At 33.3% G+C, this 72,089-nt stretch overlaps 2 protein-coding genes and 1 long non-coding RNA gene across 4 annotated transcripts; 1 reads left to right on the forward strand and 2 right to left on the reverse strand.

Moving 5' to 3' along the window:
- Positions 1 to 17,240: 17,240 nt before the first annotated feature.
- Positions 17,241 to 18,846, reverse strand: LOC133194045 (lysophosphatidic acid receptor 6-like). The gene has a single exon (XM_061329971.1). It carries the CDS (start codon positions 18,462 to 18,464, stop codon positions 17,364 to 17,366), a length of 1,101 nt encoding a protein of 366 aa, XP_061185955.1. The 5' UTR covers positions 18,465 to 18,846; the 3' UTR covers positions 17,241 to 17,363.
- Positions 18,847 to 32,339: 13,493 nt separating this feature from the next.
- Positions 32,340 to 53,321, reverse strand: LOC133193641 (uncharacterized). 2 transcript variants are annotated; one of them, XR_009721962.1, is made up of 5 exons: positions 53,307 to 53,321; positions 45,832 to 45,987; positions 34,053 to 34,180; positions 33,843 to 33,946; positions 32,340 to 33,168 (listed from the first exon to the last, which is right to left on the reverse strand). It is a non-coding gene; the product is annotated as an uncharacterized LOC133193641 (long non-coding RNA). The 2 variants fall into 2 exon arrangements; XR_009721963.1 differs by lacking the exon at positions 53,307 to 53,321 and adding an exon at positions 50,957 to 50,996.
- Positions 53,322 to 62,144: 8,823 nt separating this feature from the next.
- On the forward strand, positions 62,145 to 63,928 carry LOC133193926 (slit homolog 1 protein-like). The gene is made up of 2 exons (XM_061329840.1): positions 62,145 to 63,806; positions 63,893 to 63,928. Exons 1-2 carry the CDS (start codon positions 62,352 to 62,354, stop codon positions 63,926 to 63,928), a joined length of 1,491 nt encoding a protein of 496 aa, XP_061185824.1. The 5' UTR covers positions 62,145 to 62,351.
- The last annotated feature ends 8,161 nt before the right edge of the window (positions 63,929 to 72,089 follow it).

The following is a 72,089-nucleotide window of genomic DNA, read 5'->3' on the forward strand; positions in this document are numbered from 1 at the left end:
AAAATTAAATGACTAAAGTTGTTATTTTCTTTGATGACTTTTGAAAAAAGTTTGTATCACCTGTCCTTAACTGAATAGTATGCTTATTAGTTTGGCATATGCTGCATATACCATTGTGGCCCGAATAGGGCATTGACCTTTGATGGCTGAAAATGTTAGTTTTTGATGTATAAGAAACTCAAGTACAATGTAATAATAACAAGTCTGTTATCTAAACCTTGTGGGTTTGGAAATGGAATATATGTACTGTTAAAAAACGGAAATAAAGTGCATCCACCATATATTGTTCACTCGCCATACCGAGATTTACTTTGTTAAAGATTGAGCCCCTATATAAGGGGACTTCTGTCTGGGAAATCCTATTCCTTCCTTCTCAGCTATCTTGATGAAGATCAGTGCGTGCAGCCAATGATAAATAACAATGTCTTATTGTTAATAATTGTGTTATCTTCCTTAAACATGCATGCAGCCTAATCAAAAAAGATAAAAGTGGACGATACAAGTTGCACTGAAGGTCATATTTGTTATCTTTTAACACACAAGAGGGTGTCACCGTTACAAAACACTTGAAAGCAACACTCGGAACTAGAGAGGGATAAGTGCCCTCCTGGCTTCCGACCTTTAGAGTAAGATTCACGCGCCAAAATTCCACAACAGTTAGTAACTAATTGTTCTATATCCTTTCGACGGCAGTATCGTTATAAATCGGATATTTAAAAAAAAAACTGCTTCATACATAACCTTCAAAGGAGGACATTTCCTGGAGGACAGCTCCAACGTTATGAATTCCAGGTTCATAATTATATGTTCTTTTGTATGGTCTTTTACTGTAGAAGGGCCAGAGATTTTGCACAAAATCTATGTATTCAATAGCGTGTTGTGAATATTAAAAAAAAAAACATATTAGAAAAATCAAATGATCTTTCTGGCGAATTTACATAGACGTCATGCTTACAAAAAAAAAAAAAAAAAAAAAAAAAAAACTCAGCTTAAATTTTCTTTTAAAAGAAGATTAAAAATAGCACAATCGATGTTTTGCAATTGTTAAAAAAAACCCTGTGTATTTTATACTGAAACGCAAAAGAAAGGCAACAAGCAATATAATCTACAAAGATTTGAATTTTTTATCTAATGATTTTCAATGAATACAGTAAAGTAAAACTCGGTTTAAAAACATCAGAGATTTGATAAAAATGTTAAATGATTATCTTTTAGAAAGTAACACATGACTGTTAAAACACTCCCCACCCCGGTCATTCAATTACAGCGTGCAAGACTGCCATGCACAACAATTGCAGCTTGATTTCTACGATGCAATAGGTTCATCAATCTCGAGATCTGAGCGAAAGAAATAATCTTTGCCATTTTTCAATGCCCGTTTTTCAGATGATAAGGTCGAATTTTCTCTAGACTAGCGCAGTGTAGTAACCTCGGACTTCCGGTCCAAGGACTGACATTCATGCTAATGATACACGTAAGAGCCTCTTGAGGTGTGATGTAGTGCATATTTGCGTCTGCAACTCTCCATCACCTTTATTTTGAGATTTTCCAGCTTGAGCAATGGAAATGCATGCGTACTTAAAGTTACATAATGAGTCAAAACCGTGTGTTTCTTTTAGGATAATTGTATCATATAACAAAAGATTTATGTGAAATATGACTAAAGCGAAGTTTTGACAACTCAACTGCACTGTAAAGCAAGAAAAGAATTGCAAAATATAAGTGCCGGAAAAACAAAGGTTGTATCTACCGCTTTGTTGTTATCGTCAATGTTAACAATGTCAAGGTCGAGCGACTTTTATTTTTAGCGTGAAACTTGTAAACAACATTGAATTGGAGCAAACAGAAGTGAGAAATAAGTTCTGATCATCTTTATTGAAGATTGTATCAAAATCTTCGGTCATCCGATATTTATATCTATGGAATTGACACCATGGTAAATTCTTCAACTTTTCTGTGCATGCGTACAATAAAGAGGAAGAAATGAAGCAATATTTTTGTGTTGGGGCAGACAAAAATTATTTTTACTTTTATTTTTCTCCAAAACAGAAGATTTTTTAGGTTCTGAAACCTGTAATTTTCTGAAACCTAATATCTTCAAGAATTGAATAAAATTTGCGTGTGCCATCCAAAATTTCTACTTTTGTCAGTTTTCCCCTTTTTCCGTCACAGTGTCACTTTAAGTCATTTTCAGGAAACCTTGGCATCGCTCACGGGAAAAAAATGAGAATTTTTTTTTTTTTTTGGAATATTGCTGCATTACTAAATATGATGAATAGATATATACAAACCCTTAAAACCCCATATTATTGCCTAATGTTTTGTTAAACATGCTTTTTTGATTTCTTTTAAGCGGACTCAAATTTAACTTCCGATAATGGTATGAAAATCATTCAACCGTTAAATTACCGATATTTACAAAGTTGAAGGTGTCCTTACTTTTTAGATACAAAATTATGTCCTATATATAATATTTCCCCCTAAAATAGGATGTTACGTTTCTTTTGCGTTTCAGTATATAATTCACACAAACCTTATGATAACTAATATGTATCTTTTTTTTTTTTTAATTTGGATTTTGAATTTTCTGCAGCATACTTAAGCCACGCTAAACAAAGACGGTTTGTTAAAACATTACGCCACATATACGCATTACGTAATAACATATATAAGAGAGAAATTTACGCAAGAATACAGAGGCTTTGTTGTTGTTGTTGTTGTTTTTGTTTGTTTGTTTGTTTGTTTTGATGTTTTTTTTTGTTTGTTTTTGTTTTTGTTTTTGTTTTTCTTTTGTTTAATTTATTACAACATCCATAAAATTGCTCTTTAATACGGTACAGCCGGTTTTACAACTTTTCATAAATACTGAAACGCGTACTGAAGCATAAAATTTAACGTAATACATGTACTCGGTATATTCACTTATGGATCAAGGCTATTAGACAGTTTTGAAATGTATGTGGTCGCTTCTTGCATCCATTAAGATATTGTATCGTGGCCTGAATTGAAAGTTAGATTAGTTTTATACGAATATCAATTAGCAGTTTTGGGGAATTCACATTTACTGTAAAAAAAAAAACTAAAGCTTTACAGTTGTTTTTTTGTTGTTGTTTTTTTTTATAAATACACTCTCTTTAATATAATTTTAATAACAAAACTTTTTAACCGTAGAAATTTGACCACAAAATGGTCTTCGAAAGTTGCTTTCCAGTTATAAAAAAATTGCTCTGTAAGAACATAGTAACAGAAAACACACAGAAATGTAATTAAAAACTCTTCCTGGGATTTATTCCAAAGTATTTACTTTTGCAAATGTTTTCTCTTGTATATTCCGTATCTATCACTGTATAAATACAGGTATGTCACATGACTTTAGTAAGAATTTCAAATTGTAATGTCGTAGAGGATTGACGTAATTTCACAGTAACATCTTAAGTGGTCGAGTATTCAACTACATGTAATTCAGTTTATACTGTTGAGGTTTAGAAAAAAAATTAATCTACTGATTTTAAAATACATGTTTGTAATTATATCATTTTAAACATTTATCGGGATTATATACATGTACATGTAATACGGGTTTGTACCATAAAGCCCTTAAATGATAGCTTAATTAAGCAATCAATAAATGATATAATAGTTTTCTTTATAATGTGTAACAATATGTAACAAAGGTTTTTTTAAAAATTAATTTGATACATTTCAATTTACACATGTATAATTGCCTCTATTTTATGAATGGATTTGTGATTAAAACAAACGAATAAAATTAATATATACATCTAGCTTTTTAATACATGTACTTTATTTCCACAGTCACTGTCACTATTTTACATTGTTGCTTAAGTTATAATGAATCTTTGAACATATTCAGAATGCATTTTTTTTTTATTTTAGGGCATGTTGTCATGGTAACCACATGTGGCTTAAAAATTGCCTAAGAAAGATATCGACAAAGTCATGTCTAGGTTAAACGAAAACAACGGTCACCAGAATAAGTGTATTGACGGGAATATCACTTCATATACGCACACGCGTATTAAGTCTACTTTTAACATTTGTAAATTTTCATAAAAGTGAGAAAGATAAGAATTGAAAGAAGGCATTCGAATGTTATAAAAATAATTCGTTGAATAGGCTCTAAATACAATTTACGTTTAGAGAAAATAGAAATAAAGCCCAATCTTAGTAATGTTACTTTAATGGTCGACTGAAACGTTTTTTTTTCTGCTCGCCGACTTTATTTTTTTCTTCAAAAGATCTCAAATAACACGAAAAAAAATATTGGCCCCAGTCTTCTCAATAACTTAAGTGCTCATCAAAACGGCTTGATGTTAAACGTACGTTGATTGATCCAATAATTTATCAATTTACACTTCTCATTCATAAGACCCGGTAACGGTATCTGCGTATGCCCTCGGGCATTTACGTGGAGACTTCAACAAAGCAACAAATGATATGGTATCACTACCTGGGTGACCAGGTGCAAAATCTCAAACGACAGTCTCAATTTTTTCATTTAAGGTCAGACGATACGTTCCTCAAATGTCTGTTTTGTATACCTTTGAATAATTTGGAAAATATTCAGAATTTTAATTACCTTCTGATTTCTAAACTGGTTTCTAATTGTCTTAAAAAAATGAAACACTAAAAAAACGTGTTATTGGCTAATTAAGTTTTGTCCAAAGGGATTTTATGGGAAAAACATCCTCTGGTATCTTGCACAAATGCCTGGTAAGGTACCTCAATTTTTTTGCGAGAAAACATATTAAAGTAGCAATACTGCAATGACAAAATCTTAGAAAAAATTATATATTATTGAGAAACGTATCGTCTGTCCTTAATAAAAATTCATGTACTTGTTTTAGTATAATTAGAGAACAGTAAAGTTAATTAAATATTCTACCTATGTGTGAAGCAAACATGTATGAATAGATAATTAATGCCCCAAGTCTGTCTTTACTTTTTAAATTAAATACCAATTACAAGAAAAACTTTTGTCCGAGTTAATTTTTATTTACGGTCACAGGCGGGCACACCTTTGTGAGTAGAAGTTGTAACAGAGAATGCCGCCAGTGGTTCAGTGAATTAATATATGTATACGTTGTAGATACGTTGCTTAATTATGTTTATATGGTTTACTCCGTGGATAAATAGACGGATACATTTATTTGGCAAATTAATTGTTCAAGAATGTTTAATATAATACTTAAGAATCATTGATTGTGAATTTATTCTTATATTCTCAACAGTAAGTGTAATATTTGGCGATAATGATATATCATAAACCTAAAACACTATAACTTTTAGGATATGTTTTTCTTTACATCGTTTCTTTACGCACGAGTTGAAATTGAGTTGAAATTTAGTATTGCATGTGACACAAATACCCACTCCAATACACACACCCAGAGAGAGAGAGAGAAAGGGAGGGAGAGAGCGTAAGATAAAGTGCAGTCAGAGAGAGAGAGAGGGGGTGGAGAGAGAGATAGAGGAGGGCTGAGATAGAGGGTGGAGAGAGAGAGAGGAGTGGAGAGAGATGGTGGTGGAGAGAGAGGGTGGAGAGAGAGTGCGGTGGAGAGATAGAGAGAGAGCGTGGAGAGATAGGGTGGTGAGTGTGTTGCAGAGAGAGAGGGTGAAAGAGAATAAGATAGAGGGAGGGGAGACATTGAAAGGGGAGAGTGTAAGAAAGGAGGGAGAGACAGGAAGAGATGAGGAGAAGAGTAAGGAGAAAGGGATACAGGGACGGGAAACAGGGAGGGCAGAGGGGATAATGAGAGAGGGAGGAGTGAGAAATAGTGGTAAAAAGAGAGAGGGGGTGTAATAGAAATTGGTATGTTATCTGTCTTTAAGATTCTTATGACTTATATATAAAGAAAAGGTATGTTTGAAAAGGAATCCGCTTATGGCCATGTACTTCATTACTGCACCATTGAACGGACGCGACACAGTGCAATAGTGCGATGACGACGATGCGATAGCTCAATGGCGTTTTTATGAACTTCGATAGCATGAGGGAGCAAAAACAGCATCACTTCATCGTCATTGTACCATTGCGTTATCACACCATCGTCATCGCATTATCGCACAATTGATACAAACTCGATGATGCGTTGGTAAACTATGTAACCCTATCCGGATTCCATAGATTTATCAATACTAAGCCTTTACAAATACTGTTTTTTGTAACATTTTTGAGTATCTGACCCATGCATATGATGTCGCATTCTCGGTTTTTCTTCTTCTAAGCATTGCTTATTGAGATATTTTCCATCATGCATTATCCGTCACTTTCGGAAAATCAAACAACCACTATTCTGCTTGTCTATGACACTGTTCTCTTAAACATCATGTAGATCTCTTCCAATTGCAGAAACACGGAAAAAATCTTCTTTTTTTTTCTTATTCTGCATAAAATAGTATGGACTTCGGATTGAATAACTATCCATCCTTGTATACTGTGACACATAAACATACATACACACAAATACCAAACCTGACGCCCCCCCCCCCCCCCCCCCACACACACATTCACCTCAAGTAATTACCACAAAACGTTGAAATTTATAGGCTTGAGGACTGTTTCCTACAGATGTGCGCCAAGGATTCATCAGACTACATGCCTTAAATTTTCTCACTAGTCTCTTTCCTTGCCCGTGTTACACTTGTTGGATCATGATGCATTAATGTTTATAATCATCTCTCCTTTTTTGGAATAAATTAATTGTATTTTTTTTTGTATTTTTAAAGCCAACATTTCACAAAAACATAAAAGATCATGGCAAATTGATAAACTATTCAGCAATGAATCAGAAAAAAGATCAATGTCTCGTGTCAAAATACACTTTAATGACCGATGATTTCACTCAATATAAAAATGAAAGAGTGTGATGTATGTATCCTTACGCGTCCTGTTTAGTAAATAGGCAGGACTACAGTTCCCACGCCAAAAACAAATAAATATTTGTACTCTATCAATTATATGTATTGATTCAGTACATCTTTGTAATTTCGTCATTATATGACCTTAGTTTCCACTTATTTCATACTTTCCTCCCCTTTCTTGGTACCTTGTACATACATGCATCATACATCCGTTCAGCGGATTAAAATATAATATTGCGTGGTAAGTTGTTTTATTACTCACACCATCGGTGTATCATCACTTTATTTGATCTAAAAAAAATATTGCCCACCTTCTCAAGTACCTTTTCATAGAAAAGTGATCAATCTATGCTACTTATATGTGATCTTTGTGAGTCAGTATCCACTTTCAATAAGGGGCTTTATATTGGGAAAATAGTCCTCCATTTTGTACTTCAATTTTAGGACGATGACCTTTTTGTCTACGTGTTAAGTCCACGCGTTTATGTTCATATTATAATATTATCATTGATAAATATTATTTATAATGTCATATAATGGGACTTCTCCGGAAAATTTTGTTTGTTGGTTTGTTTAACGCCCCTTCGAGAATTTTTCACTCAGATTGAGACGACAGCTGGTGGAGGGCTGCACATTTGAACTTGTACTCGGCACCTACGGCCTTTGAGCAGTGAGGGATCCATCGTAGCATCACCTACTGCGACACGGGAAAATTATGTAGAATTTACGTTAAATTGTAGGGAACTTTACTATCTCTCTCTCTTTCTCTCTCTCTCTCTCTGCACTCGATCTATATTTCATGAGATATAATAGATAAATTGAAGAAATGACCATGATAGAGTTAATTAGACAATTTATCCTTTTTATTAACGTATATACTTTTTTATAACTCTGACACCGAGTAGTGAATATGTACATGTATTTCATTTACGCAAATCGAGTTTACTATCAATTTAAAACACTTACTGTATAAATTTTCAGAATTACTTTAGCAATTCTGATTTTCAAACTATTGTCAACTGTTACAGAAAAATCAATGATGACATCCATAATGAAGATTAAAAAATATATTTTTAATTTCGTGCTTTAATAAAGACAGATTGAGCTGAAAGATAATTTGAAGTATAAACAGTCTTTAAAATATCTTACGCTAAAATTAATATTTTTTTCATATAGATTTATTAATGTGAAACAATCTTTTTCTAGTACAGTATTGATTTGTTGCAGTAATATAAATACGTGTATTTCCTAACAATTACCGACGTCATCCACTTTGTTCTTTGAGGATCCCCCTACATGCTCATTCAAAACATGGCTGAACTCTAATCTAGACATAACTTAAGAGAATCATTCTGATTTTCAAGTTGGAGTGTTTGCGGCTGGTAACTCTGCCGAATTTTAGTAAATATGGTGATTTTTTTAAGACAAATGCTAAATCATATGTGTAAAAATTGTTTTGAAAAGATATATCTGGAGCATTCTTTTCAACTCAGGTGTGTTGATTGTGAACATTCTATTCTAAGCCCTTTAAGGTTTGTTGATTAACAACAAATATATTTATTATAAGCAATGGTTTGTCAATGGTGTACATCTTAAATTAGACTAGAAATTGGATGGGTCAGTAAGAAGGTGGGAAAATCTTTTTTTCTCAGAAAATTTCAAAATATATGTAGAGCGAATAGGAAAATTCAGGAATAAAAAGAAAAAAAATCTTAATTCCCGAGGCTGAAAAAAGTTTTGAATCGGGCCATTATTAGCCAGTCGGTCGGGAGAAGGCAAACAAACAATTTTTTAAAGATGGCCTTATTTAAGATTTTCAAACAAAATTAAGAAAAATAAGCAAATGTCAAAAGATTTTAATAAAAAAATTTTATCAGAAACGGAACAAAGCAAAATGTGATTTAAAATGTTCAAAGGAACTACTCCTTGACGTAAATGCTTTATGTGGAAAAGCAGAATACATGTATTATAAGCAATGGTTTGTCAATGGTGTACATCTTAAATTAGACTAGAAATTGGATGGGTCAGTAGGAAGGTGGGAAAATCTTTTTTTCTCAGAAAATTTCAAAATATATGTAGAGCGAATAGGAAAATTCAGGAATAAAAAGAAAAAAAAATCTTAATTCCCGAGGCTGAAAAAAGTTTTGAATCGGGCCATTATTAGCCAGTCGGTCGGGAGAAGGCAAACAAATAATTTTTTAAAGATGGCCTTATTTAAGATTTTCAAACAAAATTAAGAAAAATAAGCAAATGTCAAGAGATTTTAATAAAAAAAAATTATCAGAAACGGAACAAAGCAAAATGTGATTTAAAATGTTCAAAGGAACTACTCCTTGACGTAAATGCTTTATGTGGAAAAGCAAAATACATGTAGTTATTGTTCCTAAAATAACCAACGAATTGAATTGAAAGTGAGATGAATTCACTTTGGAATTGTGCAACTTATACATTTTTACATAAAATTGCAATTGCAGACCCAAAGCAGGCTGAATATATATTGTGAAATGATTTAAATTTCCTACTTTCATCTTTCACACTCTATTCACTCTGTTGTGATCATGAGTTCTAACATTAAAGTACTTTTTTTTCCCACGGAGACACATATTTCTATTCAATTCGCGGGTAGAACATTCCGCAGATTATTTGGACTGCCTGTCTTTGTATGTTTGAAATCCATGCTGTGAATATTTGTGACCGTGTACATATAGCGTAAAATAATCCCATGAGGACATATTTCAATGTTAAATTAACTTAGAAATCCCAAGGCTCCCCAACCATGGCTACAAGAACACATAAATATGTGCGGGTAATAAAAAATATCTTTAAAACGTATATCTACTGTAGTATAGCTTGTTAAGGGGTAATTTAATGTAAGTTTTTTAGGCATCTGACAAATGCTTCTTTTATTTTACACAATGTTAGTGTACAAGCATTTTTGTTTGAAATTAAAAAGTTATTATGGTACCCATGTATTTCATTGTTTAAAATATTTAATAGTATCAAATATAAATTTTTTGTAGGATGTTGATACAATATTTATAACACGTAAATTTCGTACTTGCTTGTTCTATCCCCTCCCCAGTAATAACATCAACTATACAATAATACTATAAAGTGTACTTTGTTCTTGTTAAGCTACTAGAACACCATGTCCTACATCATATATACAATCTAACGTACAATTTCCCCATGGGGTAATATTTCCGTGGAATCATTATGAAACGAGCAGTGATCGATCATAAAAAAAATCTATAAACAATACAAATCTGTGAAGAGGGCACAAAACACGGACCCCATGGAAACCCCCGAGATGGAATCAGGTGCCTAGGAGAAGTAAGCATCCCCTATTGATCGGTCACACCCGCAGTGAGCCCTATGTATTGATCAGGTAGACGGAACATTCCGTAGTCAAATTCAATAATAATAATAATAAAAAAAGGCCTAACAGGCCTATCTGTTGGGTAGAAAATTACGCGAATTTCTTGGATTGCCACTTTATTCCTTAACAGTAAGCAGTGACAAATTTCCGCGGAAAACTGTAATCGCGCACATAGCGTTAACTAATCCCACGCGGAAAAAATAGGTCTATGGTTAGTGACAAATCATTTTCCTCAAATAATGTATGATTAAATTTCTATCAACTTTTTTTCATTAGCATTAATGGGATGTCAATGCGTCATGGAAAAATTCATAGAAGTCTGAAATGCACGCCTCTGATATTCTTCGTTTGAAAAAGATCGCCTTGCATGAATTGTGCATGTATATACCTGAATTTTTGAAAAATAGGACAATCAGTTTCATGAAGCAGCGGGGTTATGAAACCATCTTGCAGTGCGATGAAACAGATTTAAGGCAAATTAAGGCCTGTACTCAGCAGTTAGTGGCGGATATTTTCCGTGTCATCTTCTTCAGATACACATTGTACGTCGGTAGTTTGTCTCCTCCCAAGGACTGTTCTCCTCATCCCTCAGTGGGATTCAATGACTGTTCTCCTCATCCCTCAGTGGGATTTAAGGACTGTTCTCCACATCCCTCAGTGGGATTCAAGGATTGTTCTCCTCACCCCTCAGTGGGATTTAAGGACTGTTCTCCACATCCCTCAGTGGGATTTAAGGACTGTCTCCACATCCCTCAGTGGGAATCAAAGACTGTTCTCCTCATCCATCATTGGGATTCAATGACTGTTCTCCTCATCCCTTAGTGGGATTTAAGGACTGTTCTCCACATTCCTCAGTGGGATTCATGGACTGTTCTCCACATCTCTCAGTGGGATTCAAGGACTGTTCTCCACATCCCTCAGTGGGATTCAAACCCACGACTTAAGGCTCTACATCTTATTCTGCGACGACATAAAACGGCATAGCAGGGGTATTTAAATACATGTTTTAGAAGATTATGATCTTCATAGATTACAAAGCAAAATTCCTGAGGGGGTAGGTGTTGGGGGTTGGGGTGGACTTCGTCTTACTCTTATTTTTGACCTTTTTTCGTAATGCACAACTAGGGAGAGTTCGATCATAATGCAACAAAAAGGTGTGTATGTAGAGATGGTTGAGGTGGGGGGGGCAAACGGCTTTGAGTGAGCTTTGTGTGAAAATGCCCATAATAAATTTATTGCAAAAGCAATTTGTTGAAAAAAATGGGACGTGACCTGTGATAACTATCACATACCTTACCATGGAAATAAATTATTGAGAAGAAACAATTTTATTCATTCATTTTTATTACACATCATTCAAGAAATAAAAGCAATTATAAGCTGAAAGGTTTCCAAGTAATAAAAACGTTAGCCACGTATTATTAGGAAGAAATAATAGATACTTATTTAGTGCTTGCTATGGCAATAGAACCAAAAAAGGTATTTCTGTATGTCTTCTGTTTCTCTCTTTTCTATATACATGTTACTGGATAGCAACTTTTTAAAGCAATGTTTTTCTCTTAATATCTTCATTTAAAAATAGGGAACTTCTTCTAGAAATGCAGCGTTGCTATGGAAAAATCTATTTAAAAAGCTGAAAAATACTAGTATTTAGTTTCCTTGAATTTAAGAAAATTTAACATTTTCCCTTTTTGGTAACCATAGCAACAATATTATTTTTCTTCATTAAACCTGATTGTTATATAATTTTAAGCTTTTGTTCTATGAGATACATGTAGGTTCAAGTGTTAAGTGTTAACAATTTTACTCAGCATAACGCAGCAAGGAATAATTGCTTTTAACCATTGCTAGGTTGTCTCCATGGTTACACAATAATGTAGCAACAATTTCCGAATTTACTTTGTGCTGTTAGTGTTACAAAGGTCATAAAGATATATACTTGGCAGTATTGGTTCGCTGAATCTTTTTTTAAGCTGGCAATTTTCATCAAAACTACGTCACAAATTGCGTATTACCATGGCAACCTTGACATTTATTTGAGATTGATATTGCTATAGCCTATTTACATAAGATCGGAAGTTTTTTTTTCCTTCCGTTTGCGATTGAGTTTGGTCAAGTATCATCTGTCATATTTGAATATCGATCCTTTTCAGCACAATTTGTATCCAAGGTTACCACTTATTTAAGGAATAACTGTCTTATTTTTTGGATTCATGATGTGATCAATCGAGTGGCTTGCGTGATAATTTGCATAAACGCCGAAGGCGTTTATGCATAAAATTATCACGCAAGCCAATCGATTGATCATCGTCATGAATCCAAAAAATAAGACAGTTATTCCTTATATTTACATGCTCCTGATTCTGCAAATTCCCGTGCTAATAGCCCCGCTTCTGTCTCTATTTGTCCCGCCCCGCACGTGATTTTTTTTTAACCGCGCCTATCGATGAACCAGTAGATTTATGTAGAAATAAAGTATTTTTACAATTTGTAATTTTATCTCGGACAAAGACATTGGAAATGTAAATATTTAGCGATATATTCTAAATAATTTCTTTACAGTACAGGTGACAACAAGGTAAATTGCTTTGCGCAAGTGGTCAGTTCGTTTTTGGTCTTTGTTAAGGCTCAATAAAGATTCAAAATAGCTGAAATTCTCTATTTTTTCAAATAACTACCAAAATACTTAGCAACCAAATTTTGTTTGATATACATATATATGTTTCTGGTGTCAGGCCATAATGTTGAGCAAAGTTTCCTCAAATGAAGCGAAAATTCGTGCCAAAAAAAGTTTGTAACAGATAATAGCATTTAAACAATATCAAACAGATTTTGACTTATTTTCAAAGAAAATATCATTATAATTAATATATAATTAATTTAAGTCTGAGTTCATAATTTTCCAAACCAGTCAGGTCTTTTAAAGTCTACGAACATTTTGGTCATTGCTGTTACGTGCACGACGGAGTTGTCGTTACATCCACAGAACATCATCATTACAGTATACGTTGTTGATGAAAAGCAACAGAAAATCTTGAAAAATAATGACAGATTCCTTCTGTACCGACTGCTATTTTTCAGAATGTTAATTAACAGTAGAATTTGAATTCACCGCCGTATTAATATAAAACTTGTGGGACTCGGTGAACCCTTTCAAAGCAGAATATCTCGGGAAAATATCTACATGTACTGGTCTAACCTTGTAATTATATATTTTGGAATATTAAGCAAAAAAGTGATGACCTTGGTGCTGTCCGTATGCGTGGGATAGAACTGCAATTTATAACGATATTTATGACGATGAATATCACTCAGATTAAGGCAAAAATGATATAAACACATAAAAAATTTCTTTATTCTGGTTTCATTTCAATTCACTTTCCCTTTTCTTCTTTCTCTCCTCTGGCTTGTATTGTCTTTCGTGTCCCCTTTTCTTCTTTCTCTCCTCTGGCTTGTATCGTCTTTCGTATCCCATTTTCTTCTTTCTCTCCTCTGGCTTGTATTGTCTTTAGTGTCCCCTTTTCTAGTTTGTATTGTCTTTCGTGTCCCCTTTTCTTCTTTCTCTCCCCTGCCTTGTATTGTCTTTCGTATCCCCTTTCCTTCTTCCTCTCTTCTGAAGACATAACGTATTTCAGGTTTTAACATTTTTAAAACCTGGGTGGGTCTTAATACAAAAAATGGAACATGACACATATTTTGTCATGAAGCACGTGCATGCATTGCGAAATTTATCAATTTGTCATAAGACATCATTACTAATTTTAGCAACACGTTATGGTTTTTTGTTAAGCTCATCATGCTGTACATGTAATTTTTACGGAAGTGATGATGCAATCGTGATTTAGTCTTATTCTAAATAAATAACAATTAATTGTTTACATTGCGTGCATGCTTTATCTGTCAATTAGAACAATTTTGTTTATCTTTACATTTTCCTGTTTTGTTTAATACTTAAAACACATGTAAGTACTTCTTCCAGTTCGCCATTGTACTCTTTAACTCATCTTGATATGGTGCTTTACCAGAAAAGGGCGGGATTTTCCTCTTGAGAATATCATGATTTAAAAGTAAATTACATGTAGTGAATAGAAGGGAGAAAAGCAGGTCAATTTTGGTTTGGGTTGTCCCTTATTAATTTTTTTTCCTTGTCAGGGATAGTATGCAAGAATATCAAATGCAATGAAAAGAGGAAATTTATTACTTTATACTTTTTTATCGCCACCTAATTGTTCTTTCACAATGTACAATTAAAAATCCTGTGAATGAATCTGAGAAAAAAAAGAATATAACACGTAAACGCTTTAATTTTCAAATTTGCAGACTATGTTGACCTAATAAGTTGACCCTCCAAGGCAGAACATTTCCCTAAAAACCTTTAGTACTAGATATCCTATGACTTAAAGAACAAGGTTATTAATCTGTGTTCATGTCCATAAATATAAGAAAAGAATGAATGAAAAAAAAAAATCAAGGATTTTTAGCTGTTGTGCACTACGAATTTGCTTGTAAATTTCATACTCACGGCATTTATTTTACTCGTCTTTCTGAGGATCTATGTTAAAAATTTATACCAGCTTGTTAAAAATTAACCTTTCCATAGTCCATGTCTTTTTATTTTGGCATTTTCATTTCCCACGTACATGTAGTATATGATTTTAATTACTTTTTAAGAACGGAATTGAAGACAATATGGGGATATGCCTAATATATTCATTTGTATCTGCAAAATCGAGGATTTCGTATGGTAGTGCATGGAGTTCATATGTATCTTTACAATGATATATGAATTAACATGGGGATGAAAGAAATTCATATGTACTTGTGCATTGTAGAATATTTGGATTCAAATTCAAGTCCAAATGAAAGTGATTCATATGCGAATCCAAATAAAATGGATTCAAATCCTAATGAAATGGATTCATTTGCAAATCCAAATGAAATGGATTCATTTGCAAATCCAAAATCCAAATGAAATGGAATTCATTTGCAAATCCAAAGCAAAAAGATCATAATTCATATCAAGATAAAGATTCTCATAAGTTCTATGACTTCTTTTGTTGACATCAAGTGCGACGTAAAATCCGTACGTATGTGAGTATCGTTCACAATACGGTTGATGACAATAAGCAAACTGAAAACCCGCAGTCACTGCAGATGCAGGAGAAGACATAGCCCCCCCCCCCCCCCCCGTTTTTTAAAAAATTTTTTTATTTCATTTCATTTTACTTGAAAAATGCCAATTTCATTGATTGATATATCTGTGAACATGTTAGCAACTCTATTTTTGAAACTTGCTGTAGACATACTTTACTTCGCGTGCTTTGTATCTAATTCTATTAAGGATAAAAGAATTTTTATAAAGCTTTATTCAAATATTAAAACTTAATGCGCCACTTTTACATTATATATATTTAAAAAAATACCATAAACAATAACTGACAGCAAGTTTTGTTTTAATTGAAACCTGTTGCATGTATGTACACTGCGTTCTTTGCTATGATGCTTTCAGTGGCGAATATATGCACATTCTAATAGTCTTTCGATACATAAATATATTCACTACTTATAGTGTTATCAATTGCTATACCATGATTTCCATGCCCATTCACATCAAAGCTTTTTTACATATTCAAAAAGCATGCAGTAATTAATCGCCTGGTTTTCTTTTAAAAATCGGGTTCGATGCCATATGACGTTCCAGAAATTTTCTCCAAGACTAAGATCGGGGACTGACAAAAACGATTTTGTTTTTTTTTTTAATCCACTTATTTCTTCTATAATATTTAAACAAATTTTGATTGAATAATTCACTAATGACGTTGTATCAAATAATTAAATGATTGCTTGTTGTCAGTTTCATTCAAAATTACAAGTAAATTTAGATCCGCCAACCGTAACCACCATTATACTCTCTTTTTTGCTCTTTCACTGCAGGCTATCGAAAGCGAAAGTAGAATTTTACTTAAATTTACGATCATAACTATTCGAGTGAAATCGAAATATAGTTAACGGACATCATCTTGTACTTTAAGTAATATTAGAGGAGTAATATGTTCTTTGGTACAGGCGTTTCGAAATTTATTAATTCATAAGTTTAGATTGATTATACCTCTTTAAAACTTAAGTGGCCCTTAAAAAATTTAAGTGTTTAATGACAAAAACCTTCATAGATCTGACAAATAGACCTAGTTATATCTAAAATAATTTGAATTCTTTGAGTACATCCTATGAAGTGAACATATTCTTAAAGAAAACAAAATTAGGAAGTTTCGTGTCTCAAAACTAAATGTTGATCAGATGTACTGATTATTATGCGCCATGATTTTTATGATCACATAGGATTGAAAAATAACTGTACGATATTTTTTTTAATTTTGGTTATTTTACATAACAGAATTCCATTACAAATCGCTTTACTTTATAGAATCCAGCCTGCAACAGACCGTGAGTCATATTTGATGCCAAGCAGGCCCGTGGTGACGGATTCAAAAGTGGGAGGGGGCAACTTAAAAAAAAAATGTGACAAGTAAAAAACAAAACAAAACAAAAAATAAATTAAAAAAAAAAACAAAAAACAAAAACAAAAGAAAAAAAAAACAAAACAAAAACAAAACAAAAAAACCTAAACTGACCAAAAGTTGGGGGGGGGGGGGGGGCAACTTCCCAATATTATCTGACAAGCAGAAAAAAAAGCTAATTTACTGTCCATATCCTGGAATTTGCCAGACTGAGTGCTCAGTCTTACAACATCAGAAAGTAGGGAGCCAACCAGTATCTAAAGTAAAATTAAATATATAGCAAAATACCACACTCAGAAAAAAGTGTGGGGCGGGCCCCCTGCCCCCCCCCCCCCCCACGCGTTCTAAGGGCCTGCCAAGGATTACTTTTGCGAATCTACATGTACGTACATGTATATAAAGTTAATAGCTGATCGAGCTATCCAGACGAAATTGATTTATATCACGAAAATAAAAACCTGTTTTGTCATATTTTATTTAACGATAAAATTTAATTTAAAATAAATAAGCATCTGAAACATGAAATTATACAGCAATCAGATAAATTAATGATAAAAAAAAATAGAAGTCATGTAAAAACTTCAGTATGTCCTGAGTTTTCTGAAGCAGCAAATGTTGGCTAGCTTGTTTCTGAATTTGAGATCAAAATACCCGTACACCAGCGGGTTCACAATGTGATTAACAATGAAAAGTCTCTGTAAGGTAATGTAGACATTAGATAAAACCGGAGAGAGTCGGTTGTAGTAGTTCGGATCTCCTCGGCTAAGGAAAACGAAAATGAAAGACGGGAAGTACGACACAGCGTAGAACAGAACCAAAATGGCGAACATCATGTTGAAGTTGGTGCGGTTCCGTGTGCGAGATTCCTGACGGTTAAGTCTGACTTTATCGAGTTCGCTCAGGGTGGGGAATTTCTTTTCTTTGTCACTGTTGTCACTGATGCTGCTCTGAGTCTCAGCCACAAAAGAAAACGCCCGGCTCCTAGACCTTGCTCGCGCCAAACTCTTGTTTTGTTTGGAGAGTTTATATATGACGCAGCCAATGGGTATGTAAAGACCTGTAGTTGCAATGATGTTGCCAACTGCGACCAGAAAGACAAAAATCAGGTAAGCTTGTTCCATAGATTTGTGACCAGAGTTCCCTGTAAAACAGGCACTGACAGTAACGTTGTAGCCTTTATATGGCGTCTTGAAGTTTCGTATTCCAGCGAAATACAGGATGGGGACATTAATTGCAACGGACACTACAACAGTCAGAATAATCGCGCCTTTTTTCAGTTTGGAGCTTAGTTTGTCTCCGGGTTGTTGGCGCACTTTTATGAAACGGTGAATTGCTATCATCAGTAACAACATTGCGGAAGCTGTTGAAGTGCTCCACATGAAAAACAATGGAACTTTGCAGAGGATGTCCGATTGGACGCTCTTGACAACAAGAGTCTTGATGCTGTGATACAAACACGTCACAATGGTCGCCAGCAGGTCGGCGACTGCCAGAGCGGGAATAAAGAACCTGTCCTCACGACATCGTCTCATTTTGAAAACGTACACATATATCACAGTAGTGTTACCCACAATTCCTACTATTAAAAAGATCAACAAGAGGGACACGTGTGGCAGGTTCCTTTGCGCCATGTATTCCTGCCATTCCTGAACGAGGTCGCTTTCCGTAATGTTTTGAATCATTTTGAATTCTTTTCTCCAGTTATGTCACTGACAGCCAAAAAAATTCACTTCAGAGCAGAGTCAGTGGAATTGTGTTTTCAAACTAAATAAAAAGTATTAGTACCTCTTTTGTCTTAAACTCACACGCGATTTTTCCCTCGGAGAATCCTTCTCCCTGGTCTTTGGGTTTTGAATCTCATTTTCAAACTTAAAAGTTAATTTGTTAATTTTCACGTGTTTTAAGCACAAATATATTCGCTCTATTAGATGTGAACGTCCTGCAAACATGAAAGGCGCCCAACAGAATGAAACCACACCGCTCAAAATGCACAGGAAGAGAGTCCCGAGCAAAAATAGTTATTCACATCCGGGCTTCCAGGTCACGACCTTTCTTTCTGTTTTCTGTGTTTGTACTGATCTGTTGTTCTAGAAATAAAAAAAAAGCATCATAATTAAAAACTTATAATTTAAACAATTTTTTTTTTCTGGGACAGAAGTTAATTCAATTTAATTAATTATGGAAGGGGAAAAATATTCTTTAATACTATCCAAAGCAAATGTTTACTAATGAAATGAATGTCATTTAAAAATATCATTTTCTTTCATTTTTAGGGCATGTTTGGAATAAAGAACAATTTATTGAAAAGAGATATACAAGTATTTCTAAAGTTGGAGGGAAAAGCAATCCTTTAATTCTTATATAATTGTTATGAGAACAAATAACCACGTAACATTTCATTGTAAGGGACCACTTTCAATATTCGAGAGAGACAGAATATTTTGTAAAGTACAATAAGAATTTTTCTATAATATGATTATCATAAAATAATTCTATCTAAATTAAAAGGTAAGCAGGTGAAATAACATAAAAAAATTGAAATTGAAATTAAATAATCTGTTACACAAGCTTTTTAGTTATATAATCAATGATACCAATGTAAGAATTCATTTGAGAGGTCTTTATTGTGTTTAATTCTTCATATCTTTCTTTGACTATGTAAGCTAGGCTAATTATAGTTTGTTTGATGCTGAAACAATCACGTGAAAATAATAACTCTTTTTTCAACAAAACGAATTTCTAGGTCAATCTGTCACTTGCGTAAGAATTATAAGAAAGGATTGTATTTTTGATAACACATTGATACAAAAAGTACAACCTTTTCTTATTATAATCGTTATGCAAATTTTTAGTTTGCTTCAGCTCCATAAATTAAAAAAAAAGTCTTACATCTTGATGTAAGCTACCTGTAGGAAAAACCCTCTGTTCGTATCCTTATCCAGAACCTAAATATAGTATGACGTCATCCTGACATTGCATTTATCATTTCTTCGAAAAAATTACCTATAAGTACATAGTTTAGAAGGTATAATATATTTTGTCAGATCTCTGTTAGATTGTGGTTTAAACAAACTTGGACCTTAAGTCCTTTTATCCAGTGTGTGAGACCGCCAAACATGAATGTACATGTAGCAGTGCCATTTCTAGATGGGGGTTGTAAGGCCCAGTAAATTTGGGTGAGTGTCCCTCCTATAAAATTCTATAGGGTAGTTGAACTGAAGAATTTAGCTACCCTCAACTATAACCACATCTGACTACTACTTTTTTTGGCCGTATACTTAATTTTTATAATTAGTTATGGAAAATAAGTAGCTTATTTGCTTTCCTATGTATCGGTTGATGCCAGAATATTTATATTTTTAAGTGAAACAATGCCCAGATTATCCACAGTTTCCTTATTTATAGTGCCAGATCATTATTTAGTTTTAGTTGCCCCCTACCCGTCAATAACCTACAGTTTTTTTTTTATAGATATGATTTTATTGAAGACTTTAAAATACAATTGATCATGTGCTGAATCATATATCAACATTTTCTATTCAGAAAATGATATAGTAAACTAGCCTTAGAAATTTTTTTTTAATACGTATTTTACCTGTTATTTTTATCATAAATTTAAAGTATTTCAAGTAATTTCAAAATACTGATGAAAAGCACAAAACTGATCAATTCTCTCTCTAAAAATAATATAGTACACAACCTTAAAAAATATTCACAAAAAAGTATAATTTCATGTCATAAAATATTCCCCTTCTTAGCAAGATGATATCGATTTCATACGTCTCCTAATTGCAAAATAATGTTATTTTTTGTAGTTTTATCATTGTATATAGTGTATATGGTGTATAAATACTCGCATTATTAAATATCTCATTTAAGCTGCATTAAATCATATTTCATGATGACATTAAATCCTATTTTATGATGAATTCTGGTGCAAACAAAATTTGGTCATTAACCTTCTGTCCATTTCACATAAACCCCATCATTTATCTCAGAACATATCTAAGATACACGCAGCCGGGGGACTTGTTAGGGGATCGTAAAGCCCGGAAACCGGAACAAAAAAGGAAAACCGCACTTCTTACTTAAACGACAGCGCCCTGGCAACGAGGTCGAAAGGTCAGAGAGGGACAAACCACAACCATGAAGTGTTATCCCCCAACAATTATTTGACCTATAATTCATATTTCCTCATAGTATACAGTACCCGTCTTGAAAAACAGCTTTTTAATGAATTCAATAGTAAACTATTCATTTCATTTTATTTGTTACTTTTTCCAAATTTTGAACGATTTGCTTCGAATTTTTTTAACCGTTTCTCTGAAATAACACTTTTTCCAATTTTATTTTTGTAGCCTTTATTTGTGGCAGTGAATATAATTCGCATTTAAGCTTTCAACCAGCCCCTATAATTTTCTGGGTGATATTGTGCAATGACGAACTCGCGCACAAGTACAGGGACACATACCTATATGATGTTTTGTATTTTTTTTTTTTTAGCAAATTTTCCGGGTCAACTCAGTACGGCCACTTTTGATTTCATCGCAATGAGGATTCCTTGCAGGTTTAAAGTAGAAAACATTAAAGCAACAATCAAGCTACACCCATGAATTGAGTACATTTTGAATAACATAGTTATTCTGACCTATATTCTCTGTAAGGTAATAGACATATTTACTAACCATTACACAATCTTTGTCGTGTATTGTCATATTTGCCGAAAATTGTACAGCGGTATGCCGCTACTGTAATAAAAAGCTTTGGACAACACATATGAAGTTTTGTGGAGTTTACACTGCCTTGAAATCTTGGTTTTTTTTTCAAATAATTATTTTCAGATATTATGAAAATTTGAACTTTTTAAATAATGAAGCAAACTCGCTGATAAAAGGAAGAGTCACTTAATTAGCATTAAAAATGAATCAATTAGATACATTAGTTCCTTTTTGCTTAAAAACAATTTAATATTGAAAAATAATTGGGCATCAGTTGGAAAAACCAACGGACAGTGATAAGACGATTGAAACAATTATTCACACACACACATTAAACAACAACAACAAAAAAAAAAAAAACAAAATCATTAAATTCTGCTGCAAACAGACAGATTTATCCATTCAAATGCCAGTCAGTAATCAGGAAATTTAACAACTCTTATTGATAAAGTACTTTCACGTGTTACTGATCAAGAAATAAAATTGTTTTCCTCGTTTTCTAATTCGAAATTCCAAAATGTTTTATGATTCGCTGTTAAAATTTATTAACAGTACATTCATCATTAAACTATATACATGTACTTATTAATTATCAGTCAACATAGATCCACATATCACATATTTAGTAACACTTTAAATTTCTCTGTCGTATACATGATCATACAATTTAATTTCTGAGAACACCCGAAGGTAGTTGCGCACAAAGTGTGCATCGTTTAATTTCAAATGGTTTCAAATAACAGCTGGTACGTATCTATTTATAATTAAGAGTCGATATTAAAAAGATGCTTGAATTTCTTATTGGCAATTTCTATGTAGGTTTGGAGATCAGGACTTCCAACAATTCTGTTGAAGCTCCCATGGGTACTAATTGCGCCCTGTTAGTTGTAGACCTGTTTCTGTACTCATCTGAAGCAATTTTTTTCTCAAAAATTTCAACATGAAAAAAGAGATCTCTTGCTGTGGCCTTCAATTAGACATTTAGATATATCGACCAAGTTTTTTTTTCTTCAAATTACAATATTCATTTCTATTCCTATGTTGGTTTGACATATCCCTTTGAGCTTGAAATAAAAGACACCACAGAGTCTGGCACATCTGTTCATATCAGTTTGGATATTTTGCTAGAGAAGGACATTAATAGTAAACTATCAACTAAACTTTACGTCAAACGTGATGATTCAACTTTTCTATCGTCAACTTCCATTATTTATGTAGCAATATACCATTATCACCTGCATATGGAGTTTATGTCTCCCAGTTGATTCGAAACGCAAGAGAATATTCTACCTACGAAGAATTTCTAAAACGAGGCAAGCTATTGACAAACAAGTTGATGATGAAATATGTGGAGATAACGAACAGTATTCGAGCTCAAAAGCCCATTAAACATTACAAAATAGGAGCAGAGCAAACACGGACCTCTAAGACATCAAAGGTGGGATCAGGTGCCATGGAGGAGTGAGCATCCTCTGCCAACTGGTCACACCCGCCGTGTGCTCCTTGTCATGATCGGGAAATAACGGAAAAAATCAGTGTGTAAATGATGGATTAACAATTAGTATGAAAAAAGTCAGTCAGCATTTGACTTAATGATAGATTGCATTTGCTGACAAGGTCATTGTATCGACCATAGAACTTACGAAATGATGACTTTAAACGAGACTGCTGATATTCTTGTTTCATCAACTTGTTTGTCAATAACTTACCTCGTTTTAGATATTGTTCATACGTAGAGCATGCTCTGGCGTATCGAATCAACTGAGAGATATCCAAGGATATCAGCAATTTTGTTTAAAGTCAATATTTCGCAAATTCTGTGGTCGATATAATGACCTTATTATAATAAATACAATCTATCGTTACATCTAATGTTGACTGACTTTTTTCGCACAAATGGTTAGGCCATTATTTTCACACTGAATTGTCTAAGGATTTTACCGTTTATCCGATCATGACAAAGACCACTCGGCGGGTGTGACCGGTCAACAAGGGATGTTTGCTTCTCCATTGCGCCTAGTCCTATCTCTGATGCTTTTAGAAGTTCGTGTTTACTCATCCCCCAATTTATATTTCTTCAATGGACTTTTGAGTTTGATTGCCAATCGTTATGATAATCTTCATATATTATACAATTCTAACTTGACAATTGACTGATCAATGAATCAGTAAAAAAAGTACCTGTACTGGCATAATTTTAACTCCGGTTAAGGTAATCATGTGCATACTTAGTCTACCGATCCGATTTCAACTTAAAAAAAATCCACACTGGGAGCATGTAGTTTTCTTTATGATTTCCCTGCACTGAAGACCAATGATGCTTGTTCTCAAAGAAGGTGAGAAAATTAATGTTACTTTTTCTATTATTTGTCTGAAATTGTACCTTGTCACTACTTAAAAAACATTACACTTTATAGAAATGTACTCGAATAACGCTTTTGAACGGAAGTATTTGTGTGAAAGACAGGGTACGTGTAAAGATATGAAATATATAATTCTTTCTTAGTTATTAGAGTAGCCGATAAAATTGTAATTATTCTCAGCATTAGTCTGATAGCCCCAAAAGAGTGCTTGTCAAACCTAACGAACCAAAATACATTTTCTACCATCGACTCGTACACTCGTGAGAGGAAAGAATGGCAACTCTGCAAGGGAGATTAGCAAAATAGTGCTTGCCAAAACCCAAATGAAGTTACTAGTATGCGATATAGGCACAGTAGTATCGGGGGATCGAGGAAGGGCTTTTTTCCAAACATAATGTTTTACTATAGGTACATTGAAAGCCCCCCCCCCCCCCCGTTTTGCTGTACAGTGAAAAAAAACGGCTAATGTTGTAATGCATTAAAAATTTAAAGGGTGTGGAAAAAAACACCTACCCCCCACCCCCATGTCCCACCCTCACACAAATACCCAATAGAATTTTCAAGTTTGGACAGTTTACCTGTTTTTGGATGTCAAAGATTTTCAGTTGACAAATATTCTGCCCCCCCCCCCTTTTCAATAATGATACTATGTGCCTGCGATGGTCTTGTTGCTACACTTCTGCTTTCTGTTTTGGAGAAGACAGTATTCTCGCAGAATAAAATGCGTCCAATAAAAAAAAAGAGTTAAAAGGAATTTTAAAAAAATTACAAAGAATTCCGTACAAATCTTTTCATATTAAAGAGTGCATAATTATGATGGTATATTTGTTGAACTCCTCAGAATCAACTGTGAATAATAGCGGTATATCCTAATTAAAGCAATGAATCATAAACATGTACATACAAATTACGATATAAATGTCCTTTACAATATAAAGATACGTCATGATTGTATACTCTTGCAGTGTTCACGCTGGATAAAAATGAAATTCAAAGTCTTTTTATCATCTAAAGATTCAACAAATATACATGTACTTATAAATTGAGTTTCTGGTGATAACTGATAAATAAGAATTATAAAAAGAGAAACATTTTTCTTATATAATGCTAAAAATTGAATTAAATTGTCTTCATAGACCCCCTCCCCCTAGTGCCCCCACCAATTTTATTACAGTAACTTACCGGCAGGTTTCATTCACAGTGGGTGTTCTCTAACAATTTGTCCCTCTCTGTCAAGGCTATTAGACTCTGATTCATGTCAGCCACATGATGCGGGATTTGTAGAGGTTTGTACGGAAGTGTACTTATCGGTCTATATCTATGACACAGAAAGAGGGGCTTACCAGCGATGTAAATTTTATAATTACATACATGTACGTTATTCATATACTTGTATATATATCAAGAGTTGTTTTTTCCTTTGTATAGGAAAATTGTAAATAACTCCACCCAGTACGTGATATTAAATTCAATAAATATTTTGAAATATTTAAAAAAAGTGTTTCCTGCTTATGTCATAAAACACTAAGCTATCTTTTGAGAGTAAACAATCATATTCTCTCTGTAAAGAGTACTTTGAATTTTTTGCTCGTGCCGACAGAAGTAGCCGTACTAAGTACATGTAAATTCTTCTCAAAAGAGGCAGTATAAAGCATTGAGGCTTTACGCAAACTTTTGCTTAATTAACAATTGTTTAGAGAATAAATGAATAATTATTTATAATAATAGCAATCAAGAGTAAATTTCTGATGGATAAGGACACGTTTGAATTTCCCAATGACAATGACAATGAATTTATTCTCATAAACTGACATTAAGTACAGTGTAGAGACAGATTACAAATATAGTTAAATATATGTGAAAGCTGGAAAATAACAGTAATTAATGATTATAACTGAAATTAGCACGTTTGCTAATATTTGTATAATAGGGGAAGACAGGCGGAATTTTTTTGCGAAAGCTTTCATGGAACAACCCCCCCCCCCCCGCTTTTCCCTCTCGGCCGAATATATATTACTAGCGTCTTATTTTGGTTTAGCTAAAAAGCACCCTCCCCCCACGTGTTGATCCTCCCCCTTTTCTGAAAGCAATATCATTGAAAACATTGTTGTGCAATTTTTTTTTTTATAAAAGCAAAGTATTTCATAAGCTTATCTATATATAAAGTGAATGGCATGCAATTTTAAATTTAAACAAGTTGAAGACCTAATTTCTGAACAAAAACTGGAACTAACTATTTAAGAGAAGAAGGTAAGATTGTGCTATGAATCACGCCGTGGTTGGAAAGGCCTAACGTTGTTTAGGGTTAAAAGATATGACAATTACTTAGCGATGTCTCAGGCTAATATAATTTCCTTGTTCGTTAACTCATCAACTTAGCACATTATAAATGTAATGACATGAGTTCCATGCTAAGTACCTCCCCCCCCCCAAAAAAAAAAAAAACCTATACACCTCCTCCCGCCATAGCAACCACACAAACGCCTTGTACAAAAGTTGTTTTATACAAAGTAAACCAAAACAAAGTAGAAAATTTTTCAAAACATTGATATAAATCTTTTTTCAAGGGATCTGGCAATTAACATCCGTTATCTAGAACATCGTGTTTAAAACAGTATCTCGATTGTTCAGCGCCTTCCCTTCTTGGCGTGGCCAACTTTCAGTTTCAGTAAGTACGATCTAAATTTGAAACAGAGGAAGAATGAACATTTGTGTTCAGCTAGCACGAGTTTGATGTTTGATTATTTGTCAAGGACGCCGGGATTACATGACTATATATTTGTACAATTATACATCTGCCCTCTATACATGTACCTACATGTAGCTAAAAATTTCTGTTTGGACAGGACCTACATTAAAACTATTGTTTCTCCCCATACTGTCTTCCATGGTTTCTTTTTCTGTCTGTCACAAAATATTTTCAGTATCCTAGATGTTGTAATCTTTAACTTCCAGCAGGCCCGTAGGAAGCAATTTCAGTTGGGGGGTGGGAGCACAACCAAACATTTTCAGTTTGGGGGACACTACCAAAATTCAAAAATTCCTTGACAAGCAAAAAAAAAAAGGGTCATCAAATGTTATTATTGAGGGGATGCAAGCATATAGTAGCTACGGTTTCTATAGTATTCTATATATCGGCAATATTATCCCCCCCCCCCCCCCCGCGGTTCCTATGGCCATGTCCAGTGGCGTAGTTAGGCAAAAATAATGTATACATGCCACTGACAACGTCAATGAATTCAGACTTTATAACTTAAAGTCTTTGTCTATTATATAAAGATGATAGTGTATGCCCTTTATTCAAAATCAACTCTGAAATGTGAAGGACACTAGGCATTTTGATGTTAAAAACGTATTACATCACAGTCATGATCGTGAGGTCAAGATCATACAGAAAAACCAGTGGTATAGTGGAAACACATGAAAAAATAGACGTGATTTTGGTCGAAATTCATCATCTAATTATGGTCGTTTGTCCTCGCTTCCTCAGCTCCTGACATACGCGAAGAGACTTCTTGCACCAGGCACAATTTATATTATTTTGTTTTGTTTTAAAGGCAACCTTTAATTCAGTTTATTTATAAATCTGATTGACGTTTTAAAAACATTATTATGCTATCACTGCAAAAAGTTCTTGAAGTGGCTTTCCTGCCTAGAAAGCTACGCTGCGCATCAAATGCAGCGCTTATTTATTATTTTAGACGTATATACATATATAGACACATATGGTTTTCTAAAGTCCACAAAGTTGAAATAATTATACAAAATTACTCACAGCATAATAAACTACACCAGTACGTTTCCAATTCATTATACACAATAGATAACATGTACTAGTATTATTTTAGTTCGTGTTAATACTCACTGAGTGCTAAAACATAAAGTGGACCTAAAAATTCGAAACAACTTATCTAAGGCTTTGTTTAAGTCTCTTAATTATATGAATAATAATGTAATAGAGTCCTTCTCAATAACATACATGTTAATTCATTTTTTTTAATTATAAAGGAATTGTCTTACAAAAATGTAGGAAGCATGGTCATTCAATATTGATTGTTAAAAACATGCAAGTTAGTCAGCATAATACACTGTATGTCATAAAATTATTGTTTCTCAACTATTGGCAAGATGCAAATCGGTAATTTTGACATTTTAAAATTCAATTTTAATAACTTTGAGTTTTATCATGACAATAATATCAAAAATTCAAATTTCACAGCCTGGTCTTGGATTTTGGCAATTTCAAAATTGGCAAGATGCAAATTTTTAAGAGTTGTCTGACTTTTGATATGTTGCGTATTTGATTATAAGAATTGTAAGTTTAAAAAGAACAAAAGTCATTTGTTACTTTTAAATACCTTGAAGGAAATGCTAATTGAATTTTGAGTAAAATAAATCAAATGTGATCTTTACCATTGGACTTGACTATTTTACGTGACTTTGCACTGAAGTGCTAAAAATGTGGGTGCAGGGTTCGAATTCGACAATAACATTTTTAGGCCTTTAGTCCGGCCGGACTAGTGCTTCTTTACTTTTACTAGTCTGCACGCGATTTTATGAGTCCGCCAAAAAAAAAAAAAAAAAAAAAAAAAAAAAAAAAAAAAAAAAAAAAAAAAAAAAAATATATATATATATATATATATAATCCTGATTTCTGGGTTAGGGGACCAATGCCATGAAATCTGGCTTAAGTAGACAAAATTTATCTTTTTCCCCTATGCTTTGAAATAAAAACCAAATGCATTTTTGTTGGTACTTGGGCTTATTAATTACCATTTTAACGCTAAATTTTACAGAAAACTTGTAGGTAAAAATATACAAAAAAATTGGTCTCCCTAATATTTTGTAACCCTTTCACGTGAGTTAAGGTGACCAGTGTATATTTTCGTAAGTACTAAATCTGGCTTAGGTGGACATTTTTTTTTCTTACAGTTGTAAGGTTATAGTGAACTAAAATTTAACAGAGAATAGTTAAATGATTCAATTTAAGAATAATATACCGTGGCAGCACAAAATACTTGAAATCTTTCAAGGCACGATAAACAGGAACGCCAGTTACAATATGTACAGCTTCTTGCTGAAGTTTATCAGGCCTTTCAGAGCAGCTGCGGAGATGCTGTTCCATGCTTCTAATGCATATTCCAAAAGTGGTATCGGTCTTACATGTATAAACGTAATACTAGAATACATTTAAGCTAAGAAATCACGATACGTAACCCTTTTAATTTACGAAAAACTGCAATTTCTTTGGAAGCCTTTTGTATAATACTGTCAGTGTGGTTTTTCCACTCCCCAGGGTTTGAGAATGTAAGTCTAAGATGATAGTGACCAAGAGAAGGATCGATTTGCTGATTATTCAACACTAAGTGCAATTATATATTTTATCTTCATTGCTGAAAAATATTAATAATTTCAGCTTGGTAATTGGGATTAAATTTCACAAGTCGTTTTTAGCCATTCTTCATTTATAAGTCGTGATTGCTCAGCCTTTCTAAGTTCTGCACGTTTTGAAAGGTGTTTGACACGAACATGCATCATATGACAATATCCTAGAGGTACCCAATAGACCACCTGGTAGGTCTTGTATATCAAGTAAGAAAAGTTGAAGTCCAAGAATAGAGCCCTGGGGAACTCCAGCTTCCGTCCTTCTCACTAAATATTCTGAAAATTTATTTTCGATCTGTTGCGATTGATTGAAAAGATAATTAGTCAACAAGGTACCAGGGTAAGAACTTCACCCGCAAATCTATGCTGTCTCTTGTTCTTTTAAACAAACCGTATTGAATGTCTTGCTGTTATCACAAAATGCAAAACAAGTTAATTCGAATTCTTTATTGTTTAACACAAACCATTTATTATGATAAATTTCTTTTAACTGGGTGACTGTTTAATGATTTCTTAAAAACCCACATAGGCGCGTAGCTGCCTATACGCAAATATGCAAGTGCATACACATAATTGTAAAAAATAAACAAATAAATATAATAGATGAATAAATAAATAAAATCTATGGGAGAGAGAGAGAGAGTTATTCGAAGAAAAAATCTCAGTACCATCCAACAAATATTCGGATTTCGAATTATTTTGTGTCATACTGCTGAAGAGCGCTTTGAATTTTATATAATCATGACTATATAATAAAATTTGAAGTCCTTTATTAAATCATTGCCAAATTTAAATAAAGCATTCATGAACTTGTATTCGTTCTTTGATACATTGATAATTTTTGATATTTTTTAAAGATCTTTGAGAAATAAAATTTCAGACACATCCTTGAATGTCATGATCTACTACATGTAGTATATGATTTAAAATACGATATTTTTTGTTAATAATTAACATTAAGTATACAAGTTGTTGAACGATAGAAAAGAGTATGATACCAAATATCGATTAGATATTTAGCCTAAACTACATGTACACTAAGTTTCCGTAGAAGTATTAACTTTGCGTTAAAACAATAAATATTATGTCTTCTATTTCTAAACAAAAGATAAATGACATAATTTTTACTTTGCAAGAAAATGAATGATATACATGTATTTGGTAAAACTCAGAAACTTCTGGGCCCTCACCAGCAGGCATGTAGTATGGGGGGGGGGGGGGAGGAGGAGGGTTCCCTGCCTATTCTTTTCCAAACCTAACTTTTGACTATTGTAAATATTCAATGAAAGGGTGGTTGCCCCCATCCACTTTTTGTTGTAGCATAGTTAAACCATGCTAATTTGATAATATTTTTAATATAGTTTTTTGTGAAAACTGGAAATTAACCCCCACCCCACCCCCGTCGTCCTCTTCGTATACTTCACTTTTATTTGGCTATGCACCTGCCATAATGTAGTTTGTATAACAATTTACAAAGTATTTGAACATTATATTCTTTCAAAGATTTTTCCTATGCAGCATAATAAGGATACCGGTATGTAATTAACTTGATGAATTTGTTTTAAAGACAGAAATTACATGAGTATGTTTCCAAACACTAGGGAATTGTCCGATACGCAAAAATGTTTCAAATAAATTTTTTAGCAAAACTGCAATTTTATTTCTAGTTTTTAAAAACAAAATATGGCTGAATATGTCGAGAAAAGGCTTTTAGGGATCTAAAATTTTAACGTCAATAGTTTGATACACACAAATAACTTTTTAAAATCGTGGAGCGATGACCTGGAGATAGCAAATGTATAGAAAAACGTGTGTAAATAAAATTTTGTAACAAATTCAAGGTAAATTTTAGTAAAACAACACACAATATCTGGAAAAAAAATTCCCTTTCCTATATCCAAAGAACCCAATTCAACAGTACGTGCTGAATCTAATTCAAAAGCGCTATTGGTCTTTATAATTTTGAAATGTATAATATATAATAATGGGTATTTTTAGAGGTACACAATTATTTGACAATTGCAAATAGTAGTTTCACATGCGCTAGTTTACTTATGGGCCCCCCAATAAGTAAACTAAGTTAAAAATGGCCTAGCGGTTCCTGAGAAGTCGAATGTGAAAAGTTTACAGACAAGTGGATAGTCAGATGGGCAGACACTGGACAACAGGTGATCATAAAAGCTCACTTGAGCTTTCAGCTCATGTGAGATAAAAATCATTTAAGCTCACTTAAACTCATAAATTTTTTTTAAAAAGAAAAATGCCACTGTCATCACAAAATTTGGGGCACAAATTTTGATTTTACTCTACAACTTTGCAATTTTTAATGTCAACTTCAGACCATATGGTCAGCTGTATAATGTACATCTATATAATTACAAAATTCTCTTGGTCCTTTCCAACATACATCTATCTATATTACTTGACAAACCATTTGAAATTTGCATTCACATGTTGATTAAAATAGACTATTAGATGTCTCTAGCAGGCCCGTAGAATGCGGGGGGTGGGGGTTATAGTATTTTGCTATAGTAAGTTTCCCTTTAGATGCTGGATGCTCCCCCCCCCCCCCACTTTTTGATGTTGTAAGGTCCAGCACTGGCAAATTCCAGGATTTGGACAGTAAATCACCTTTTCTTTTTGCTTGTCAGATAATTTCGGGAAGTCCCCCCCCCCCCCACTTTTGGTCAGTTTGGTTTTTTTTTCTTTTGAAACTGTTGCTACGAGCCTGCTCTAGATAACTCACGAAAACAAAGAGTCAAATAATAGTTTTTAACCTTTATTCATTTGATCTAAAATTGACAGGTTAACGAAATAATAATATAGTACATGTACCAAAACTGAAAAAAAAAAAATTCTTGTCTTTTGCCACCACAGTATTTTTAAGGTCATATGCAATGTACATGCACTTTACAGTGAACCTTCCAACTGATAATTTTCAGAGAAAATATAATTGAAAATCATGATACCATTAGGTGTTCTTTGACAAAAAAATCAGCACACATTACATGTATCAGGAGTTTTGAAAAAATATCAAATGATGAAAACCCTTGCATTTTTTAAAAGAAAAATCCCCCCCCCCCAAAAAAAAATGTTTTATGTGGTATTTTCTTCAAAACTTGATTCAGATAAGGTGTGCAAGCATTACCAGGTATCATAAAATTGCACAAAGATCTTTCAATTACTGGATTTCTTAAATTATAGAGAGAATAAGAAAATATAGTTCAAACTATACTGTGCATATCCTTAAGCCATATCATGTTAAAGACATGAAAGTCAAACACAAACTTCAGCAAACAGGAAGTCTGTGAGCCAATGCTCACTAGTAATACCCCCGCTCTGATGTGAATATACACTCTCATGAATCCCACAATATGGCATGCCTAGTCAAAGAGAGTGTCAAAATTTCAAGCATCTTTGATGAGTAGTTGCTGAGAAAACTGTGACAAAAAATTGTTACAGACAGACACACAAGGGTAAATGAGAATACCCCCCTACTTCAGAGTGGGGGTATAATCATAACAACTGTCGCTTACTACTGCAAATGATCAATAAAAGATCTCTCATTACAAATTTTACCTGTTATTAATCTACAAAAATTTTCTTGATTAATATCTTTTAAAAAATAATTTTTATATAATTTCACATCTACATCCCTACTGATAAAAAAGCTTCCAGACATTGAAAGTTGCTATTCAAATTCATAATAAAGTTGTTGAATAAAATCCACATATTCCTGGTACTTGACAACAGATAGCTTGAAATGGACAAAGTCTTTTTCACATCCTCTGTTTCTCAAATGCTTTTCCAAATTAAATAAATAACTTTTACTTTATAATATTTACAGAGTACTGTGACTGAATGTCTTGAATTTAAACACTCTTTTTGAAGTGTATCTCTCAAAGGTTGGCAGCCTTGATCTGTAAAAAAAAAAAAGAAAAGAAAAATCTCTATTAATCTCTAAAACTTAGAACAATCATAATTGAAAAATTTACTTTGCTATAAAATAATTACAAAATAACTTACGCACATGTATAAAAAACAAATCTCCCTAAATGAAACATTTCTTAACCAACATAAAATCTTAAATGAATGGAATCTTTGATAATGATGTTCAACACACTCAGTTGTCAAAGCTGAATTAAGCATCTAAGTTAAAAAAAAAAATCAAGGCTTAAATAGGACATGCAGGATCATATGATCCTGTCCACAAGTTTCGATGAACTAAAGTAGATGTTAACATTCAGTTGAAGTTACCCCAACATATGTACGTATTTATTTAAATCAAGAACACAGTCAATGTCAGCTATTTAACAGAGAGAAATAAAATTGTTTATCTAGATGCACCCCCTTTCTTCTCTTATGTAGATTTTCCTTATATACATGTATATGCATACAAGTTATTAATCCTAAATCACTTTTTGACCCGAGAACAGCTGCAAGATAATTTTCAATAGGTTGCTTCCCCTTATGTGCATGTGCTGCTTTTCATGAAGTTTTCTTTAGTTAAATTTCTCAAGATTTTTCTGATTAATTTTTTGGTTAACAAATAGTACTGTGTCATACAAAACTCAGAACTCCTCTCATATTTTACCTTATCTTCCTTTTGTTAACAAAATCCACTTTTCCAACATCTCTCTCTGCAGTGAGTCTATCATTAAGTCATTAACTTGTCTTGTCTCCAATACAAAAGTTTTCCTACACAACAGGTATATAAAAAAAATAACAACCTTCATACATGTAAGTTGATATGAAAATATTAAATGTACATACATTGTAATTTAATGAAAAAAATAATTCTAACCTGGACAACTTTTAGCTTGGTTGGCATTGTTATCATCTCTGTTGGCATAATGTAATCTGAACTTTCTAATTTACCCTTCTATCAGGTGGCTATAGTTGCTCGACACATACCAATTTTTTATCCATTTCCTGAAAAAAATGAAATTCTAATTTACTATGTGTATTAAAATGTTATTCCTTTTAAAAAGAAACTTACACTAGTGATTCAGGGGACCTAGGTTCAAATCCTGGTTTGGTCCATCCCATATTTATTTGGTGCCATTGATCACCCCTCGACTTGCAGGTAAAAGGCTTGCCAGGGGTAAAAAGAACTTGAGTTGTGTCTTCAAGGGCAAATACAATTTAAGGAGGGAGGAATTTGGCGATCAGACAGGCTTGATCCCCATTGCCAGATCACTCAGTTAATAAACATGCTAAAGCACCTGATTAGTGATACAGAGGGCTGGGTTCAAATCCTGTTCTTGCTTATGCAGCATTTTCCTGTTACACACCTAATGTCAATGGCAGAGAAATTCAACTTTCCTGTCATCAATAGACAAATATTTTGGTGACTAATTGTCTGAGTTCAGCTATATGGTACATGTTAAATTAAACTTTTTACCTCAAAGGCTAAGAACATACAAATTACAGTTTTCTTAGAGACAGTATACTACGCAATCTGGATACATTTCCTTTGTCTGACATGGAAAAAAACTCCCATATTCATGACAGGTTTTCTTAATTTTTCACTGAAAATAACAGCTTAAAATATGATTTTTTTAAATCTTGTTTACCTAAAAGTTATGCCCCAATACACCTTATTTGACCAAGTTATAGTCATTAAAGGAATCTATTTCTCAAATTAAAGAAATTGTAGGCTCCTTTCATTTACTAATTCTTGACCTTAAGAAAAAACTGCAACAAATATGTTTCAAAAATTGACAGAAAAAGCGATGTCGGCCATCCGTATGGAACAGCGTCCAATCATAAAATTATGTATTATCTAAAATATGGTTGAAACGATGTCAGAGACAAACTAATTATTCATTGACAAACATCTAAAAATTATTAGAATATATTTAGGTCATTGATTTGAAATTGGTATATATGATTTTTCAAAGGAGAGTACAATTTGAAAGACAGTACAAAAAGTGGAAAACTACTGTTACTGTTATTTGATGAAAATAAAATTATGACATGATTATATAATAGTGTTGTAATTTGCATGCACTATGCCTAAATAGTAGTCAGGGTTTGACACATGGTGCACAAGCCGGAGGCGAGTGCACTATGTGTCAAACCCTGACTACTATTTAGGCATAGTGCATGCAAAGTACAACACTATAATTGTTATTATTATGCTGACTGCTGTATAAAAACGACAACATTTTCTCCATTTCCAATGTTTCATCACTTCTTACATTCATGTTAGTACACCCCTATTATGATGTCACATTGTGCTACATGTACATCATCTTTTTTCTTTAATTTTGAATGATCCATGTACAGATACATGTAGTTTCAGAGAATTTTAGTTGAGTGAAGGGGAAAAAATTGCAAGAAACTATTTTAGAAAATTAATTTGTTTATTTTTTTTCTTTAAGTGTAAAATATTTGAAACTAAGTTTATATATATTATAATACAGTGCTTTAGACAATGTTGTCTGTGGCGTAATCGGTAGCGAGTCAGACTGATGATGTCGGGGTCGTGAGTTCGATCCATGGTGTGGGAGCTGTTGGATTTTTTTCAGAAAAAGAAGCCACACACTAGCTATTTCGGCATAGTATGTTTACGATATATAATTCCTTAGAACACTATGCGAAAATAGTTGGGTATTGATTATATAGAGACAAACTGACAGGAAGCATAATAATGTGTAATAAATAAAACGCAACATCGGATTGGGCTCTGCAGCTATATACAGGAAGTGTGCATACTGATGATACTCTTAAATTATCGTTTATTGAATTTTAAAAATTTACTCCATTATGGTCTATATGTAAATATCACACACACACTAGCAGTGCATGTGGCTAAATCAAGAAAAAATTGTATGTGCACCACAAATACTTGATAATCATAGGTAATAAGAGATAACAGAGCTCACCTCAACGAATGTTGTCTTTAAGTTAGGCAAAGTCCCACACTAAACTAATAATCTAGTAGTCTGCATCCCTACATGTAACATTTATGCAATTTTAGTCTAATAGGGCTTGCAGTTACTTGGGAATGGACTTACCTAAAAAATTTAAACTAGTCACTCATCCAGAAAATGTAAGTCAAATCCACCATCTGAAGCAAGTTTGAGAGTGTTTATCCCATGATGCATCATCATGCAAGTTTGGTCCAGATTGCCCTTATAATTTCTTGGTAATGGACCTGTTAAAAATCTTTAAACCTGGTCACTTATCTGGAAAATGTAGGTCAGATCCAACATCTGAAGCAAGTCCAGTAATGTGCATCCTTAGATGTATCATCCATGCAAGTTTGGTTAACACCAGGTTTATAGTTACTATGAAATGAAATCTGCTCCAAAAACTTTATCCTGGTCACTCATCCGGAAGGAAAATGTAGGTCATATTCAGCATCTGAAGGAAGTCAGGTATAGTGTGCATCCTAAGATGTATCATTTGTACAAGTTTGTTCAACCTAGGGCTTATAGTTACTTGGAAATGAAACCTGCTTAATAAAAAACTTTAATCTGGTCACTCATCTGGAAAATGTAGGTCAGATCCAGCAATTGAAGCAAGTCCGGTAGTGTGCATCCTTATATGTATTATCCATGCAAGTCTGGTCAATATAGGGCTTATAGTTACTTGGAAATGCTCCTTTTAGCTGAATTTGCAGCATCTGAAATCTTGACTGGTATAATGAAACATACTAGAAGCATCCTTCATGCATCTCTGATTAATATAGGGCATAGAAGTACAGCTGACCTTCTGTTTTTTGAACACGGATATATCTCAAATACCATGGATATGTCGAAGTTATATTTTGAAGTCCCATCTGCTTATTCCTTAAGTATTTTACCCTGAATATCTTAAATCCTTGGTTATCTCAAAGTATTTTCTTTGTCCCTTTGAGTTCGAGATAACGAGGTTTGACTGTACTTGAAAAGAAATCTGCTCCAAAAACTTTAACCTGGGATGCGGACGCCTGCACCGACGGTATTACATAAGCTCCCCAACTTCGTTGAGGTGAGCTAAAAATTCAAAATCCATATTCTTGACGTTATCATGAAACTAACTTAATGTCATACTGGGCTGTGCAGCTTGTATATACAATCTATTCACACCTATAATTTTTGTGAAATAGTGTATATTGTTTAATTTTTATATATTTACTAAATCATGGTCTATATTAAAATTATGTTGTAAACATTTGGCAGAGTGGTCAATATCAAGAAAACTATGGCATTTGTCTGAGAACTTTCTGGACAACTTTCATACAAGTACTCCTTTAACTCAAAAATCTTTATTAAGGTCATGAAATACCCAATTTTCATCTAGAATGTCACAATGATCTGCAAAACTCAAAAGGAAAAAAATTGGTGGTACAATTTGGTGAATGAAAATGTATCAAACAAAAATCTAGCATAAAACCCATTATTAAGGTGACCAGAGATATATATATGATCCTTGAAATTTAAAATCTTTATTAAGGTGACCAGGTATTCAGGGTTGTCCATAAGAACTGAAATAGAAAGAGGACATTTTAAAAGTGGAAGGCTGTCTTGGATTCCTCTGCTAGTGAGGGTTGAGGGGGCAATGCAAGAATAACTGGGGGATTATGTCATTACAGGCGGCGAATTTACCTGGCCCCTGAATCTTGAGAACAACCTTGGGTATTCTGCATTTAAGCAACATGATTCCTCACTATTCCTTAACATTGAAGAATAAAACATCCTTAAAAATCAAAAATCTAGCTTACATGCATTAACCCATCATTAAGGGGACCAGAGATATATGCATGATTCTTGAACTTTAAAATCTTTATTAAGGTGACCAGGTATTCAGGTTTGTCCATAAGAACTGAAATAGAAAGGGGACATTTCAAAAATGGAAGGGTGTCTTGGATTCCTCCTCTAGTGGGGTTTGAGGAAGCAATGCCAGAATGACAGGGGGATTAAGTAATTACAGATGGGGAATTTCCCTGGCCCCCACATCTTGAGCACAACCTTGGATATTCTATATTTAAGCATGTAAAACATTAATCAATTACATTTAAGCAATGATTCCTCACTTTTTCTTAAAACTGATGAATAAACTAATCCTATAAATCAAAAATCTAGCTTACATGCATGAAACTATCATTAAAGCTGACATGAATTCTTAAAAGCGCAACATTTGCATCAATGTATGACTTGTTTCATACCAACTAGCCGTATTCTGCCATATTTCTTTCAGATACCTTGTCTTATTGTAACAATATATACCCCAATGCCCTCGTTACACTTGAGTGAGTTTTTGGTTTGGCTATCTACGCGTGCACATCTCCGACAGTAAAGTATCTGGGAACACATGAATTGATGAAAACATTTCAAAACCACAGCAGATATAAAAACAGTCATAAAGATATTTATAAGTATCGTTTTGAATAATATAAATGCAAGTTTGGAAGAAAAAAACATAGTTGTGCATGTTTTTTAAAAGCATGCCAATATACAGATATATAGCATAATTAATTGGAATAATTCACAGTAAAAATTGTACAAACAATTTGCAATTATCTATTGTAAGAATGGAACAAACAACCAGCATATCTGATATGCATGTCCATATGCAAATATAATGGTGCATACCGAGAGAACGCGTCGAACGCTGTAAACTTATTCATACCTGGAAAATAGACCACTGTACCCGTTCGAAGATGTGCACATGCCGAGTGATTTACATCTTGTATTTCATTGAAATATGCATCGCAGAAAAGTAATAAACTCTATAAATACTCAACAGTAAAGACGTTGTCATGTCATCATACAGCCTAGCACTCAAATACACTTAGTCCGTGCTGATCAGATTTTGGTCAGCTAGGGAAAATATCAAAAGTGAGAAGGGGAATTAGTATTTACGCGACTGGATAAAAAATAAGAAATCATTAAAAAAAAGTCTGATTGCTGTTCATGAAGTGAAACTGAAAATTGTCTAGATCTAATAAACATACAAACATTCTTTGTGTGTTATATATTGCATTACAGGCTTCATATATAATTTTTTAATTATGAAACAAGTCCTACATTGATGCAAATGTTGCGCTTTTAAGAATTCATGTCAGCTTTAATGATAGCTTCATGCATGTAAGCCAGATTTTCGCAATTATCTAAAAACTAAACTGAGTAGTTTGGTGTGAGAAAATTATTTAGAATACAACATCAAAGCATCTAACCAAAACACAAATTAACAAATATACACACACGTGGGGGGGGGGGGGGGGAGATACTCCCTTTTTTGAGAGTGTTTTTCAGACACGTAGCATTGTTTTTGAAAGGGGACAGCCGGAAGAAATAATTGACACTTTACTGAAAAATCTTTGACAAGCTAAAAAAATGCTCTGGAAAAATGGGAGGGGGCATCCCCAATCCCCGCGTTCTACAGGCCTGTCTTTAATGGTTAATTTTGTAAGGATTTTTTTTTTAAAGAATGGCTGGTTCTCCCCACTCTCATCCAACGATACTGTATTGAATACTCAAATATTTTTCTTCTGAAAATGATAGTATGAATGGAATCTGTCCTCCCCCTTACTACGGATTTTTTTCAATCCCTTTTTTCCTTTTTCATTTTTTCCCCCAAGTATTTCGGCATTTTTCTGAACCCCTCCAAATTTTTAAGTGCCGAAAGTTTTGTTTTTGTTTTTGTTTTTTTGGCTTATCAATCATTTTACTGCCCCCTGCTCCCCATCGCATATACACATTTTGAGAAACAGTGCTACGTGCCTGTTTTAAATGTATGTATAGGAAGCCCATTCAGTTTGAAAATTTTCCCTAGGTAGTATAAAATTTGATACCTATATAATTTCTTGTATTTTAAGAGAATCTGTAAGGATTACTTGAAACCCTACCCGCAAGATTGTGGATAAATACTTTTTTGCATTTTCATACAAGTATACACACACACATTCTCTCTCTCTCTCTCCCTCTCGTGTAAGCATACATGAGTGGTTTCAAGAATCTCCTCACTTTACATTTGGGTACACGGTTAGAACTATTTCAATTACCAATGTTACTTTCATATATACTAGGGATGTCAATTTTATTCGAACAGCTTAGTCGATTAGTTGGAGGCTTTAGTCGAATGATAGTCGAATATTCGTTGAAATTTAAATTAATTTTTCATGTCATTTTCACTATTTGTCTTCTATAGACTAGTTGTACAATATTTAACCTACGCTATCACCATTATACAACGAATTTCTGATTTGTAAACATTTACGTAGTACATTAAATACTATACATCTACATTTATCCAATGCATTTGATTTCAAAATTAATATAATTTTTACTGCACATTTTATCTAAATGCAGGATATCAAATGCTTGCATTTGTCCTTTCTTGTCATAACGAGACTACATGTACCCGTTAATTGAAGCCATTTCTACGTGTCGTGTCAGTGACCTTTGACTGGTAAACAATTAAAGCGTCCTCTTATAAAAACAGAGAGAACTTTTAATTATGAGATTTTGTGCAAATTATCAATACAATCTTAACAAGAGACCCAGGGGCCACATCGCTCACCTGAGCACTATGGCTAGGAAAAAGCAGAAATCAATTCAGTCTTAAAAGGTTGAAAAGTTTAAATATAAAAGTGGTTTGGGGGGGGGGGGGGGGAGAATTGAACAAATTTGAATGTACATTACCTGAGGATGCTTCCAATTAAATATGACCAATCATGGCTTTGCTGTTCTTGAGTAGAAGATTTTTACAGATTTTTCCTATGTATTCCTATGTAAAACTTTGATAACCCATTGTGGCCCCACCCTACCCCCAGGGGTCATGATTTGAACAAAATTGAACCAATATCACCTGAGGATGCTTCCAAATAAATATGACCAATCAAAAGTTTGCTGTTCTCGATAAGAAGATTTTTGAAGATTTTTCCTATATACTCCTATGTAAAACTTTGATCGTCCATTGTGGCCCAACCCTATCCCCGGGGGTCATGATTTGAACACTACCTGATGATGCTCCATTGTAAATATGACCAATCATAGCTTTGCTGTTCTTGAGAAGAAGATTTTTGAAGATTTTCCTATATATTCCTACGTAAAACTTTGATCGTCCATTGTGGCCCCACCCTACCCCCAGGGGTCATGATTTGAACAAACTTGAATTTACACCACCTGATTATGCTTCCAAATAAATATGACCAATCAAAAGTTGGCTGTTCTCGAGAAGAAGATTTTTGAATATTTTTCCTATATACTCCTATTTAAAACTTTGATCATCCATTGTGGCCCCACCCAACCCCCGGGGGTCATGATTTGAACAAATTTGAATCTACACCACCTACAGATGCTTCCATATAAATATTACTAATCATAGCTTTGCTGTTTTTGAGAAGAAGATTTTTGAAGATTTTCCCTATATACTTTTATGTTAATTAAAACTTTAATCTTCCATTGTGGCCCCACCCTACCCCGGGGTCATGATTTGAACAAACTTGAACCAATATCACCTGAGGATGCTTCCATATAAATATGACCAATCATAGCTTTGCTGTTCTTGAGAAGAAGATTTTTGAAGATTTTTCCTATATACACCTAATAGATGTTAAACTTTGATCGTCCATTGTGACCCCACCCTACCCCTGGGGGTCATGATTTGAACAAACTTGAATCTACACCCCCTGAGGATGCTTCCATATAAATATTACCAATCACTGCTTTGCTGTTCTTGAGAAGAAGATTTTTGAAGATTTTTCCTATATACTTTTATGTTAATTAAAACTTTAATCTTCCATTGTGGCCCCACCCTACCCCGGGGTCATGATTTGAACAAACTTGAACCAATATCACCTGAGGATGCTTCCATATAAATATGACCAATCATAGCTTTGCTGTTCTTGAGAAGAAGATTTTTGAAGATTTTTCCTATATACACCTAATAGATGTTAAACTTTGATCGTCCATTGTGACCCCACCCTACCCCTGGGGGTCATGATTTGAACAAACTTGAATCTACACCCCCTGAGGATGCTTCCATATAAATATGACCAATCATAGCTTTGCTGTTCTTGAGAAGAAGATTTTTGAAGATTTTTCCTCTATATCCCTATGTAAAACTTTGATCGTCCATTGTGTCCCCACCCTACCCCCGGGGGTCATGATTTGAACAAATTTGAGTCTACACTACCTGACAATAATTCCACATGAGTTTCATCTTTCCTGGCCCATTGGTTCTTGAGAAGAAGATTTTTCAATAATGCCATTAATTTTTTGCTATTTCGTAATTATCTCCCCTTGGAGGGGGGCGTGGCCCTTCATTTGAACAAACTTGAATCCCCTTCACCCAATGATACTTTGTGCTAAGTTTGATTGAAATTGGCCCAGTAGATCTAGAGAAGAAGATGAAAATGTGAAAAGTTTACGACAACGCCAACGACGACGACAGACAACGGACAAATTTCGATCAGAAAAGCTCACTTGAGCCTTCGGCTCAGGTGAGCTAAAAAGACTGCATGATATTAATATCCATTTAATTACACTCATAACTGTCCCCCAGTTTACATGTATTTACAATTTTGTAACAGCTGTTTAATATTCTTTATGAATAGTTGCATCACGTCAGATCTTATGGAATTGCAGGTTGAAGCTTTATAATTTGAGTCTACAAAACCAAACAATTCTTGAACGTCCTCTCCATTTACAACAATCAGTGGTAAACAATCCTTGATAATCATGTTTGTGATAGAAACATTTTTATTTCCGGCTCTGACATCCCTAATATATACTAATAGTGTAATACATGTTCTTACTCAACTTCAATTTAAACCAAAACATGTACTGTAGATTATTTTATATACACATAATTATGTCTGTTCTTGTCGGTAATTGTATCAATCATGCTTGTAATTTGTGATGCCTGAAAGGGCCCCGATTTGAAAATAATCTATGTACAGAAACAAATTGTTCAGTGTTGCTTAAATTTACGATATATTAGTTTTAGTTTTATATCTAAAACAGTTGAAGCCAGTTCATTGTACGTATTTAAATACATTTGATCAAGGAAAATCCGACTTTTTTCCGACGTTTGTTTAAAATATATTGAAGAATGTATTATACATATTCCACCCCCACCCCCTCCTTTTATTTTCTTTAAAAGATGTAAGATCCGTAACAAGAATGTATGTTTATGTATTAAATTTGATGTAATGAAGCCACATTCATGAACTATTAATACATATATCGAAACAGTTATTTTGATTTCTGAAACGTTTTATTTGCGTGACTATTTTGTGTAATCAGGCAAAATACCAGTGTCACTTTCACCTTTGATATTTTCCCTGACCAAAAATACTGATCAACAGGGACCACATGAGTTTAAGTGCTAGTGACTATGTGTTTACCGTTGAGTTACAAATGGATTTATTTCTTCCGTGATGCATATTTCATTAAAAAGGAAGTTATTCTCTCGACATGTGCACATCCCTGTACCAATAGCAGTATTTCAGGTAGATTTTAAAGCATTCGATGCGTTTTCTCGGCATGCATGCATGTACATCTGAATATGTTATACTTGAATGCATAAGTTGCATAGTATGTGCATATACCGTGTAGCAGGCATAATGCTCAATAGTACAGTGTTATTTGAAAAATGAGGTAGCATGTGGTAGCCTTTTCTTGTTTATTGTTCAAATATATGTGTGAATCAAACATGCACGTGCTATTTTGGTTTTAATGCATTGCATCTAAATTATTCAAAATTTAAATACTTCTTTATGGTTTTCAGTAAAATTCCTAGTTTTTCAGATTTATGGTATGTTCCAAAACTGCTTTATCAGAGATGTGTACAGGTCTACATGTTTTTATGTCAGTTCATGGCGTGTTCCAAGACTTTGCTATCAGAGATGTGTACATGTCGACAGCCAGGCTAGAAAATCACTCAAGTGTAACAAAGGCATCAGGGTCATCAGGGTTTATATAGCCGGTAAAATAAGAGAGCGAATCTGAAAGAAATATGGCGGAAAAAGGGAGTACGAGAATGAAATAAGTTTTACCAGGATGAAAATATCGCATATTTAAGAGTTCATGTCAGCTTTAAGGGGACCAGAGATATATGTATGATCCTTGAAATTTAAAATAATTATTGAGGTGACCAGGTATTCAGGGTTATTCATAAGAAATGAAATAGAAATGGGACATTTTAAAAGTAGAAGGGTGTCTTTGATTCCTCTAGCTATGCTAAAGGGGGCTGAGGGGGGAATGCCAGAATAACAGGGGGATTATGTCATTACAGGTATGAAAATTCTCAGATATTATAAAGTTAAGCAACACATTTCCTTACTACAGGCAACTCCAAATGGCTCAAACTTCGATCTTTCGACGTTCTTGATTGCTTGAAATATTAGCCTTGGGTCTAGTAGCCCTTTTCACAAAAAAACTTAAGTTTTTGCGTAAGATTTTAACTTAAGAATTTCTTAGGACAAGAACACATTCGTAGCAGATTGAAGTTAAGATTTTATTTACGACAGACTTCATCCCTAGCAACGACTTCAATATGCTTTATAATCCTTAAATAAGTGGGTGAAAATAAAAATAAAACTTAGTTTTTAACATTTGTCAGCATAACAAACATTATTGACAACAAATATCGAATGCAATCGTTTGTGAAGCAAGGAAGTTTAAAATCTATGTCACAATCAAAAGTCTGACGTAAAAGAAGGTCATAAGTGAAACTTACATCGTAAATATTTTGTAGTGTAATTCACTTAAATTTTTGACAATGATTGTGAAAAAAATATAAAATATTATTGCAAGTTGCTTTACAAAGTTCAATTTAACATGTATTTTGGTTTTTGCGGTTATATTTTTACAATAAAATCATTTTTAAAATACTTAAGAGAGGGTTGGGGCTCTCGTAAAGTTATGACAGATTTTGCACTTACGATTTTCTTAAGAATTTTTGTAAAAACGATTTTTATCATAAGTTTTCACTTAAGATAAAAATATGTTGTAAGATTTTTTGTGAAAAGATCCACAGATATTTTCACTATATAACTTAGCAAATTTTCTCTTGATCTCTTAACTCTCAATCTCTCAAAACCCTCAAAGTCAAAATGCAGACCCGCTGTGCATAATCTATTGTATTTTACCATTGATACCTCAAAGTGGATATGTGTACAGCGTTACATAATTAACAACTTTACCTTCACCTTTAGAATATATTTCTTTACAGTGTAACTAAAAAATCTTTAAGGTGACCAGATTCTGAAATTATATATCATTCTTTCTACATGCAGTAAAACACGCTTATAGCTAACACACTTATAATGAATTGACTCTTAGAGCAAAGTGATTTTTATTCCCTGTGACTTTAAAATATATTGTAAACTTAATGGATATATAAACGAATTACACTTTTAATGAAGCAAAATTTTCCATCCCTGGCACTTTGTTATAAGCATGTTTTACTGTAATTCTTACAAAATTTTGTGATAAAATATCAGGAAAAAGATGACTTTTGGTCAAAAACTCACCTGAATGGAATTGCATGCATAATTTTATTTTAAATTTCTTCAAAACTAAATATTCTAATGGTTAAATTTCATCAAACAAACAGCCCTAGGAATCAACACTTTAAATTACCTCAATTAAACACCAAATCCTCCTTCCATTCTCATAGTTGTACAACACTTCTTCATGTAAGTCCTTTCTTGTTAGCATGTATATGAAACTGTTTTCTTTTACCAAAACTTTTAATTCGATCCACTGATTGGTTTGTTTCATTTTCATTGTTGACATCTGTAGGGAAATAAAAGCTTCATAATTACAGGTATTTTAATCAAACTCAAAAGTACTTCTCTTAACAGATTATTAATCACTCTAAAATCTAAATGTTTTCCTTAACATGTGAATAAGTCATAACAAACACATTTTTAAAATATAAATATACATTTTTTTTTAATCTGTAACCTACTGTAGTAGAAAAGGAATGTATAAAGAAAATAAAAGGTTGGAATCGAACTAAGGACACCTGTTTCACTAGTCAAATGTTCTAACCACTGAACTATCAAGGCTGATTCATATAGTCTAAACTACTATTTTGTTCACTCCCTCAACAGTCTTTCATCTCAAGGACACGTAACAAGTTCACCTATCTGGAATTAATCACAAGCCCCCACCCCCACCCCCCCATCACACCTTTGTTTGAATTAAAGGAAGCTTTAAACACTGCTCACTGAAGAGTTCTACATTTAGTATAGGTATCTCTCAATACCTCAAAGTATGCAGGACTGCAATCATGTGTTGTGGGTTTGTGTTCAGTAAAGTGTGCAGAGTTATGCCTAGGTCACATTTAAGCTGATGGTCAGGCAAATCAAATTTTTGTCGTATCGTCAGCTTAAAAACATGATCAGCCGACAGTAGTATCGAGCGACGTGGAGCAGTCACATTAATTCCTAAGAACACTGGTAATTTTCAAAATTTAGATAATTCTAAGTTGGCCAATAGTCGCCCAATCATCGTTCACTAAGCCACAGTTTGATTTTTACCATCAGCCAACATTTACAAAACCCAATTCCAATAATGTTGACCCATCGACGACTTTAAGAACTGTCTACCAATGTTCGGATGATGATTGAAGGTTGGTCGACAGACTATTGTACGACTGCTTCAATTGAAGGAATCGACCACCGATGCAGAGAAAATTATAACATGGCCCAACAGACACAAAATTGGTAGGCTGACAAAAAAAGAGGTCAAATTCGGGCAAGACAATGGCAGATGAACAGCTGACTGTTGCCTGAAGAAGGTATTTTTGCCTCAAAAACTGTCACCCGTTGGTCTTTCTTGGAAATGTGACTGGGGTTTTTGAAAACATGTAAACATTAAAACATAGACACTTCGAGGTATTGAGAGTAAATAACAACAGATTATGCATATCAAGACTGCATTTTGACTTGGAGGGATCATGGATTTCTGAATCAAGAGACTGAGAGTTCAAGAGATCAAACGTAAATTTGCTTAGTTATATAAGTAAAAATATCTTTGTAGTCACCTTTTCATCACCTGAAAGATTGGAATTTCCCTGTTAATTAACTACCATTTTGCTTTCTTCTTTGTTTTGTTCAAAATTCATTTAATTTTCCCTTTTTTCTCACCATTTTTGCAATGAGGTCAGTCATATTTGTTAAAGGATTTTGTGTCTAATACAAGGAGTAACATAACCACAATTCAGATCATAATAGAATTTGGCATACATATTACAATTAAGGAGGCTGGGGGGTCAACAAATTCAGGGTTAGAAACTCCTTAAAACTACAACTTGCAAATAATTGCGAGTACCAAGAAAGTGAACTCGCAATTTTATAAGACTACTCGAAATTTTCATATAAAGTTAAATTCATATAAATTAAATACATGTAACTTAAGGAAAAAGTAACTACTGTACAATACACAAAACACAACTACAGTGTGACTTTTATTTAAATTACTGATTTAAATCAAAGGCATTGTGTTCTGTCATATTATATAATTTTGCTACAATTTCAATGCAAAAAAAATCAACTCGCAAGTTTTTGCGAATTACTTAATTTTTAACTCGCAATTGGGGAATTCTAACTCGCGTTTTGCGAGTTGTATATAGTGAATTTCGAACCCTGAAATTAACCACAAATTAACCACCAGATTTAACTTAATTTTTTAGATATGGTATCTTAAGCTGTGAACTATCATTTGGCAAAGAAAAATTTCAAAAATTTTAGTTTTAAAATTTGATCATTTTCTATATCTTCATATGGAGCTCTTCTTCTAATGGAGATCAATATAGTCTAAAAATGGCCACAACCCCCCAGCCTCTTTAAATCTTCACATTTTGCTGCATGTTTATGACATCATGGTATGAAAATGAAGTCAATATGTTGATGACTTGTGTCAAAACCAGAAGTCTCTGATGAGACTGTAGCTCTGCTGGTTTGTACTTTAACAATTTTTTTTTTAAATAAATAATTTTTAATTAGACAATTTCAATATTATTGTGTGTGTTAATTAATTTCACATGTTATAATGAATATTGGACCATAATCTGTCGTTGTAAGCTGGCAACAAAGAGAAAAGTATAAATTCGAAATGCAAGTCATGTACACAAAACGAAAGTAGGGTCCTGAATAAGTCCCGTGCATCTCGTTATATCCAGAGTCCACTGTACTGGGTTTCTGGTCTTTGTTATGAACTAAATTTTTGTTTTGTAATACAGAGGAATATGAATAGCAAGTTTAGTTATTACAGATCCAACCATATTTTCATTAATTTTGGGGATAAACATGATAAATGACTATTTGGAAAATTAACACATTCAATTGGGAAGAAAGGTACCTCTTTTGAATTAGGAATGGGGCCCTTGAATGGCCCTAATTATAGACAATCGAGAGCCCTAAGGCATCCAGGTGTGGTTCCCCGACAGCTTGGCGAAACGAATTGAATAACTATCCGACTTCCCCCCCCCCCCCTTGGGATCCCTAATTGTAAATGTTATATGCAAAGCCAGCTGTTATAATACTGCTAATTTCTTTTCCAAAACTGGTTGTTTTACCATTACCATGCCTCAAAGAAAAATCCCAAAAATTTCAGGAGTGAGAAAAATAAAAATTCTTTCCGATGGTCATGAACATACACCTGCCTACCAATACATAGCTATAAACATGTGGTAAGCACTTTTTATGGCTGTATTGTATTACCGAACATTTTCTAATGTAGTAGGTTATCATTACAGAAAAAGTTAAAACCTGCAGTTTTTAACACACTGAAATTGGATTCCACGTAAAAATACTAATTACAGTTTGTGTACACAATGTGGCATGATTATCTTGCGCAGAAAGACGATGGGATTAGTTAGTTACGCTTCATTGCAAATGATACCTGTGAAATTGATTTCAAATCAATGACATTGTTACATAACTTAGCTAATAAAAAAGAAATATCACCTCTTTACTTGACTACTGACAACATATTTATTAACTATTTGGCACATTATCAGGTCTGGACGATTTCCAAAAATGGAAGTCAAGAACGATAACTGAAAGTTGCCATAAGTATACATCATATACACGTAAATATTTTTCTGCCCAATCAAAACACAGCATTTTTACACATCCCAAAACATATTTCAAAGGGGTTAAAGTTAAAACTGAATATGTATCCAATATTCCACCATCTGCGCTCACCCAACGGTGATACATGTACTGTTAACATACAGGGGTTTTTCTAGGTCTTTAAATCAAGAGCCTGGGCTTTTCTATTTGGAAAAAATAGCAAAATTTGGTTGTAATTAGCAGCAGGGACCTATATATTGTTAGTATATAGGTCCCTGTTAGCAGATTAGAGAAAATATCATATTTAACACTTTTTTTCCTAAATGAATTCGAGTTTTTCTTCATTTGCAAGGTATTAATTGATTTATTTTACATTCAGTTAATCAGTTTATGGAGCATGCCTTTTAAATTTTTTTTAGCATCATTCCTGTTACATGTATACATGTTACTGAGTTCGACGGACATTATTCTAACCATACTTGTTTGTTTCGATTGTCTTGTGTGCAGGGGTGTGCAATTACCATCGCCCGACGCCCGGGGCTACCAATTTTAGAGATCGGGCTATCATAAATCTTTACCCAACCTCTGTTGATTTTTCGATGAAATCCTGGCTTACGATTGGTTGAAGTCTGTCACGTGAAGGGGGTGTATTACTTATACCTAGTCGCTTGAAAATCAATACATGGTCAATACGGAGTTATCGTTCTTTTGTAACGTTCGAACAACTCGAGTTCACGTGATTTGCCGAGTGTCTGTTGACAATGTTACAGTTAACTAATGTAAGTAACAAAGATGGAACCTTTTTCTCGGTTTACTGAAAGTCTTCAAAACTGTCAGTATGTTATTACAGCACGAAACACTCACAAAACAACATTATGTCACACAACGTGACATCATAATAGGCATTGTATGAGTGATGAAACATATATATAGTGAGAAAAACAATTTTACAAACCACAGACAATGCATAGATATTTTATCGGTGGGGTAAATTCGTTACATAGTTTTGTAGTGACAGGGTACAGGATGATACCTGGTTAGTAAATTTCATACCTGGCTCGGCTTCGCCTCGCCAGGTATAAAATTTACTAACCAGGTATCATCCCGTACCCTGTCACTAAAAAACTATGTAACTAATAATACTGCGTTAGCCCGTTGGGCTAGTAAACACTGGTAAATCTAAAACGAAAGTATACATATATTTAAGGCGACTGAATTGATGTACGAATTAACCTTGTTGTAAAATCATAATCTTTAATTCGTTTTAACCTATATGTTTTGTGTGTTGCTATCGCCAGTCGTTTCAGTGACATAATAATTATAGCAGGGACCTAGTATATAGGTCCCTGATTATCATAGTCGATAAAAATAGGGAGAAAAAAGCGCAAACCATTATTTGTTTTATTTATTTCAACTTAAATGTTTTTTTTTCACCTTTTTGTTATACTTATACATGTATTGTTTTCGGTAGTTAATGGGCTAGTGACTGGCAACCTCGGGCTAGTAACTTTGTTACTGCCACTAGCCCGACGGGCTAGTAACTAATTTTTGTTATTGCACACCCCTGCTGTGTGAGTTCTTACGTCCACTGTTCTTGGCAACTTAGCCCATCTTCCAGTTTCTGACCACTCCATATTGACTTCGGTACAAATTATGAGAGCAATGAATTCCTAATAACTTACCTTTTTTTTTTGGTTCTCTCCAAATCTTTGCATTTACTTAGGCGCCATATTGAGAACATTAAGAATTTCGAACCCGATCTAAATTCAACGGATTTCTCTAAAATCCATATCTTCTAAGTATTTTTTAATAAAATTTTAAGCTCCTTCAAATTTTCATTAATCATATAAATCACATTTTTCCCATTATTTTGAGTACAACTGGAAGTACATGTTTCTCATTTATTCTCATTTATTCCTTGTAAATAAAATTTCACATCAAATATTTATCTTTGTTTTACTTTGTGATGCTGGAATTCAGTTCAACCTGACTATCCCAAGAGCAGACTATTATCCCCTCTTAGGGTAGCAGTACAGTAGAATAGAGGGCCGTAGGAACAGAGAAGTGGTAATGGTGGGGAATGTTGGACACAAGCCCCCCCCCCCCTCCTCCCCTGAAGAAACACTCAAAAATATCATTTTTGAAACAGAGTAGATCATAATTCATTTGTTTAAAGTAACACTGCTAGACTTTCTTTATTTTATATGTGAAAAATGACTTCAAGGATGCACCAGAACCCACCAAAATGTATATTCATTTATTAATGATTTTAATTTAAGGATTGCACAGGATTGAGTCCTGGAAAAATCTTGTGGGTGGCATATGCCCCCCCCCCCCCCCAAAAGGTATAAGTAACACAGGCACTTGATTCGATAAAAAAAAAATTAACCCATAGTATAATAATATTGCGTTATTACTATATTATGTGTTAAAAAAATTATTACTGAAACAAGTGCCTGTGATAAGTAAGTAAGTAAGTAGTAATTAAAAATACTAATAAAAGTACTTCATAACACACTAATTGGTACAGTGTGCCCCAAAGAGGCATATAAGTAAGAAAAAGTACAAGTAAACCCAATTTTATTAATACACCAATTAGCAGAGTTATCATACATGTAAGTACATGTATCATACAACAAAAATATGTATGTATACTTATCTTGAAGCTTTTTTGACATTTAAATCTTCTATTTAAAATTTTATTGATTTTTCTTTTTTTAAATTGGGTAGTTGTGGTACACTACCCCCGTTTTATATCCTTTTTCTTTTGCTAATAAATACATTTTATCATTTCATATAAAGACTTCAAAATTATCTTTGGTAGACCCAGGATTTTTTAAAGGGGGGTTCAACAGGCTAATAATGGGGTCTGAGCCAGTGAGGGCCACCTTGTGGCCCCAGTGGGTAAAGGACAAAAGCCCCTTTAAGCTCCCAGGATTTGGGTCCTTTTTAAATCAGTTTTGTGAGTTGTGTTATGTATATTTTATGTATAATAAAAGCAATATTTAACCAAAAAAAAAATGATTATTTCACCTTTACTAAATTTTGGCACACATGAGGGGGAAGGGGTATATAGAAACTGTTTTAAGAATAGTTTTTTACGGTAATAGAAATTTCATATTCATCCAGGATTTTATATTTAAAATACGAATAATAGATTTACCTCCTAAAATTATGTTTCTGGGGAAATTTTATTTTAATGCTTTATAGGCAGTGAAAAGGAATTATACACTTAAAGACCTTGAAGACTCAGATTCATATTTGAATTGTTATTAATATAGTTATGATATATGCTGATAAAACAGATTATGACATAATATTAAAAAATAATATTTATACCTAAAAATTATCAAATGTAGTACCTTAGAAAATTACATGAATTAATAGCCATTGCAAATTATTGTTACTACAAAGTAACATATCTTTACTTAAAATATCTAAAATTATAGACAGAAACTGTTTACATCATTGAAAACTGCAGAATAGAGTAAAAACCTCTGCAATACCTTAAATTCTTGAACATGTAATTGTAGAAGTAGTCTTTGACAATATATGACATTGTAAGTCTTGTTCAAATCTTAAACCAAATTTTACTCATTGTTCAAAACTAAAGAGTGTCATAAAAGGAAGTGGTTTTTGTTGCATTAATTTTTGTAGAATCGTTTGTTATTGTATCTCAAAACACAAATCTCAGATTCTCGTACACAAGAACACCCCCCCCCCCCCCCCGCGCTTACTATCAGCTTCTTTAAATAATGCGTCAATCATATCCATGTTTCGAACGTCAAACCATGAGCATCCACAAACTTAATAATTAATTAAAATAAATATTTGATGATTTTTAAAAAGATGTATCATTATGAATGAAAAGAAATTAAAAATGTGTATTCAGAATTTCCTCGACGTTCGCTGTTAGTCAATATTGACGCTATGCAAGCGCGTCGTATAAAAAAGGGGAAAATAATATACAAAAGACGTATAAAACATAAAAAAACAGCTGCAAATGATAGTAAGTAACAGATTTATACTTACGAAAAAGGATCCAAAGCACTTCGAGGCGTCTGCCATCGTCTTCTTTTCTGGTTCTCCAGGTCGACCGGAAACCAGGCAACTTATTGCCAGACAAACATGAGTCATTTGTAGACCATGAATTTTCGAAATTTTAAATACTGAACTCACGAATGAATGAAGGGTAAGAAAATATAGGAAATGATTAAACTAAATGGGATATTAATTAAAACTATTCATATATAGCGGATTTTGATTAATATTACACATTTTCTCTGGGCGACTTAATAGATATATATATTCCTATGAAAATATATGCCGGGTTATAAATAATTTAATTATTTCTCGCTATGCGAATAAAAAATGCAGAAATTATAATTGCATTGAAAAAAATAATTACGAAAGAGTCTTATTTCAGGACATCAGTCATCTTACCACAAAGTACACTGCCTTAATGATCAGTTAAAATATTAGGGAGACCGGAAAAAGTCTGCTTAATCCATCGGGGTCCCAGACCGATATATAAATGCTTAACTGGGTTCCCTAACCAAGAAGTCCGGATTATATATATATATATATATATATATATATATATATATATATATATATATATATATATATATATCATCAATGTTTTGTAACTGTTAATTTAAAAATAAACATTACAATGTACCTTTTATACTTTTTTGAAATAAACAAAGCATTTACGTGAAATGTTTAATTCCATGATTCGTTGAAATCTCTCGATCAGGAACAACGATCGTATTCCCGATCTCTTTCGTTTTTCTCTATACCGTCCGACGTCATCTTTATACGTCATACTAAATCATGATCCCTAAAATGTTTAATTTCATACCAATCAGTCCTAAAATTAAGCGCCGAATTGACTCGGAATTACCTAACTTCCCACCAGCTAGAAAGCTTAAAATACATGCGGGGTTTTCCAGTGAAAGTTGTCGAGAATCGAACATTGGTAATTGATTGATTTTTTTCCAGAAATTTTTATAAGTCCCTTCGGACTAATTAGCCACAGATTTTATTAGTTCGAATGAAAATGTATTAGTCTGAGACTAACGGACTAACGTTAATGTCGAACCCTGTAATAGGTGGCGCTTCATATTACAGCCATGTTGGTTGAAGGAAATTTTTTTTGGCTTTTTTTCAAATTCATGTTAGGTGGTCTTACTATCCACCAAACAACAAGATATGCTAAATTTCGATTTGCACAGTATTGCATGGTTTTTTGGCAGACTATCTCTTATAAATGTTGAAACATGTAAACAGCCCGGACAAACAAAACAAAGGAAGGAACATTATTAAACATAGAAATAATAAACGTTTGTAATTGATTTCAGTGGACGCACTTTCCGATTCCTTCCTCGTCCTCTCTGGGCTGCACTTGACAACACTTTAAGAGTCTGTAAGTTTTTTCTTCAAAAAACACTTACGTAACGTGTGCATCTCAAAAGGAGTCATTAGGTCTTGACCTGATGTTTAATTGCCAAGGTTAAGAGGGAACTCGAGAGAACTTGCTCTAGATTTACTTTGTAATTGTAGTTGTGAGAGATAACGTTCGATATACAAAACACCTGTGTCAGGTGTCCGAAGTTCTAAACACCCCTCTATCGTAAAGTACTTCGGTACTTTTATTTTTAAACCGTAAGTGATTGTGGCTCAAACGATAATTGGAAGGCAAAAAAATTATACAGGTTCAAAATTCACGATTTTGAATCATATAAACATATCTCGGTAATTAATCTCCATTGAAATAAAACTCATGTATATTAATGATAAAATGTAGGATTACTGGATAAATTTGCAATAATTAATGATATAATATGTATCATTAATGAACCGTCATGCTGACCATTGATGATATGGACGCGTCCACTTATGATGAAAATTATATCATTTATGGATTGCGAAGTTGTCCTTTTCTGCTAAGATTTTTATGTCAATTAGGTTATCTACTTGTCTTCCCCTAATGATAAGAAAATGATATATCAATAATAAAATACAGTCACTCATTTATTCAAAATCATATCAACGGTGGATTTTATACCTTTCGTAATTACTAGTACTGCAAATCACGGTTTGGTGATGTAATATGGAAATAATTATTACATTACATAAAACCCCGAACCGACACTGTAATGATAGAATTTATTCGAAGGGAAAGCAGTTATTTTAATAATCTTATCAAGACAGATAGAAATAGTTTACTTACATATTCTAGTTATCAATACTATAACAAGTACATGTAGGTTTCCAGATTGAATTTTCTTGCTTCTCAGACGAACCAAAATTACAAGCCACTGATTTACGACCAAAAAAAAATTAATACAGTAAGAAATAACACACATAAGTAATATTAATATCAGAAGGGCATTCGACACAAGTTTTTACACAAGTTTTGACATTTTTCCCTATATAATTAAATTTAAAAAAGATAATAACAAGAAATGTTGATATAAATCTTTGAATTAAGTACATAGTAAAAAAAAAATAATCAAATAACATCAGTCTACTTTGAAATCTCTGTTACTTTGGACAATAACACTCTTGTAAAATTACCCCGATACTCTAATCCATAAATATTTGTCGAAGGCAATACACAAAGAAAGCATTTTTATGACATATTGCTGACATATTAGAGAGGCGTGTATCCGTAATGTAGCGGCGAGATAAGACAAGATATTAAACTTCTACGTCCTTGATGACGTAACACTTCTGGCTCTCTACCCGGAAGGTCCGCCAGATAATATTCCTTTTATTACTTCGTCTCCTACTGTCGGTACATTAAAATACGTCACCAGAATGAAGATGATACATGCTACATGTAAATAACATTAGTGCTTTTATTCCATTTCATCCCTAAGTTGAAATCGTCACGTTTCGAACGTGTAGATTTCATGTTCTCACAAAACGGGGGCGCAGAGAGACACAAAAATGACTTGCGGACACAGTGGCCTCTTAAATGAAAGTCCCCATGTAGACTAAAGGCAAGAAAAGTTTGTACCCTTTTCTTCTAGCCACAGAACTGTAGCTCTCTTGGTCAGAAAATTAAGAAAGAAATGTAGCTCTCTAAGACAGAAAATCCAGCCAGACACACTTTGTACATTGTACGCAAATATCAAAATTTTGCCCGATAATGTATCGGAGGTAAAATTAAGTTATTGCAGGGTATCTATAAAGTTCTGATATACTTCAAATCTCTTTATTTTTATTTTTTCTTCTGTTTTTGTTTTGACAGAATCATGTCTTTAATAACAAGAAAGGTAATCCAGACTTATTTTAAGGACCCTCTATACACTAGAGGAAAATATTTTTTGGACATTAAGAAAATTATAGTGTGTAAAGGTGTAAGTATTGAGCTTATCTATCACATTTTGAACATAGGGTGCCTTGCATTTACCCCCAGGAAAAATGTTCAAAAACAATAAAGTATTGAAGAACTTAAATCACTATTGTTTACTTAAGTGGGCAAAATACCTGCAAATGAAGTGTTCTATCTATTCATCTTGGCCTTTTAAAGTATTATGAATGCTTGAGGTGATCGCAGATTAAGTAATAAACTGTACATTTTAATTTATTTTATTCTTAATCAAAGGGCAGATCACTCAATCTGCAGAAATCAGAACTCTCTAGTGTGCAGTGTATAGAGGGCTCTTAAGAAGAAAAAAACCCATCATAATAATAAAAATTTTAAGTTGTTTTTATTCTTGAAATATATATAGGAAAACACTTTAAAGCAGAAGTAATACATTTCAATTCACACATATTAATTCCATTATGCCTAAAGGTCTTTAAAAAATATGTTCTTAAAATTTCATTTCATATTTAATAAAAAAGATTTAGGCACCGGTATTTTAAATAACTTATAGCTAAAAATGCTATGAAAATGTTTAATTTCACAATGGATTTATGTGCAAAAGAGCAAAACCAAATTAATTTTTAATGAAAATAGTATAATTCAAAATTTTGCTACTTTGACAATTCGATGTAAGAAAACTTATTATCAGGAGTCGTTAAAAATACTTTCTTTTTTTTTTTTTACTGAAAATTTTCACTAATTTCAAATAGTACATCACAAAACCATGCATAACATGAGCTTGCTGCGAAATTTTTTTTTTTTTAAATTTACATTATTAACGAGAGACCTCGAGTTTCTACACATCAAATCGTTTTGACGAGCATACATGAACGGAGCACTTAAAACTTTAGCCCTTTAATAACAATAAAGTATATAATGTAAACATAGTGTTATACATGTATCTCTATATGAAATGACTGTTAAACGAAATAAATGTAAATTTAAACGTTGAAATTGAGTGTAGTCATATCACTTCACATCCAAGTTGCGACGCAACATATTTCTTCGTTGAGCAGAAGTCCTCATTGAAAAGGAAAAAATAATGACGTTGCAGAACGTTACGGAGTAGCGAGTAGCAATACAGTCTATGTGTTGCACTCCGGAAACTCCAAAATACTTGAGGAAGGAGGAAATTTATCAGAGGCGAGGCGCGCATTTGAAAGAAAGATTTTGATTGGAAGAAATCCTGTATCGGACGATTGACAGCCTGAGAGGAAACCGATTATCAGTCAAAATCTGGTCAAGGAGTTAATGACGTCAGGGAAACTATTGGACGCTGCACTACCGCGCAATTGCAACTTATGACAGCGGAGTTACGCGGTATAAATATTGAAACACCGACATACTAACGTATGCTACTTAAACAATTATTAGCATAGTATCTGTCAACTGGTATAGAGATGTTTTAATAACGATTAAGTGACATGTTGCGCCGAAAACCAGTTCGAAATATAGAGGGGAGTATTTTTGAGAAAATGTCATGACGTAATGTTTTTTACATTTATTTACAATATTGTAAAGTGTGCTCTGTGAGTACAAAACATACTGATTTTAAGTATCGTGAGTTCCATTTGATCAAAAATCGACAAAATGAATGTTTTTACATTGATGAAAGACATTGCATTTGTCTACATATTTTTGAATGACCCTTGTACATTGACGTCTCAACTTTTGGATGGTTTAATTAAAGGCCGTTTGATTCTTTATGGTGATATCTCAAGATAGAAAAATATGTAGAATGAATAAAAATTAGATAATTAAAAAAAGGAATCAATCCTGTATTTGGTTTGCGAAAAGAAGCCGCTAAAATAAGATGATATCGAATTTCTGAAAAATAAATCGGATAACTTATTTTCAAAAAGTGAAATCATGCATGTGTAATTTGTTGTTCAAATAAAAGATATAAACAATTGTATATTTACTAAAATAAAGGTTGAAAAGAGAACTATATCAGGAATTGTGTTATATTACACTAAATGAATTTGCATCATTATATGATTGGATAATTCTCAGCTCTATGATCGAATAAGATCCAACAAGCTAGAAATCGTACTATGTTATGTTCACCCGCACGTGACCTTCCAGGTAATCATCAGTATTTATTTTTTCTACATTGGTCTAATATAGATCGAGAACTTCCAGAATGATAAATTGGGAGGGAAAAGTTATTTCGTCCGGCCTGACCTTCCAGATGAACATAACATTTATTTTTTCTACATTGAACCAAAATTAGATCGAGAATTCCTGTTTATGAAAAGTTATTTCATTTGACATTCATGCAGGTGAACATAACATCCATTTTTTCTATATCAAATCAAAAAAAGGTAAAGAAATTCCAATTTCATTTTAACTGGTTATATTTTTATCTTATCTTGGTTCTCTCACTTCATTCGGCAAGAACTTCAACAAATATAAACAATCAAGAAAGATGGCAAGTTTTATTATCGAGTTTATATCATTTAATCATTGGATCATATAATAAAACAATAATTGATATTTTTCAGTCAATACGATGATTTATTATATACCTAACTGTACTGTTGAATTTATGCAATCACGTGACGGTGTGATCCGACGTTCCGGATCACCACACTGTGGTTTTCTGAGTCCATATCACCCCTCTCTGAAACTGATGACGTAGTACACAGATAAATGACGTTTTTATTCTGGCGCATCAAAAAGTTCCTTGACAAAATGGTTTGTTTAATGGATAAAAGTTATGTAATTGATCCAAAAAGTTTTCTTTTAATATATTTTGCTAGTTGTAAAGGGGTATATAATAAATTTATCATTATAACAGTAACTTGATCCGAAGAGCCGTATCACGTCTCGTTGACAGGCGCGGATCATCAGATCAAACTCGACGCTTCGCGTCTCGTTTGATCTGATGATCCGCGCCTGTCAACTTGACGTGATACGGCTCTTCGGATCAAGTTACTGTTATAATAATATATATTTAGCCAACCACGAAGTACAATATTTACCTCGCAATTCGGGCTCGATGAATATTCTACTCCTCGGGTGGCTAAATCTTAAAAACAGCAATAATTGTATATGTATAGTGTTGTATAAAATAGCTCCTAACAAATATAAATCATGCTTGACTGGAGAAATTTTAAACACAATATTAATAATAACAACTTCAAACATGTATAAGTTTTATGACTCTTCAGATACAAATCAGTTAACAGGGTAATTACCACAGTAATTAATATTCTAAATCTAGAATTGCTTGAATCTAAAATCACTGACCAATACAATTTAATTGTTTGTAAACGTAATACCAATGTAAAATGTTAACTGAGAATATTTTATTAACTGCTTACATTTTTATGACATGCCGCTAGTCAAACAACAATTTGAAATAGAAATCGTACCTTGTACATACATAAATATACAATTCCGACTAATTGTCGAATGATCTAAAATTTGACAACCTCAAGCTTTGCCATGTTTTCAAAGGTAAGATTTGCTTGAATTTTAGTCCCTAAAAAGACAATGCTGTAACATATCACTTACACATGATGTAACATTTTTAAGTAATATATTTTTTTGCTATTTTTCTTGCTATTTAAAAAATTGCTATAATACTACATGTATATTTTCATAAAAAGCAAGAATGCTGGACTGGAGTTGCGGATTTAGAAACGGGGAGGAAAGTTTTGCTTAATTATAGTCTGTCCCACGGTACCAAGGTCATTGCTTTTTGCATTTAATTTACATGCAAACAGTGTATCTCTAAAACGCAAAAATCGGGGCTTTTAAACCAGGTTTAATCAGTAGTTCATTTCTTTCCAAACTTTCTGCTTGAATAAGAACCTTTAAGCTCAGCCACTATATTGACACTGCAGCAAATTCAAAGTCGACGTGAATTTTGACCGCCTCTTCGGAAATGGATTCATCATTATTCGTGATTTTCCGTTGCTTGCCGTCAATAATGTAATGAATGATGTAGTGCACGTTTGGAATCAAACTCGGATAAATTCTAGAAATAACGACAACTCCCTCTCACGCTTGAAAGCAACGGCACTTGAGAAGATTATATTTCTGTGGACTCTTAGATGGATTGATTGATTGTCTGTTGTTTTACGTCCCATTCACTTAAGGAAAACCCTATTATTGACATTATCAACCCTCCAAGTATTAAAATTGCTAGAAGAGTATGTAACTTTCTGAAAAAATGCTTTAATATTAGAAAAGAAAAAACTTCAACATAACTGATATGCTTACTGGAATAATTTTATTGATTTTATGTATGTTATTGTTTATTGTATTTATGACTATATGCCAATGTATGATGGTGTTGTCAATAAGTAAATTGAATTAAATTGAATTATATAGAGACGGCATCATATACCGGTGAAGGGCTTCAAATTTAGACCTTTTATATATAATACTCGGCACTCAGGACCATTGAGCAGTGAGGGATCTTTATCATGCCAATGCCTGCCGTGAAACGGGGCCTCGGTTTTTAAAGATCTCATCCGAAGGACCCGCAACTTTCACTTCAAAGTGCTGAGCGGTTGGTGAAGGAACAGTTGCTACCTTTTTTTTTTATCAACTTAGGCCAGTCGCGGCCGGGACTCGAACCCACGACCTTCCGATCACGGAGCGAGCGCTCTACCGAATGGGCTACCGTAACGGTGTGGACTCTTTGAAAAATCGTGTCTGTTTCAAGTTGAAAGTATTCAATCTGACTGCTTTGAAAGTTATGAAACCTAAGTGTGAAATTTTTTCTTTCAAAACAAGTGAACATTCATTTGGTATCGTTTGAAATAGTATCTTCTTAGTTGAAAAGTAAAATACTTCTTTTAATTCTTTTTTCGGTTTTGTTAATTTATCGATTTGAAAAAAATAATGTGATCCCTTTTACTTCAAATAACGTGTTCACAACTAGATCTTTAGAAGGAAAGGACCCTTAATAGTTTGCTCTCTAATTTTTTTTTTATTATTCCTAAATGAAGGTGACATATAGGGATGGGAATTAAAATGAAATTCTGGCAAATTAGACATACATTTATTAGAGGTAAACTATTTCTGAATATTTAAATGTTACAAAGTAAGCAATTTTAAAAGTAATTTGTGAGTTATCTCTCTTGGAAAGGGGATGGAGTTCCTCCTTAAACAAGGGGGTTTAAGAAGCAAATATATGTTCAACAGATTCCTTTAATTGCACAAAATTATTTCCACATTAATTTTTCTTGTTTAGAATTTCCTAATTAAAAAAGTTTTCTTCGTGAGGAAGGAATGATTACTTGTGCACTTGTACATGTATATACAGCAATTACCATATTCTCATTTTATCAATTTAAAAGAAACCATTATTATACATTCTTAATTATGCAATATTTTGATCAATGATTTAGAAATATGGCCTGTACATTGACATCTATTCAATCTTGCAGTATATTGTAATTTTTATTCATTCTTTTTAAAATTCATAGGTGTTCTTCTTTGTTTTTGTTGTCCAAGTGAAATGCATCGCCCGCCCATGTCCTATCCAGAATTGCCTCTGTTACCCTGCTTTTCAAGAACCATCATTGAGAATTCTAGACTGCAGAAATATTCCGAATATTTTACACACTCCACATGCACTTACTACAAACGAACTGTTCTATGAAATTACTTTTAGAGATTCTAATTTATCAGAAATATCCGAAAGAGATTTACGAGGACTGCGGACAAAGCGACTAGATATGAGGAACAATAAAATCCAAAATGTTCATCCACGTGCATTTTCCGGCCTTAAGTTCGATCTTATATACATTCACTTACAAGGTGACGGGAAAACGGCTATTCCATTTCACTCCCTTCACAACCTCAAATCCTTGCGGACGGTTATCTTGGTGAACTTTGCTCTTCATTACATGGACAATTCTGTTTCATTTCACCTACTTCCAAACTTAAGACATCTATCACTTATCAATATGGGAACCACTTTCTTTTCGTCCTACACATTTGATAGCAACGCTAACAGATTAACAGAGTTCCAGTTTCGCGACAATCCGAAAGTAAGCACGTTTCCTGTCGGTGCGATGAAAAATTTGTTTTACGTTCAAAAACTGGTTTGGACCGGAAATGAGATGACTGTTATACCTGCGCATGCGTTCCGAGATCTTGCTCATCTATTAGAACTAGATATTTCGAAAAACGAACTCAACAAAATAGAAACACATAGTTTCTCTGGAGTTACGGAGCACATAAGGCAACTAAATCTTTCCAGAAACAAACTTACTGCAGTTTCCATATTGGAAGAGTTCTCGAGGACACAGTGGATAGCACTACAACATCTGAATCTTTCAGATAATAATATAAACCATCTCGAGGAAGCTATTTTTAAGAAAATGGAAAAGCTGATACATTTAGATTTATCTTCCAATGGTTTAACAAGTATCAGTGCGTCAAATTTTCAACATCTTCATAACCTACAAAAACTCGATCTGAGTCGGAATTCTTTACATTCCGTAGATATCAAAGCGTTTACCTGGACTAGATCTCTGAATGTACTTGATTTGCAACGCCAAGCAACGGACAGAAAACCCACGGATTTTACGAACGCTCACGACAACAGCATAAAACTTAATATCAAGAAGATTAATCTCTCTCACACAAGATTGATAGACTCCAATTTTTGGCAATTCCTACAAAGAGTGCCGGTTCTAAAACATCTACATGCTGCTCATTCAGGGTTGTCCATGCTGATGCCGGGAGGGTTCCGTCAGACAAAATTAACTCACATATCATTACAAAATAATTATATTTATGAACTGTTTCCAGAAACTTTTTCTGGTCTAGAGGATTCTCTAGAAATTCTGAACTTGAAGAGCAATCGACTCAGTAAAATTGATGAACGTGTCTTCAAAAATTTGAGATCGTTAAAAGTAATCGATCTCTCCCTCAATCAAATAGAATGTAACTGTACCATGCAATGGTTTTGGGAATGGTTGAAATTGAACTCTACTGCAGATTCAGTCCTGGGTCATTCGAGTCATCGTTATAATCTAAAATGCAGCAATTTTTATGAAAACGGAGATATAAACTTTGAAACGGCAATGAGTGATTTAGAATGTGAAAATGACACAAGAAGAATCAATGTCAACGTCACAAGTACACCCCTGATTTCAGTGGACAAACAACAGTCCTTTAACTGGGTATCAATTGCTGTCATTTTTATTTCGGCATTCCTTCCTTCAGTTATTTTGATTTTATTTGTTTTTGTACTGATTTCGATTCTTAGGTCTGTATCTATAAGAAAGCAATCGCGAAAGACTGAATCCCAAATAACTGATGTATGAATCTAGCATGGTGGCATGTAGAGATCATCATGGTGGCATGTAGAGATCATCAGTTGTAATTTCTTTCAGAAGTCATTTATGTTTTAGAAAATGAAGATGTTTCATATATGATCAGACGTTATACGTGTACTTTCAATAAAAAAATAACACTTATGTTGATAAATGGTTTTACTTGGCATGACTAACGTATCTTTAAATATTTGCAGAAGGAAAAGTGAAATATAATGCTTTTTTGTTCAGCTGTTGTACACGAAGTCATGAAAGCAGTGTAAAAACATGAATATATCAGGAATTTGGAACAAAAAATAATTATTCCATTTACTTTATTATTTAGAAAAAAAACTTAATTTCGAAATTTCCTTTTTGTCAGAATTTTAACAATTTACCCAGTATATCGGTTAACAGTGTTTTCACTTTATTTTTAACAAAGTTGACTATGAGTTTCTTTACATCAGACCTAACATTTTTGTGATTAAAAAAATACATCACTATCATTGCATACGATTGATTTGTCGCTATTTCATGTTTCTCATGCGATTTTAAATAAAGAGAATAAAAATAAATATCATGCAGTAAACAATATATGAAACAGACGGTATAATGTAAAAAAAATATTACTAGTATTTCAAAATTTGATGCTGTTGCATGTTTCTTATGAAATTTTAAATAATCATATTAAAAAACAAGCATGTGTGCAACAATACAATAGAATTAGACAGTAAAGTGTCTGTAGATGCCGAGTTTAAAAGAGAACTTGATTTTCTTATCTGTCCACAGTTAGTTTTGCTGTTTCTATTTTCTGTTGAACACCAGAATCTGTCAACTGATAAGACTTCCGCCATTGTGGAGTTGAAGTAACTTTCAGGTTTTGAACATATCGTCGTATTCAGAAACCATTCATATCCTCCAGTGTTTCTCATCCACTGTATTCCACAATCGCAATTCATTTTGTTTCCAGAAACGACAACGTTACCAGCTGATAGAATTTCTGTTATGCCGTTACAAGCGATTGTGTTAAAGTACGTGTTTTTAATGATAAGTTCACGTAAATCATAGATTTCATTGAATGCCAGTTGGTCAATTGTCATAGCACAGCCGATAAAACTCATTTTTTCCATCTTTGTGATATTGAAAAATGCATTGGAAATAAGATTCAAGATTCTAGTCTTTCTCCAATGTATTGAATTCGACCCTTGAAGGTTATAAAAGGCAAGAGAATGTAAGCGAGTAATTTTGGAATTTCTAAATCGAATCCTTAGTCTCCAGCCCGTATTGAAAAATGCTTTACTCCGTATATCGGTAATATCACATCTTTCAAACTGTATGGTTCGAAGAGATGGTATTTCTGGAAAAGCCTCTTGGGAAATCACAGAAATCTTACATTCTGTAAATTTAATTTCGACCAATGCCGACAATCCAGAAAATACACTGTTTGGAATTTCTTCTAGAAATGCCTGATCAATCGCAATTTTTGTTGTGTTTTCTGGAAATATCCGAGGAATTTTTAGCAAACGATGACATTTCACCTTGGAATTCCTACATTGGCATTGTGTAGGACATATCGTGGAAGAAATGGAACTTGAAATTCTAATGAATGCTGAAACTAATGTCAGTGTCTTTAACACTACCCTGGCCATAACGAATTTGTGTGTAGTATTAGTTGAATCATTGGTTTTGGTACAGGCGTAGCACAAACTGACGCATCGAAAAATCAAATGTCAGTCTGTCACACTATTTTTGGACCTTGTGATGACAGGAAATTTACGTGATGTTGTTTGGGTAAATTTTAATCAAATTTGATTGAAACCATAACATGTATATTTAGAATTCAAATGTAGCAGTAATTGCTATAGATGTTTTCCGGTGCAAATACATGTATCTACCTATTCGCATGTGATAAAATACAGTTATATCAACTTTATTTCTATGAGTAAATTTATTAAATATGTACATATATACATGCAATCCAATTCAATCCTTTCTTTCAGTCAACTTTTTATATTTAATTCATTGGAAGGCTATTTCACTCACATTATACATACGAAGGCCATTCGGATGTTATTGCGAACATTTACTTTTATTCCATAAAGGAAAGAGATAAATTCACGAAAATTCGTCAACAGTTTACCAAGATCAAATAAAACAAAAGTGCAAATTTTCTAGCTAATAGGGTAATTAGATAAGTCCCAGTAAAATTAAAACTTGTGTATTGACCTGGAACTGCATCGCAACGTCAATTTAAAGTCACGCCAGCCGTAGATTTTTTTCGCATGTAGATCGGGAAGCGTTAACTCTTCTTTCTCTGTCATCACATATAACATTCTATATCAAACTCTCTTTTCTTAAACGATTCTTTAAAAAATAAAATTAAATGTGTGTAGTTGTTAGTTGTTACCCCAATGTAAAATTACATGAAAAATGTTATAAAGGTTGACAACATCACGCAGTACTAATTTTTTGCTCCGTGGGTAAACGTTATTTAGTAATAATTGATGGTCGTCTGGAGCCTTTGTTTTTTCTCTAGTTGAATTATTTGTAAGAAAAATATACCAATGAAAAAAAAAAAACAACCTTAGACACGTTTTTCGCATTCTTACAGTTTTTGCAACTAGGTCGTTCAGTCCGAACAAGAGTTCTCCACAGCGCTACACAAAATATAAGGAATGTTTGCTGCCCCCATTTGACGTCAAAATTCATTTTGTCGTCTTTATCAGATTTCTAGACCGTGCTTGAAAATTTTTAAGATCTTCGTATTTTTGACCGAAATTCTATCAAACTACTATTGACACATAAATATACCACTGAAAAGAAGAAATAAAATATTTGTAGAATATTTCTTCCTTTGATTAATTCTTACAGTTTATCATACGTATATGCCATTTTTCACCAAAAGGCCTTCAGTAGAAAGAAAACGTAAATATATTCTTCTTTTGTTTGATTCCCTGTTGTGAAACTACTCTTACCCCGAGGGTCATGATTTGAAGAATATTGTATCATTATCAGGGTATGCTTCGATAAACATGGTCTTATTGTTCCTGAAAAAAAAAAAGATCATTAAAGATTCTTTTTTACACATATTAAAATTTTTAACCCCTCCTGATTTTTCTTCCGAGGGCCTTCATTTGAAATTACAACTTAAATATGTACCATCTTGGAGTTTGCATATCAGTATATGAATATTCATGGCCCTGTTGCTCTTGAAAAGAAGATTTTTAAAACTTTTTTCCCTGAAAAAAGTTTAATCCTCTGTTTTGGCTCCATCCAACACCCTACGACCATGAATTGAACAAATTATAACCTGCACTACATATTTCTACATTTATGAACAACTTTTACGCGACATTAACATCAAACAATCAAAATTCACGTCAACAACAGATATTAATTCTCAATTCATTCTAATCAACTCTTCAAATGTTCAAATTAATAATTAAATAGAATTGAGATTCAGGAAACAAATTTTAATTCCTTGATAGTTCAATCAATTCAAACAATTACTGCACACCACAACAACACATCATGATTGTCAGCTCGTTTGATTTTTTAATTACATATTTTGGCTGAAAAAAGGAATCAAGATCGTCAATAATTATCCCGATTCATATCTCTCTCTGGAGGATCTCTGTAGAAAGTAGCGGATCCAAAAAGACATAAGGTGTTGGTAACAGGAATGGCGGTCCACGTTTTGAGGGCATTCCTGTAGAATTCGTTGCATCTGATCCAATCTCTTAACCATGCCTACAAATATGCAATATTTTTGACTCTGTTATCCATCAGTTAAGTCGTTGTTGTTGGATTGATTGTTTTACGTCTCTTTCGAGAATTTTAGCTCATATAGAGACGTCACCATATACCGGTGATGGACTTCTGTACTCGGCACCCAGGGTCATTGAGTAGTGAGGGTTCTTTTATCGTGAAAATGCCTACCGTGACACGGGACCTCGGTTTTTAAAGTCTCCCCCGAAAGACCCGTGATTTCACTTCTAACACTGGGCACTTGACGAAGGTTTGACGCGGCGGGTCGAATGAGAATCGAACCCTGACTTTCCGATCACTAAGCGGACGCCCTTGAACTAGGCTACGGCGACCGGTCGATGTTGTTGAAGTGGAGGAATATGTGTGATATATCATGTTCTTGTCTACCCAAGACCTTTCATATATGCTAAATATGCGATATAAAACACGTATTCTGAAAAATCCTAAATGTTACAACACTTTTGATAAACCATTAATTATCATAGTTCAGAATATCTTTTCTACGTAAATTGAAGATGTTGAAAGCAAATAAATACTTGTTTCCAAACTGATGTACAGCTACCGATAATATCAGGTTTCATATTTGTCCGTGGTGAATACTATTTTTCAAACATGAAAACATGAATTTCCATATTATTTTCAAAGTGTGTCTTGTTTTTCTTTGGTATTTACAATATTATATAACTGACTATTCGAACAAAACCATACATGTACTTATTGACCCTTCCCATTTTCATAGGTGCTGTTTGGGGTACAATAAACTTGCAGGTGAACACAATTTATAGAATGTTGGAGTTACCGTAAGAGATTTGGGAATTATTCTGTTATATACATGTAATATTATAACATGATTTGACGATCATCACATTAAAACTCGTTACATGTCCGATCAGTAAAATTTGTATTACTTTCCGCAAGATCCTTTTGCGTAAACTTTATATCACTGAATACTGTATGTCCGTATATCCGTTTTTTTTCGCGTGTTTGAAATTTTGCGAAAAAAGGGTAGATTTGTGAAGTTTCTATTTTTCGTAAGTTATTTTTTACTATTAAAAAAATTTAAAAATGGTAATGCTTTTATTGCACATAATAACTGACATAATTTTTGCGTGTTTCATTTTTGGCGAATTAAAAATGATCGCAAAAAATTCGAAAAATAGATCATCGGAAAAAAAAAACAAACAAACAAACAAAAAAACCCAGATATACGGTATCAGACTTTGCATAAAATAATCAACCCGATATGTAATTATCAAAATGCACTGCTTATACAGTACAGCATGTAAGTAAAAGTTTTTTCACTCTTGATAAGGGTAAACATCTGAAATATTTATATAAATATGTATATTTTGATTTATATTTTTTTAAATAAATAAATTGAATTTGGGGTAAAGCTTCAATAGTTTGATCTTATGAAAAGGCCAATGAGAGAAGGAAGAACTGTCAAATTTTACATGTTTATTACCTGTGACAAGAACTATTCAAATGAACAATGATTTTTGCTCCTAATCTTGTCCTTGAGCATTGGGATACTTTTCAAAACGTTTTTACAAATAGTGATAACTTTTGAGTGAAAAAAAGACAGACTTTCATTTTTACATTGATATAACCTGTGACAGTGCCTTACGAAAATAGATAGTAGTTTTTTACTTCATGACGACCAGAAAGCTTGAAATACCTACCAAAAATATTAACTTCGGCCGTAGCTTTTGCACTAAAAGCGACATGGTTTTCATATTTTTTTCAAATATGTATTATTTGTTACAAGACCTTTCGAATGAATAATATTTTACCTCATGACAATTGATCTTGTAGTTTTGAGATAATTTCCAAACTTTAATCCTTCTGTACTTTATTCTTTCAAAAATTTAAATCTTTTTATATGATAAACAGACACAACGCACAGACAGGGCATTTACAATATGCCATAAATAATTGTACCCAAGCTAATAAGTCACCGAAAGCGGGAGACTACAATTCTTTGAATTATCAAATTCTTAACACATGTATTAGTATTTGCCGAAATTTTAATTTTTTTCAAAAACCTTCAATTTGTCTAAGTCTAGGACCGGTCTCGACGTCCCGCGACGTAAGGATCAACTCCTTACTCCGCGACTCTAGAGCAAGTGCTCTAATCACTGCACCAGGCGGGCGACACAGTGACTTAAGAAATGTCAAACAACTAAAACATGTCAAAAAATACGATCCAACTATAGGTTGTATTTACAACCAAGGTCATTATAACGAGCGTAGAATTTGTTAAAAGCTGAATTTAAACAGGGTTGTTTAAATTCTTGCAACATTGACTTATTTGTCAGTACCATGTCTCGGTTTAAAAATTGATCTTAAACAGAATATTGATGCTTTTGCGTATTGAGCCAATTGAGAGACATTAACACCATATGCAATTGATGTTGCATGGAACATTAGTTCAGAAATAAGAGAAGTTGACAATGGAAAAGCTTAAGTCATCCCATTGGTCATACAGTTTAATTATTAGAAGGCCATTATCATCTGTAGTCATTAAAACACCCAAATATGAAAAAATGTGGCCGACTTTATCGTGTCATTAATTTTGAGTTCACTGGGATATATCGAGTTGACATATGAATGAAAGTAACTATCATTTGTCGATATATCGAAATGTCGAGTGGAAGATCACAGCTTTTTTTCCCATGAACAAGTTTTTGAATAAATTCTGCTCCATAAAAATATTTTTTAAAAAAACATGTCGGCTGATAAGAAGCGCAATCAGTGCCTATCGGAATTAATCCAGCAGATTGTTGGTAAAATGTCAAAATGTGATTGCAATCAATAAATTAATCTGTAGTCGAAATGATATTTTTAAAAGAATGTCTTAAAACGTCAGAAATATGTTTAATTTTTACAATTTACGAGACAAAGGGATTAACGGTCAATTTTTAGTATCTTTCCCTATATTTTAAAGGACTCTGGGTTCTCAACGAAATTACTCAACAGATCAAACTAAAAATAGGAAATATGATTCTGCAGGTCACAGATTATTATTTAGTAAAGAAACAAAACATTGTAGTTTCCTGATATTAACTATATTTCCTACATGTTAATAGAAAGGTCTTTTTTTCAGGAAGCTTAAATAGTGTAAAAATAGCCAGGACCACCCAGCACTTCCAAAAAAAAAAAAAAAAAAAAAATGGGGGGGGGGGTAAGATATAATTATTGATAAATTAAGAAATTGTTTCTTTGATATGAATATCGGTGTAACAAATATTGCGCAAATATTAAACCAATTCAATTTATCTGCGTTCAACTAATTGTGTATATATAGTTTTGGATTTGTTCTTCAAAGTCATATGTATTCTGATAACATGTCTTATGGGCCTTGAGAAATGATGTCATTTAATTAAGTTGATTTGAAGTTGATTTGAACAGTTAAGAAAACCTTTGATCTATTTATATATCATCTGCCATTACACACACTACACTCTAACATAACGACATAAGTTATATAATGGAAAAAGGAAGAAAAGGTTGGGAGGGGAAGATGAGATAGGGAGGAGATAGAGAGAAGAGAGAAATGAAGCAGCGGAAAAAGAAAGGGGAAGAAGGGAGAAGTAAAAGAGAGAAACACCCTCTTTCATACATGTCATACGTGTTCAAATTAACGGTGCACTCCTCTTTTTCCAATTTTGTTTTAATAACTCCTCAGTATGAAAAAGTAAATGTATTATGTACATATAGATCATTAGCACTTTTGCACCGTGGGAATCGTCTTTTCGTGACTTTATTTTACGTCTGAGAAAGCCGATTAAATTACGATGTATATTTAACACGCTTGGGATCGTATTCCTAATCGTATCGTGATAAGTTAATTTGTGGACAGTTACACTGATGAAACATATATAGCAATATCAGCCTACTGTTTTCACTCATTCACGAAAATACATTACCATAAACTAATCAATGTATTATGTTCCGTTGAAGATATCATTAGATAAATTTCACAGCTTTTATTCAAATTACCGTCAATTCTTTAAATAATATTTTCATTTTATATAAGTATATTGTTATGTTTTGCATGTACTATCCGAAGTAGTAATCAGGGTAAACACATGGTGCACGAGTTCGAGATGAGTGCACTATATAGCTAGTGTCAAACACTGACTACTATTTTGTCATAGTACATTCAAATCGTAACACTATTATGATTATTAACTTGGCCGTAGAAACGGGGGGAAGAAGGTTGCCCCTCAATAATTTTGCCAATATATCAAATGTATAAAATTTCCTTAAATAAATTTCATAATATGACGGCGGTTTCTGTGACGTATTTGGGAGCGCTTGGACTACCTTTCACGGGATCATAAGTTCGATTCCTAGAATTGGTGCTACATGTACCATATT

This window comes from Saccostrea echinata, unplaced genomic scaffold (assembly GCF_033153115.1).
Source record: "Saccostrea echinata isolate AGI-Se365-2 ecotype Australia unplaced genomic scaffold, CSIRO_AGI_Sech_v1 ptg000028l, whole genome shotgun sequence".
Taxonomy (NCBI): Eukaryota; Metazoa; Mollusca; class Bivalvia; order Ostreida; family Ostreidae; genus Saccostrea; species Saccostrea echinata.

Coding starts and splice junctions, on each gene's coding strand:
- LOC133193926 (XM_061329840.1), top strand. CDS start 62,352: ATGAGGAACAATAAAATCCAAAATGTTCATCCACGTGCATTTTCCGGC. Junction 63,807..63,892: donor AACAACAGTCCTTTAACTGG/GTATCAATTGCT, acceptor TTCGATTCTTAG/GTCTGTATCTATAAGAAAGC.
- LOC133194045 (XM_061329971.1), bottom strand. CDS start 18,464: ATGATTCAAAACATTACGGAAAGCGACCTCGTTCAGGAATGGCAGGAA.